General features: G+C 48.6%; 2 protein-coding genes across 5 annotated transcripts; both read right to left on the reverse strand.

Annotated features, from left to right (window-relative positions):
- Window positions 1-289: 289 nt before the first annotated feature.
- L3MBTL1 (L3MBTL histone methyl-lysine binding protein 1) lies at window positions 290-36495 on the reverse strand. Of its 4 annotated transcripts, none has more exons than XM_088843758.1 (21): window positions 36463-36495; window positions 30231-30376; window positions 29832-30058; window positions 29308-29449; window positions 28860-29010; window positions 28601-28727; window positions 27933-28017; window positions 19436-19524; window positions 18846-18950; window positions 17875-18010; window positions 17448-17539; window positions 15852-16003; window positions 15158-15234; window positions 14222-14307; window positions 13926-14036; window positions 13095-13209; window positions 11078-11177; window positions 10573-10910; window positions 6781-6938; window positions 6289-6351; window positions 290-1727 (listed from the first exon to the last, which is right to left on the reverse strand). In XM_088843758.1, exons 2-21 carry the CDS (start codon window positions 30364-30366, stop codon window positions 1629-1631), a joined length of 2589 nt encoding a protein of 862 aa, XP_088699884.1. In that variant the 5' UTR covers window positions 30367-30376; window positions 36463-36495; the 3' UTR covers window positions 290-1628. The 4 variants fall into 4 exon arrangements, with proteins under 4 accessions (XP_088699884.1, XP_088699886.1, XP_088699883.1 ...); XM_088843760.1 differs by lacking the exon at window positions 290-1727 and adding an exon at window positions 1777-4700; XM_088843757.1 differs by lacking the exon at window positions 290-1727 and adding an exon at window positions 4738-5671.
- A 7500-nt stretch (window positions 36496-43995) lies between these two features.
- SRSF6 (serine and arginine rich splicing factor 6) lies at window positions 43996-49669 on the reverse strand. Its single transcript, XM_055437561.2, has 6 exons — window positions 49409-49669; window positions 49033-49181; window positions 47615-47739; window positions 47262-47470; window positions 46905-46988; window positions 43996-46801 (listed from the first exon to the last, which is right to left on the reverse strand). The coding sequence occupies exons 1-6, from the start codon at window positions 49513-49515 to the stop codon at window positions 46438-46440; spliced, it is 1038 nt and encodes a 345-aa protein (XP_055293536.1). The 5' UTR covers window positions 49516-49669; the 3' UTR covers window positions 43996-46437.
- Between the last annotated feature and the right edge of the window lie 20958 nt (window positions 49670-70627).

The following is a 70627-nucleotide window of genomic DNA, read 5'->3' on the forward strand; positions in this document are numbered from 1 at the left end:
AGAGGGGGCTGAATGGCTGCCCTGGTCCAGCTACCCGGGCCTCCGTGAGAGAGGGTCCTCTCTTGGGCCAGGGCAGGAAATCAACAGAGCTTTGGGTTTCCCAAAGATAAAGCTTCATATTTTCACAATAATAGCCCTTGACATTTTCCCGCACCGAGCCTCACGTCTGCACCCTGACAGGTATATTTGAGAGTGCCTGACACACATTTGCATGTATGCATCACATGGTGGAGATGAGGGTCCAGGGGAGGTCCCTGGCTCCACAAGAGCCTGGCGGTGGCACCTCACCTCCATGTGTGTGGCCGGGTCCTCCAGGGCCTCTGCCCCCCTGCCCTGTAGGCTGGGAGGCAGGTTTCGCAGGGGCTCGGTGGAGGCCACACTTGGACAGAAAGGTCAAAATCCCAGAGCCGCAGCAGGTACCCGGCTGGCAATGCAAGACAGATGGAGGGTGGTAAGAGAAGCTTAAGGGACATGTAGAATTCAAAGCTAGAGGAATTCACCTTCCTCCCAACTCCCACCTTTTAAGAGTCTTTGTAAGACTTCCCAAAACCAAGATATCTAAGAGACAGGTTGAATGTGACGCCATGGGGGGGAGGGGCATGCCACGCAGAGTGCACATCAGGCAGGCATTCCCACAGCAAAAGGCCTGGCAGGCATGGGGCCCTTACCTCCTAGGAAACACGCTGGCTGAGACCCATGGTGGCAGGGAAGGATGCTCTGCTCTGCTTTGAGAGCCTCCATGTCTACTGACCACCCTGCAGGCCCATGGCCCGGAATTATTTGATGTACCTGGGGGTTGGCCTTGGCTACCTAACCGGCCAGCCTGCTTCCTCTCCACAGTTGACACAGGAGGGGTGTGTGGGAACATCTGGGGAACCTTAGCCTCTGCTGCAGAAGCCAAACAGCTTCTAACCACCCACTCTGCTGGAAACAAGACAGGGCATGGGCGACACTCAAATACCGAGTGGTCCAGAACTGGGCACGTTGAAGAAGGCATCCTGGCTCAGAATCCCCACTTCTGGGCAAAAGACAGAAAGGTATCCACAGCCCTCAATGGACGCTATGAAGACATACTTCTGGGAATGTCTGGGAAAACCAGACAGCAGAATGAGGGCAACAAAACCAGCAGACAGAAACAGGGGAGATGCTGTTTTGAATAAATGTGTTTGTGGCAGGTGGCTTCCTGGAAGGAGGAAAGGAGACGGGGGAGGAAAAGCACAGAGAGATGCTGAAGAGAGAAGGGCCTCAGGTTGAAGGACTCCTGTTCTACCAGACTCTTTTTTAACTGCTGAGAGAAAGACCCTTCGGTGATGAAACAGGTTGCTGGAGAGGTGGGGCTGTCGTGGGTGGGGCACCTTCACCCTTCGCCATCAGCAACGCTCCGGCAGCCCACTCACACCCTCACTGGTGTGCCCGGTGGTGGATGAGCTCCAGGACTCGGGGGGTTGGACTCCATCCTCCCCAGGGCTCCTCTGCTCCCCTGCACCTTGCAGAAGTGGCCCCGGAGAGAAGGACCACCCCGGTTAAGGGCCAGAGGGTGGGTGGGTCAGGGGCCACAGGTGGGATGGTAGGAACTCAAGTTGGGAAGGAAGCATCAGCTGCAGAGGGAGGGCCCAGCCCTGAGCCAGTCACTTTAAGGTGTCGTCGGCGTTTTTGAACATGAGAATGGCGTTATAGATCTTCAAGGCTGGGCCCAGCTTGACGCTCATGATCTTCACAATGTCCGCCTGTGTCAGCAAAAGGAAGGCCTCGCCGTCAATCATCTGAGGGGTCGCGGGAGGGAGGTGGAAAGCGGAGAGGGGAAGGAGGAGGGTTGGGGGTATGCGTGGGGGGGTGGGAGGGAGAAAGAAGATGGGCGTGAAGGACAGGTGCCGGAGGGGCGGCGGAAGGCGGGGAGAGGAAGGAAAAAGGAGAAAGGACAAGGAAGGGAGGGAGGAAAAAAGGAAGACAGCAATGGGGACAGAGAAGGACAGAAAGACATCCACTGGTCTCCCCGTGTCCACACACACAGTCTCTCTCTCTTCCGGCTGGCTGGTCTGGATTTCAGAGTGTATCTGCAAAACGCTCTGCGTCCTCACTGACAGGGGCTTCTACGATCCTGCTGTTGCTGTTCTCATATAAACCCACAATTTTATGTCAGTGCTGTGAACAGTAAACCAGCAGACGCGGCGGGCAATCCCACGTGATGGGGGCTAAGCTCTACCTTGTTACCTGTGCGCTCTTTTTGAGAAGGAAGGGCAGGGTGGGGAAGGAAGAGAGGAACAGAGAGAGAGGTTTAACCTGAATCTAACCAGGCCTCTGCACCTGATGTCCAGTTTATAAGAAACACAGGGGAGAGTGGAATTAGTTAAATGATACCTCGAGGAAACAATGAGACAAGTCTAGGAGTTCACCTTCACCAAGACTGTTTTCAGTGTTGTGAAAAAAGAAACAGAGGGCAACTATTCTAGAACAGAAGATATTTAAGAGACGTGATGACCCAGATCAACCGTGTGAACCTTGCTTGGGTCTTGGTTCAAAAATACCAACTGCAAAAGATATTCCAGGCACGAGCAGGGAAATCTGAATACAGCCGAATACAAGTGATATAAAGCTGCTATTGCCCATTTGTTCTGTGGGATAACAAGGTGGCAGTTATGCAGAGAAAGACTTTAGTTTTTAAGAGATGCATGCTGAAGGGCTCGGGGTGAAAGGTCATGATGTCCACTATTTACTTAAAGCTGCTGCTGCTGCTGCTGCTAAGTCACTTCAGTCGTGTCCGACTCTGTGTGACCCCATAGATGGAAGCCCACCAGGCTCCCCCGTCCCTGGGATTCTCCAGGCAAGAACACTGGAGTGGGTCTACTTCACCTAAAAATAGGTGAAGCAAATAGGAAAGTGGTTGATAACTGTTAATTCTCTGGGATGGGGTTACAGGTAGGGACAGGGAAGGGAGAAGTCTGTTAAGGAGGAGGGGAGGATTTGAAGAGAGCCAGGGAGGGAGGGAGGTGGGGCGAGGAGGGCGGATGGTGAGCACAAGGGCTTTGTCTCTTGGCAGGTGGGTTGGGCTGGGCTAGGGAGCCTCTGGGCAGGAGGGCCACAGGGCTCCTGGTCCCACCACTGGCTTGAAGAACTCCCTCCTCTGAGGCTAGGACCCCTTTATCGAAGAGGCACCATCCCTCCTATGGTTCCTCCTTCAGCATTCTGGCAAATACAACATGACTATGGTGTTCCTTATGAGCCCAGCACTCTTCTTAAACACTTCTGGTGCATTAACTGATTGGATAATCCTCACAACACTTCTCGGAAGCAGTACCAGTATTACCCCCATATTACAGATGAGGAAACTAAGGCAGAAAGTCTAAGTAATTGGCCCTCAATCACGTTATGCTGGGCCAGGCACATAACAGATATCAAAAATTATTTGGTGAACAAATACGCAACAGCTACCATAAAGGTGACAAAGAGAGGACTGGGCAGACCTTCCCCAGGACCACCGGCGCGGATCACCAGACTGGATAGGCTACCCATTAGACCACTGATCCGAAATTGGAGCAGATCCAATTTCTCACTCATGAAGCATTCCTCTAATGACTGGTCTGTCCCGGCTGGAACGAATCCTGTCTCATGTCCCACAAAGCATCAGTTCAGCCAGAGAAAGCCCATTCCTTGGAGCAGTGTCCTCCTTGGGGATGACAGATGATGTAGACCAGACCCTGGAGAAGGCAGCCCTCAGACCTTGCAAAGGTCCCCGTCTACCCTGGGTAGACTCTACTGGATGCTGGTGGGCCACTGGCACACTGTCCCCCCTTTGCCATTGCTTTTTTCTATCACAGATCATGCTGAACTGAAGTACACAGCAAATGCTCAGGGAGAGACTTCCCTTCTCCTAAAAAGGGGAGCGAGCCTGAGGACCAAACTCTGGGGTGATTCTGTGGCTGGCTAAGCCCCTGAACTCAAACAGCATTGATTTACAACCTGTCATCACCCAAAGAAAGATCTCTAATGGGTGCCACATCTTCTGCTCTGTCTTGTGAAACACGTGCAAAGAAGACTTGGTAGAAGACAGAAGGCTTAGTACAAGTTGTATAAGGATGGGAAGCCTTGTTAATATTAGACATGACAGAATCAAGCTTAAAAACAATGAGACTATGAAACTAGCAAGAGATCATTTAATAGGGATACATGTAAAGTTTTACTAAGGCTAATACAGAAAAGAAAACTCCAGCAGTACAAGTAACACACTGGAAGATTTGGTTAGACTACAGTAGACAATTGACAGAAGGGGCACTTGGGGACTTTCATGAACTCCAAGCTGGTGTGACGTGGCTATAATAAAGCTCATGAGAACTTTTGCCAACAAAAATACAGGGTTCATATCTGGAGAACGAGAAAACTACCCAAATGACAGGAGAACTGTGGGATATTCATAAAACAGAGCATTGCTCAGGATAAAAAGGAGCTAACTACTAGTTACACGTAATGTGGATGAACCTCCAAAACATTACACTGAAAAGAGACAAATGCAAAAGAGTATGTGCTGCATGATTCCATTGACATGAAGTTCAAGAACAGATAAAACTAATCTATGGAGCTAGAAATCAGAATAGCGGTTGTCTGTGAGAGCTGACAACAGGGGTCAAGAAAGAACTTTCTGGTATGATGGATGCTTCATATCTTGATTGACATATTGGGTTCAGGGTGTATACATTTCACAAAACCTGTAGAATTATAGTTTTGAGAAGTATAATTATATATGTGTGGGTACATTTCATTCCACTCATATTTTACCTCCATTAAAAAACCTAGGTGTCAGCTCATCAGGTGTAGCCACTCTCTTGGGGACCTGATAACGGGGGATGCTGATAACGGGGCAGGGGGTACATGGGAACTCTCTGCACCTTCCTCTCAACTTTGCTGTGAACCTAAAACTGCTCTAAAAACGTATAAAGTCTTTTTAAAAACAAAAGGAACGAACACCCAGAGGATCAGCAGCCCAGTGTGTTCTGTGTTGATCAGAGGGCATCTGAAACACAGGACACGGCCCTGAACACACACAATCCGATAAGATCACAAACCAAGAAGGCGAGCACCCAGACGGAGAGGAGCTTGGCAGGGCCACTGCCCAAGGGTCGATGAAGAAACTGGCCTGCTGGGCCTGGATAAAGAGATGCTTCCTGGGAAAGAGGACACTTCTTTCTCTCGGGCACCTCACCTGGAGGCGGCATCTTTGGGGAGCTGAGACTACACTCTTAGGTAAAGGGGAAACGTGTAGTCTTTGGAAGGAATTCCTAAATAAACTCAAAAGGTCTCTTCCGATTTCAAACTCTACAAATTAGGAGAGTCATGATAAAGCTCTTTATTTAAGGACAACTACACATTGAACGGAGAAGGCAATGGCAAGCCACTCCAGTACTCTTGCCTAGAAAATCGCATGGACTGGTGGGCTGCAGTCCATGGGGTCGCTAAGGGTCGGACACGACTGAGCGACTTCACTTTCACACATTGGAGAAGGAAATGGCAACCCACTCCAGTGTTCTTGCCTGGAGAATCCCAGGGACGGGGGAGCCTGGCCGGCTGCCGTCTATGGGGTCGCACAGAGTCGGACACGACTGAAGCGACTTAGCAGCAGCAGCAGCAGCACACATTGAAAGCCAGAACCACCATTGACTGAGCCCTCCCTGTATCGGGCCTGTGGCAATATACAGACACCAGTGACAGTTACACTAGACATTCTGCAACCAGGATCCACTCGTCAATTCCAGTGCTCACGTGGCCCTGCAAGGTAGTCATCATTATACCCATTTTCTCTCCATTTTACAGATGAGGAGATGCAGACTCAAAAGACCTCTAACCGGCAGAACCAGGATTCACACCCACCTGCCCAGGAAGCTAGTGGTCTTTCACCTACAACTCACTGCTTCTCATCTTTGGTAAGCTTTTGCGTGTTAATTTTAAGTGTGTGTTAGCATCCTTGCAGTAAATAGCGATAGTTGTGTCAGTCAAAATACATTTTAATTGGCTGCCATTAAGGAAGCTAAGTTTGGTCAGAGAGCAAAGGAGTGAATGGAATCGTGTTTCTGGGATTGTTTCCCTTCCTGCTGAGGGCTGGGTTCCCAAGCCGGGCCGTGGTCCTCTGTACCAGATTTTCCCCAAAGATGTGGGTCACTGTGACTGGTCCTCACCCTCACCTCAGGTGGGACAACAGAGATCCTCCCCAGCTGAGGACAGTGCTGGGGAGGGTGCCCACATTCTGCCATCTCAACGACTGTGACCCTGCTCGGTCCCCACCCTGCACTGAGCACCCACCTCATCCTTGAAAAGTCGTGCTTGGTCCTCACAACCTGTCAGGGTCTGAACGAAGCCGAAGACCTTGGAAACCAAAGGAGATGTGTTGCCAAGGGGACGGGGCTTGGGAGAGGAGGGAGGAGGTGGCCCTGCATGGCGTTGGTGCCTCCTGGGCTCTGACAGTGTAATTTTTCTTAGCAGCCCCAGAGGAACCTGACTCTCTGTGCCGCTGCGGGCCCAAGGTGAGGCCCCTTGCTCCCAAGGCCCTGGGCTGAGCACCGGTCTCTCCTGCTGGATTAGAGGCACGCACCCCTCCTCACCCCCCAGGACAGGCCTATCAAATGGTGCTCAGGCAGCCCCCCTGGGCAGCTGGGAGAGGCTGTGGACGGAGGGATGATGAGTCAGCAGTGGTACAGGGCTCCGCCTGACGGGGCCCTTTCCTGAGCCCTCCCACCAGAGCACGGTGAAGGCAAAGGAGGGGCAGGGGAAGCGGGAGGGGTCCCTGCCCCTCACCTCATCGATGGTCCACTTGGCGACTGCTGAGGCCGAGATGCCCGCCACGCCGGGCAGGAGCTTGCAGTGCTGCTCCCAGCACACAGACAGTGACCGGTTGGGGTGGGCCGACAGGGCCGACATGAAGAGCGACTGGTGCGTGACGTCGGTGGTCAGCGCTGCAAGGCAGAGGCAGAGGCTGGCGGCAACCTGTCTCCCTCCAAAGCCCGCTCATCCTCAGGCCACCTGGAGATTGGCTGGCAGAGGGCACCAGACCGTGGCCCCTTTCAGACAGCCCTGCAGAGCCAAGGGGGTGAGGCAGATCCCCCAACTCCTCACCCAGCGTTCACCCCTCTCATTACAGACCACGTAGGAAGACCCCTCCCTCCCCTGAGGCTACAGCATGCGGGCCCCTCAAGGATGCTCTTTTCTCCTGGAGCCGCGGCAGCATCCTGGAAACAAAACTCTCTGGAGACCCTGCATCCACACGGCCCCTGATACCCAAGCCGCCTCAGTGTGCTGTGTGCTCAGTCGCTTCAGTTGTGTCTGACTCTTTGTGACCCTATGGCCTGGAACCCACCAGGCTCCTCTGTCCATGGGATTCTCCGGGGGAGTATACTGGAGTGGGTTGCCGTACCCTCAGCCTGGACATCAAATACCCACCCTGTTTGCCCTCCATTGGCTAAGTCCTTTTGGGCTCTGACTGTTGCAGCCTCAGAGGGATTCTGTTTGAGGCACAGGTTTGATCCCTGGTCAGGGAACTAAGATCCCCACGTGCCGTGGCGGGGTGATGGTGGTGGGGGAACCAACCTGCCCTGTCTGAAGTGAACCCCCCAGCTGATGCCACTGCCTTAAGTTCCTCTCCTCCCACTATGTCCCCAGCCGGGTCTGTTCATTCCCTGGTGCCCCCCGCCTACTCTGGCACCTGCAGGGTGATCCCTGATCCACTCGCCCACCCACACTGCCTGTCCCTCTGCTTCATCTGCTCCTGGAACCCCTGGCTCCCAACCTCCAGCCTCCAAGCGGCTCTACCTTTTGGTGAGTGACCCTGCTCTACCTGGCTTCCTCCTTGGCTGGGCTTGGCAGCTGTGTACTTGGACTTCGTCTACTTTTGGGGACTCTGGCAAACCTGGCCTCTGCCTACCTTACCTTCCTTGGCTGGCCTTGGGCCATGTGGCCACTGTCCCAGGGGGCTTGCCCTGCCTCTGCCCAGAGTCCAAGAGAGCCGGCTCCATCCTGTTCACTTGGTGTTAATTCCAGACTCTCAAGCATGTGGCCCCCGCTGCCCTCTTCTCCAAGGCCCACCTTGCTCAGCACCGTGTCCTTCCGTCCCTCCCCTTCACTTCAGCCTTTTGCCCTGACTCCTTGAACCTCACAATCATCCTTAGAGCCTCTGGAATCCTGGTCCCAGCCTCACTGATTGTTCTTCTCTAACTGCCCACCTGCTGTCTGTCTGCTTATTGGCCCAAACCCAGGTTCCCATCCACACCCTGAAGAGCCCCAGCCTTCAGGACAACCCCAGAGCTTGTAACTGCTGCACAGCCCAGTCAGCTCTTGCAGGACCCGTTAAGGGTACAGCCTGGAGCTCCCATGACAGCTGCTGCCACCAGCACTTGGCCTCCTGTCCCCGCAGTGTCCCTCTTCAAAGTCCGCTATCTGGTGCACAACATATCCTGGCGAGGAGTCCGGGTGAGCTCCTTTTCTTTCCTCCCCAAAGCACGGGACAGAAGCATTTGCAGGCAGCCCACAGTATCTCATCTAACTGCAAAACATCTATTGTGTGTGTGTGTTAGTTGTTCAGTCTTATCTGACTTTCTGAGACGCTATGGACTATAGCCCGCCAGACCTCTAGTCCGTGGCATTTTCCAGGCAAGAATACTGGAGTGGGTTGCCATTCCTTTCTCCAGGGATTGAACCTGAGTCTCCTGCATTGCAGGCAAATTCTTTACCATTTGAGCCACCAGGGTGGTATCTTATCCAACTGCTAAACATCTATTATAGCTCCTCTTCTTTTTCTTTTGCTTAAAAACAACAGAAACGTGTTTCTCATAGTACTAGAAGCTGGAAGTCTCAGATCAAGGCACCAGCAGACTGGGTATGTAGTGAAGGCCCACTTCCTGACCCCCAGGCTGCCATCTCCTCACTGTGTCCTCACATGGCAGAAGGGGCAGGGGTCTCTTAGGAGGGCACTAATCCCATTCATGAGGGGTCCATCCTCATGACCTAATCACCTCCCAAAGGCCCCAATCCAAATACCCTGACATTGAGGATTAAGTTTCAACATATGCATTTGGGAGGTTACAAACATTCAGTCCAGAGCATTATTATTGGAAGTCAGCAACTATGTGCTGAATAGGCACTGTGGGAAGGTGAGGGCAGGGAAGAGGGGGAATGCAGTATAATAGAAAACACAAATTGCACTTGGAATCAGTTCCTTACTAACTTGTTTTTTTAATGCTGGGCACCTCACTTAACATGGGCCTCAGTTTCCCAACTTAAAAACGAACCGGTTGAGGGGACTTCTCTGGTGGTACACTGGTTAAGACTGAGCTCTCAGTGCAGGAGGCCCGAGTTCGATTCCTGGTCAGGGAACTAGATCCCACAGGCCACAACTAAGAGTTCACATGCTGCCACTAAGACCCGGTGCAGCCAAATAAATTTTAAAAACAAATAAACAGAAGATGAAAGTTGTGTAGGGAACTCACGGTGGTTTCCTCACTCTCTCCCAGAGCTGACACTCATAGGTCCTGAAGGCCCGTGAGCACTGTGAGCACAGCTGGGACCAAGCTCTCCAGGCAGGCAGCTTTCCCCAGGAAGCTGTCAAACCCACACTGCAGAGGCCTACCCACAGAGGCGGGAGAAGTCTCTGGAACAAAATCCAGAGGGACCAGTGTCCCCTCTGCGAGAGCCAGCCAGCTGATGGAACAGGGGAGCCCTGCCCAGGGGTCAAAGGCCTGGGCGCTGTCCCCTGCCCTGTCCCTGAAGTGTCTCAAGATTTGGGTGAGTCCTTCCCAGTCTAATCCGGAACACAACCTCGTCCATGGAAAGACTTCCCAAGTTCTCAGGATAATTCTGGAATGAACACAGCAGGCAAGCGCCCTCTGGCAGTCAGAACACGGCCTTACATGGAAGCTGACCAGGTATACCACATCTGTGTTGCAGACCACTTGTGAGAGTCAGCGAGATGGTAAAGATAGAGCACCTGAAATGGTGCTTGGCCTATAGCAGGTGCTTGATAGTGTAGTAAGGTGAAGTCACTCAGTCGTGTCCGACCCTTTGCTATCCCACGGACTATAGCCTACCAGGCTCTTCCATCCATGGGATTTTCCAGGCAAGAGTACTGGAGTGGGTTGCCATTCATAGTGGAGTAGCCACTGTTATTTCAGGTAACTGACACCTGAAAGGCAGGTATTATTCATGTTTTCAAATGAGAAAACTGAAGCCCAGAGATGTGACTTGCTCAGGGTCACACAGCTAGAAAGTAAAGGCCGTGACTTCCCTCCCGGGAAGCCAAGACCGAGAAAAGCAGAGCTGGCGGCATCATCCCGCCTCACGGGGGCGATCAGGAGCCCAGTGAGGCTCTGCATCTTGCCAGCAGCCTGACAGCACGGCCTGCGGTTGAAAGGCGCCAGCATGTGAGGCCACTCGAGGCCCATGCTGCGGTCTCGGCACTGCTCTGTGTCTCCCAGTATCGCAACGCCCGCCTCACAGCCTCTCGCTCTCTGTGCGCCCTTGGCGACTCCTCCCACCGACACGTAAGCTGTCACGGCGAACACAGTGGAGGACACAGGGAACAAGTGACCCAGGACTCACTCGGAAAATCTTCCTGTGCGGTCTTCCGGTACTTTGGAGGGCGCCCGATCCTGGAGAGAGAGGAGCCGGGCCCGTGGCAGGGACTCAGCGCCTGCTCTGGCCTCGGAGGACTTGAAGCCACGCACCCTTGCCCTCCGCACCGGCCGTGATGGCGAGGCTTCTTCCTTAGGGAGAAGCCCGAGAGGTTCCTCTTACGGGCCGAGGCCTCCGTGTCTGACAGCTCTGCCTTCAGCCGGCTCTGGTTCCTCTCAGCCAGGGGGCAACCCGAGAGGCAGTGGTGAGCTGTGAACTTGCCGGTGACGTGGCCAGAGCCATCACAACCAGGAGTGGGGCACTTCCTGGAGAAGGTTTGAGAAGAAGCTGCTTGGTCCCACTTGGCTCTTCCCAACCCCAGCCCCACTGGGAGAGCAGACAGGTGGACCCTGGTTGGCCACCCATGGTGGGTAAGAGACAGACCCCCTCTGAGCAGTGCCTGAGGGCCCCTGAGCAGGAGCCCTTCACTCACCGGTGGTGAAAGCTGTACTTGGAGGTCCTGGTGTGAGGCAGGCTCCGATAGCTGAGAGGGGGACAGCCTGTGGGGGAGGCAGCACTGGGCTCCCTGGGTTCTGGAGGGGCAGGCAGAAAAGGGTCAGCATGGGGTCCTGGGGGTTGAGGTGGGCCTGGGGGAAGGGACATGGAAGGTAGGGAAGGTCAGTGCTAGGAACCAGTTCCCAGGTACAGGGGCCCTGAGCCAGGCTGGGACACCACTTCCTGCTAATGGACATCAGCGCCTCCTGGGGGAACGGGGGCTTGCCTCTTATATACACTATGGAAATCTGAAGGCCATACCCTCTGCCTCTGGAAAGAGGAGCACCCTCGATCAACTTGGGGCTGGTGTGGACACAGCTGCACCCAGAAGCTGCATCAGGCAGATTCATGTTATTCTTGTTCAGTTTCAACCCCAAGACTTTGGGGACTATTTTTTAGTCTCTGCCTATGTTTGGCAGATAGATGGGGAAACAGTGGAAACAGTGGCTGACTTTATTTTTCTGGGCTCCAAAATCACTTCAGATGGTGATTGGAGCAATGAAATTAAAAGACTCTTACTCCTTGGAAGGAAAGTTATGACCAACCTAGATAGCATATTAAAATGCAGAGACATTACTTTGCCAACAAAGGTCCGTCTAGTCAAGGCTATGGTTTTTCCCGCGGTCATGTATGAATGTGAGAGTTGGACTGTGAAGAAAGCTGATCGCCAAAGAATTGATGCTTTTGAACTGTGGTGCTGGAGAAGACTCTTGAGAATCCCTTTGACTGCAAGGAGATCCAACCAGTCCATTCTAAAGGAGATCAATCCTGGGTGTTCATTGGAGGGACTGATGCTAAAGCTGAAACTCCAATACTTTGGCCACCTCATGCGATGAGTTGACTCATTGGAAAAGACTCTGATGCTGAGAAGGATTGGGGGAGGGAAGAGAAGGGGACGACAGAGAATGAGATGGCTGGATGGCATCACTGACTCGATGGACATGAGTTTGAGTGAACTCCGGGAGTTGGTGATGGACAGGGAGGCCTGGCGTGCTGTGATTCATGGGGTGGCAAGGAGTCGGACACGACTGAGCGACTGAACTGAACTGAGACAGCATATTAAAAAGCAGAGACATTACTTTGCCAACAAAGGTCCATCTAGTCAAGGCTATAGTTTCTCCAGTGGTCATGTATGGATGTGAGAGTTGGGACTATAAAGAAAGCTAAGCGCAGAAGAATTGATGCTTTTGAACTGTGGTGTTGGAGAAGACTCTTGAGAGTCCCTTGGACTGCAAGGAGATCCAACCAGTCCATCCTAAAGGAGATCAGTCCTGGGTGTTCATTGGAAGGACTGATGTTGAAGCTGAAGCTCAATACTTTGACCACCTGATGCGAAGAGCTGACTCACTGGAAAAGACCTTGATGCTGGGAAAGATTGAGGGAAGGAGAAGGGAAAGACAGCGGATGAGATGGTTGGATGGCATCACTGACTCAATGGACATGGGTTTGGGTGAACTCTGGGAGTTGGTGATGGACAGGGAGGCCTGGTGTGCTGCAGTTCTTGGGGTTGCAAAGAGTCGGACACGACTAAGCAACTGAAATGAACTAAGCTTGGAGAACAGTTGAGGATTCACACCCCATGTGAAACAGATGTGGGTGACCTCCAAGCCCTGCTGGCAGCAGGGAGCAGGATCTGATGCAGGGAGCCGCAGTGCCTTAGCAAGCACCGTGCATGCTCTGCATGGCTCTGCTGGACACTGAGAGGACTCCCCAGGGCACAACTACCTCTGAAGCATCTGCTCCCAAGTGAGTTTGGCCCTTCACACCTCCAGGTCCCCCACCCAGCAACTGGGGAGGCCAGAAGCACTGCTCAGTGTGGCAGAGACCGTCCCCAGGATGCGGAGGATGAGGGACCCCAGAGTTTACTGTGGGCATACATAGAAGGGGGGTGCCAGAAATTGGGGGCAGGGTCAGATATCCGAAGGAAAGGGTCAGAGGGCACCAGGGGTACACACGGAGAGGAGGCTGCAGGGGATGTCCCGTCTTGGAGCACCAGCCTGCCGGGTGGATGTCGGGGTGGTCAGCATCAATCCAGACGTCATAGGCATGACTCCAGCCATCAAAGTGGAGCTGGGGAGGAAAGGCCCAGGGTCAGGTGTTCCTCGTGGAGCCCAGCTCGAATGGGAGGTCCTCCAGGCTCCAGGAGGCTCTCCCCATCTCTAGGGCCTGTCAGAAGCAAGATCCTGAATTGGAAGGACCAAGGGGCCAAGCTCACAATAATCCATCTCGACCACCACACTTCCCAAGGGTTCCACCTAAGAAGTTACTGGCATGCATGCATGCCAAGTTGCTTCAGTCGTGTCCAACTCTATGGAACCCCATGAACTGTAGCCTACCAGCCAGGCTTCTCTGTCTATGGGGATTCTCCAGGCAAGAACACTGGAGTGGGTTGCCATGCCCTCCTCCAGGGGATCTTCCTGACCCAGGGATCGAAACCGTGTCTCCTGTGGCTTCTGCACTGCAGGTGAATTCTTTACTGCTGAGCCACTAGGGAAGCCCCGAAGTTACTGGCATCTCCCGTCAGTCCTTGGGTAGGACAAGGATTCGTGGGCCCATCTGATAGGCTCAGAGAAGGGACGAGACTTGTCCCGACTCACAAAGGTTAAGCTGCAGATGAGACCTGACTGAGACCCAAGATCTTCAGCCTCAAGTTTAGAGTTTCCTTCCCTGCAACATGCAGCTTCCCTGCAGTCTGGCTCATGCCATGCCCTTGACCTCAGCCCTGTCTATGGAAGTCCTGCCCCGTCGGCCTGTCCACTCCCCCAGCCTGAGGGGCCCAGAGCCACCTTTATCCGATGATCCTCCACATCCTCCACGCTGGCCACACGAATTAGGGCTGGGTTCCTGCGGTCCACGGCCTCCAGCTTCATGTTGACCAGGAAGTTGTGTGGGGGTCGCTACAGGGGGAGAGTGGTCTTCAGGCCAAGGCCCTGCTCAGCAGAGTTGAGGCCCCAAGAGGGATGCCCAGGTGCTGTGCTTAGGGAAACTGTGGCCAAACTGGGAGGCTGGGGCCCCATCCTGCCTGACCGAGGGCTCTGTGCTTTCCTGAACTCAGCTCTGGGGGCAGAGAAAGCCAACTCACCACCTTGAAGGCCCAGGTGGGCACAGCGGAGGCCCCGGTTTCTTCCAGATATTTCTCCCAACAGAAGCTGTCAGGGTCTGGGTAGTCTGGAGGAGAGGATGAGAGCAATGTCTAGGCTGGGTGTAGCTGGGAGCTCCTCCCCTCCAAGCAGGACCAGGGGCGTGGAAAGGACAGAAGCCCGTGGACAGAAATCCCCCTGTGTCACAGCCTGCTCCTTGCAGGGGGCTCCTGAAGGGGAGGGGGTGCCGGGCAGAAGCAAGCAGTTTAGTTTGTTATCTGGAAACCCTGGTTCCCAGTCTTCTCCTTGGCTCTGTTGCCTTGCTCCAGCCCCAGTCCCATCTGAATCCCTAATGTATGTTCTGACTGCTAAGTCGCTTCAGTCGTGTCCAGCTCTTTGCGATCCTATGGACCAAAGCCCATCAGGCTTCTCTGCCCATGGAATTCTCCAGGCAAGAATACTGGAGGGGGTTCCCATGCCTTCCTCCAGGGGATTTTCCTGACCCAGGGATCAAACTCGCGTCTCTGACGTCTCCTGCGCTGGCAGGCAGTGTCTTTACCACTAGCACTAGTGTTAATACCTTGACAAGGAAGGATACGCTTTCTTCACTCTGGATTCCTGTTCCTTACTGAGAGGGCTCATCTAACTTTTGTTTTTTTTTTTTGGCCGTGAGATCTTAGTTCCCTGACCAGGGACTGAAACCACGTCCTTGGCAGTGAACGTGCAGAGTCCTAACCCCTGGACCAGGAATTTCCCGTCAGCCTCAACAGAGTCAGGGTTTAACAGGAGTCTCCTAAGATCAAAGGGGTCTCAGCTCCCAGGCAAAGAAGCTAAGGCTCCAGGCTACACGTGTGCCCTCAGCCTACCCTTAGAGACCCAGCTAATGAGGTACTGGTAAGGGGCCAGGAAGAGGGGGGTGGCTCAGGCTGCAGGGTCACCTTGTGGAGGGGTGAGGGGCTTTCCTTGCTTCTGGCACCAGCCCACCGGGTGGATGTAGGGGCTGCTGGAATCACACCTGAAACCCAAGAATTCTTCACTGTCTCAGGTGAGACTTTGAGGCCTGGAGCCCGCTGTCCTGTGACATCATGGCGACAGGGCCCACCCTCATGTCACTTCTGAGGGAGAGTCTGACTGGTGACTGGTGAGGGAGTCAGAAAATTCCAACAGTAACTAAAAACTCTAATACCGCCTTAATATCAGAGAAAGTCATGGGTCACAGAGGTCTGCTTGTTTTAACCTTGGTACTTTTAGATGAAACATGTAATTGTCATCATAATTACTAAATGATGCAGATCAGGGGTCCCCAACCTCCGGGATCTAACGCCTGGTGATCTGAGGTGGGGCTGATGTAATAATAACAGAAATAAAGTGCACAATAAATGAAATGTGCTTGAATCATCCCGAAACCACCCCCCCACCCCCGGTCCTTGAAAATATTGTTTTCCACGAAACTGGTCCCTGGTGCCAAAAAGGCTGGGACCCTGTAGATCAGATCCACAGGGCAGTCAATTGTCCCCTGAGCAATATGAATATCAGGGCTGAGCCAGGGCTCCCTGGCGCATCCCATGCCCACCATCCCTCCCTTTCCCCTTTCCCCCACCCCCTGGAGCCAAGTCTGGGCCCTCCCACTACCAGTAGTCATAAGTGTCATCCCAGTTGTCAAAGTGCACCAGGAAGCGGCTGTCCACCACGTCGGTCACACTGGCCACGCAGACGAGGGACGGGTTCATGCGATCCACAGCCTCCAGCTTCATGCCCACCTGGAAGCCCAGGGGTGGGGGACTCTGGGGGCAAGAAGAGGGGCTGCCACGGCCAGGCCCAGGCTGGCTTGTGCTGGCCCAGGACCCGCTGGCAAAGGAAGAGGGATAGGTTCCCTGGGGGTTGTGTTTCTGCTGGGTGGGCACGGGGAGGAGGGGAGGGGGGGAGGAAGAGGCTGAGGAAGAGGGTCTCTCCAGGGCAGAATCATAACCCCCAGCCCTGAGCCCTCAGGCACTCCTGGCCTCCAAGAGATGCTCAGAGGAAGCCTCACTGTGGAAGCGTCACTGATAGGAGGCCTCTCACTCACCCAAAGAGCCTGCCAGGCTGAGCACAAGCCTCCCCTCTCCAGACAAGGCCGGCCCAGCTTGAGCTGAGGGCGCTGGGACCACCACGGGGTGGCAGGGAAGACGAGCTGACATGCGGGGCAGCGGGTGGGGAGAGGGGGCAGGGAGGCGCCTGCCACATGTCGGACATAAACTCCAAAAGCCACACCTCCCTCAGTCAATACAACAGCCCTAGGGAGATGGGTATTGTCGTCCCCATTTTTGCAAGTTAAGTGACTTGCCCAGGACCACAAAGCTGGTCAATGGTGGGGCTGGGACTTGAACAGTTTGACTTAAAATCTGCATCCCCTGTCACAAGAGCTGGTAGAAGCCCACCAGTCACATGTAAGTATGGTCTCTGGAGCAGGACCGGGGTGGGTGGTACCTGTCCATGCCTGAACAATATGGGGCAGTCCCTGCCCCACGGGGACCTGGGACTTTCCAGATGGTAACACATTTACCCGGCTTCCTTGGTGGCTCGGTGGTAAAAGAATCCACCTGCCAATGCAGGAGACACAGAAGACTCGGGTTCAATCCCTGGGTCGGGACGGTCCTCTGGAGAAAGAAATGGCAACCCACCCCAGTATTCTTGCCTGGGAAATCCCATGGACATAGGAGCCTGGTGGGCTACAGTCTATGTAGTCGCAAACAGTCAGACATAACTTAGCGACAACAATAACATGTTTACTGGGAGTTCCTTAGATTTCTCAGGCCTCTGGTTTGGGATTAGGAGATGCTTTAACTGTGGGATAAAGTTGCCAGTTTCCTTGAACAGAGAGAAGGACAAGAGGTGAGCGTTGGGACCACATGGGAGAGCCTCAATGTTGGTCAAAAGGATGGAAAAAGCCGCTCCCAGAATAAAGATTTGGACCTGACAACAAAAATCACAGGGAAACCCAAGCAAGAAAGAAGGACACCTCAGTGCCCAGGCTCAGAGGGGATGTGTGGAGGAGAGGATTTCAGCGGTAGGGAGGATGCGGGAACTGGAGGAAACCCAAAACAGATTTCCTCTCTGGCCCTGGAGCTGCTCAGGGAGCCCCTCCCATTTGGTGAGGACCAGAACTGAGCTGAGAGCACCCATAGGTGAGGCTCGTCTGTTGACTCAGATACCCTGGCCGGCTTCAGGGACTGTCCTGGGGGCACTCACGTGGCTCTGGCTCACAAACAGATGCTTGGGGGCAGCCTGGGCTCTTGTGCTGCGCAGGTACTGGCTCCAGCTGAACTCCTCCTCCTTGTAACCTAGGCCCCTCGGGGGGGACGAACAGAGCGCCGTGCAGACAGAGGCTGGGCTGTGGCGAGGGCACCCCACATGGAAGCAGCAGAATCAGGCAGGCCTGAGGACCCCACAACCCTCAGGAACCTGCCCAGGGACACCCCTGCCAAAGCAGGACGCAGCCTGGGTGGACTTCTCTCAAAGGGCAAGGGCAGAGCAGAAGCTCTGAGGCCGAGTCATAGCAGGATGAGATGCAGAAAGGCTGGCTGGCATGGGGACAGGGAAGGGGGAACCACAGAGAAGGGGTGATGGAGGGTCTGGGGCTCACTGCCTCACTGGGACCGACCCAGCCAGGCCTTACCTTTGGGGGGTTGCAGCTTGTGCCCCGTCTTCTCGAACCAGCCAGCCGGATGAATGTCAGGGGAATTGGCATTGATCCAGAAGTCATGGCACTCGGAATACCCATCAAAGTGCAGACGTAGGCGGTAGCCACACACCTGACCCCGTAAGAGGGAAGCACAGGGACTCCGGTGCCAGCAGACACTCTGTTTCCCTTCCCTCACCGCTCCTCGTCCAGCCTGGTAGTCTCAGGGGTCTGTTGCTAGAAAGTTACCCCCTTCACCCCTCACCCCTCCTGACTCCCAGATTTCCCTGCATCCTGAACTTTGCAATATACCATCCCATCCTACAAGGAGCATAGCTCACGTGTTAATAAGCCCTGAGCTCTGGGCAGAAGACAGGAGATTCTAAGACAACCTCTGGCCCCTTTGAACCCTGGACAGATCGCAAAGGCACTGACCAAAGCTCAGGGCCCCTAAGGACCCTTCCTTCTGCTACCTTCTCTCACTGCTCAGACCTCAGCCTGCTAATGGCAGGTCCTTGAACGTGTTGTTCCATGGCCCAGTGCCTTTCTCTCACTTTGCCTCTTGCACCTGGGACATCCTACTCACCTCTCGAGACTCAGCAATGGAGGCTCTTCCCCTCTGAAGCCGTTCCTGCCCCTTCAGTGCCCCCCTGCATACAACTGTCATCACCCCTGAGGGGTCTCACTGTTTATCTGGCTGATGCCCACACAACTGTGAGCTCCTAAGAGGATAAGGACCTTGCTGGACTCACGCCACCATTCCTGCCCTTGGGAGTGCTGCTCCTCAGTAACCTCACCATCTCAACCCTTCTCCTGCTTTTTGTTTGTATTTTAGTTTTCTGCATATTCTGCCTCAACCCCCTATTAGGTTGGGAGCTGTCTGAATCCAGGCCCTCCGTGCCCTTGGCTGACTCCTTCAGTCCATCCCGAGGGAAGTCATCAGGATGGGGATGCCAGCCTCAGCTCACCTCAGCCACGGTAAGGATGAAGTACATGCTCGGGTGCTGAGGGTCGATGCCTTCCAACTTCATGCCCGGTCTGAAGCCATTCTTGTTATAAGTGACTGTCTGGTACTGTTAACGCACAGATGGGAGAGGATCCAGCTCCCCTCTGGCATTATCCTAGCCTAGCGGGCTGGGGGCGAAGAAAATACCATAGGGGCCCACCTGCTTAGCACTAACAAAGAGGTAACTTATTTGGGGAACTTTAGTGCAGGGATCCAAAGCAGGATAGACTAGCCTCCAGGTCCCTTGAAAAGTGGACTTCAGAGTTCCGTCTTACCCAAGTCAGTGTGTAGAATTAAGTAAAAGGCAACAGAATTCAGAAGTCTGCAGGCCCAGTGATGGTAAGCCTGGGTCCCACCTCCTATTTCTTCCCACCCAGGAAGTCCCTTATAGTGAGCCCTTTTCTACTCTAGGTCCCTAATCAGTCTGTTCCCCTTCCATCCTGCAGTCCTTTGAGGGATGTCAGACACAGAAAGCAGCAGAAGGCCTGAGTTTGGAGGTGAGTCCCTGGGCTGGGAGACAAGCTCTTTCTAACACAGAAGTATCCAACTCACGTCTTGGAAGAGGCTGATGGGGGCAGCGATGGCCTTCTGCTCTTCAAGGTATGATTCCCACGACCAGCCTGGTTTCTTCTCCTCTGAGGCTGTGGGGAGGAGACAAATGGGCTGACCCTTCAGGTGGTGGTTGGTGGTTTACTCACTAAGTCCTATCCTGACTCTTACAACCCCATGGACTGCAGCCCACCAGGCTCCTCTGTCCCTGGAATTCTCCAGGCAAGAATACTGGAGTGGATTGCCATTTCCTCCTCCAGGGGATCTTCCCAACCCAGAGATCAAACCCATGTCTCCTGCACTGCAGGCAGATTCTTTATCAACAGAGTCACCAGAAAAGTCCTAGGTTGCTTCTTAAATACAACCTTCCTCAGTTCCCCCAACCCAACTTTACCTTAACCTCCAAAACAAACCTGTCTGTTATCACATGCTGCTCTCTGATCCCACTCAGCCATGAGGGTGTCAGACACATAGGGCCCAGGTTAGACTCAGTCTCAGGTGTTCAGTTCAGTTCAGTCGTGTCCGACTGTCCGCAACCCCATGAATCACAGCATGCCAGGCCTCCCTGTCCATCACCAACTCCCGGAGTTCACTCAAACTCATGTCCACAGATTCGGTGATGCCATCCAGCCATCTCATTCTCGGTCGTCCCCTTCTCCTCCCGCCCCCAACCTTTCCCAGCATCAGAGTCTTTTCCAGTGAGTCAACTCGTCGCATGAGGTGGCCAAAGTATTGCAGTTTCAGCTTTAGTATCAGTCCTCCAATGAACACCCAGGATCGATCTCCCTTAGAATGGACTGGTTGGATCTCCTTGCGGTACAAGGGACTCTCAAGAGTCTTCTCCAACACCACAGTTCAAAAGCATCAATTCTTTGAAGATCAGCTTTCTTCAGAGTCCAACTCTCACATCCATACATGACCACTGGAAAAACCATAGCCTTGACTAGACGGACCTTTGTTGGCAAAGTAATGTCTCAGGTGAGGCTGCACCAAATTCTGCCTGCCCTGCCCGGCCCCCACCCCTAGGCCATTGTCAGCAAAGGCACTCTGGATTATGGGCCCACTAACAGAGGTTACACGGAAAAGGCAATGGCAAGCCACTCCAGTACTCTTGCCTAGAAAATCCCATGGATGGAGGAGCCTGGTAGGCTGCAGTCCGTGAGGTTGCTAAGGGTCGGACACGACTGAGTGACTTCACTTTCACTTTTCACTTTCACACATTGGAGAAGGAAATGGCAACCCACTCCAGTGTTCTTGCCTGGAGAATCCCAGGGACGGGGGAGCCTGGTGGGCTGCCGTCTATGGGGTCACACAGAGTCGGACACGACTGAAGTGACTTAGCAGCAGCAGCAACAGAGGTTACAAAGTCACACAGAGAGCCAAAACTGTGTGACAAGTCCTGAGCCAGAGGACTGAATCACAGGACCACCTAAGCTCACTGAGAAAGAAGAGGAAAAAGAGAAAAAAAGAAAGGAGAACACGCAAGGAGGAAGAACAGAAGAGACCACACAGAGGGTTCCCTGGTGGTTAAGAATCCACCTGCCATTGCAGGGGACACAGGTTAGGTTCCTGATCGGGGGAGATTCCATACGTCCCAGGGCAACTGAGCCCGTGGGCCTCAACTACTGAAGCCTATGCTCTTTAGAGCTAGAAAGCTGCAATTACTAAAGTCTTAGTGCCCAGAGCCTGTGCTCTGAAACAAGAAACCACTGCAGTGAGACGCCCAGGCACCGCAAAAATGAGTAGCCTTGCCTGCAGCAACCAAAGAAAGCCAACAGACCCAGCACAGCCAAAAAACCACCTCACTGAGCTATAACTTCATACCCACTAGGATGGTTATAATATAAAAGACAGAGGGACTTCTCCGGTGGTCCAGTGGCTAAGACTCTGAGCTCCCAATGCAGGGCACCTGGGTTCAATCCCTGGACAGGGAACTAGATCCCATATGCTGCAATTAAAAGTCAGGACAGCTAAATAAACCCTTTTTAAAAATAAAAAAGACAAATTATAACAAGCCTTGGTGAGAATGTGGATAAACTGGAACTTTCATATGCTACTGGTGGGAATATATGGTGGTTTGGCCACTTTGGAAAACATTCTAGCAGTTCCTTAAGAGGCTAAACATACAGTTACCATCAGTTCAGTCGCTCAGTCATGTCCGACTCTTTGCGACCCCATGAAGCGCAGTACGCCAGGCCTCCCTGTCCATCACCAACTCCCGGAATTCACTCAGACTCATGTCCATTGAGTCGGTGATGCCATCCAACCATCTGGTCCTCTTTTTTCCCCTTCTCCTCCTGCCCCCAATCCCTCTCAGCATCAAGGTCTTTTTCAATGAGTCAACTCTTCACATGAGGTGGCCAAAGTATTGGAGTTTCAGCTTTAGCATCAGTCCCTCCAATGAACACCCAGGACTGATCTCCTTTAGAATGGACTGGTTGGATCTCCTTGCAGTCCAAGGGGCTCTCAAGAGTCTTCTCCAACACCACAGTTCAAAAGCATCAATTCTTTGGTGATCAGCTTTCTTCACAGTCCAACTCTCACATCCATACATGACCACTGGATAAACCATAGCCTTGACTAGATGGACCTTGTTGGCAAAGTAATGTCTCTGCTTTTTATTTTATTTTTTTTTACAGTTCATAACTTTTATAAATAAAATAAATTAAATGTACAGTGAATAAGTTCTCTGAAATATTTCAATATTTCTGCAGGTTTAGTAACATCGTAAAATATATTTCAACTAAAATTCACAAATCTAAAAATCTGTTAGGCATTTTTAGGCGTTTTAAGTTGGAAATGAAGACCAATGTTACATCGTAATATGCCAATTACAAATAGTACTTCAAATAGCAAATACTACAGTTTGTCCCAAACTTTAAAAACTATTCATGAACTCAACACTGAACTATTGATGGCTATGAGAATTGTTTCCTAGCCTTTTTGAAAATTTCAACCCATTTACGTTTAAGGTAATTATTGATAAGTACGATCCCGTAGCCATTTTCTTTATTGCTTTGGGTTCAAGTTTATACACTCTTTCTGTGTTTCCTGTCTATAGAAGATCCTTTAGCATTTGTTGGAGAGCTGGTTTGGTGATGCTGAATTCCCTCAGCTTTTGCTTGTCTGTAAAGCTTTTGATTTCTCCTTCATATTTGAATTAGATCCTTGCTGGGTATAGTAATCTGGGCTGTAGGGTATTTTCCTTCATCACTTTAAGTATGTCTTGCCACTCCCTTCTGGCCTGAAGAGTTTCTGTTGAAAGATCAGCTGTTATCCTTATGGGAATCCCCTTATGTGTTATTTGCTGCTTTTCCCTTGCTGCTTTTAATATTTGTTCTTTGTGTTTGATCTTTGTTAATTTGATTAATATGTGTCTTGGAGTATTTCGCCTTGGGTTTATCCTGTTGGGGACTCTCTGGGTTTCTTGGACTTGGGTGATTATTTCTTTCCCTATTTTAGGGAAGTTTTCAACTATTATCTCCTCAAGTATTCTCTCATGGTCTTTCTTTTTGTCTTCTTCTTCTGGGACTCCTATGATTCGAATGTTGGAGCGTTTAACATTGTCCCAGAGGTCTCTAATATTGTCCTCATTTCTTTTAATTCGTTTTTCTTTTTTCCTCTCTGTTTCATTTATTTCTACAATTTTATCTTCTAGTTCGCTAATCCTGTCTTCTGCCTCTGTTATTCTATTGTTTGTTCCCTCCAGAGTGTTTCTGATCTCATCTATTGCATTATTCATTGTATATTGATTCTTTTTTATTTCTTCTAAGTCCTTATTAAATCTTTCTTCCATCTTCTCAATCCTTTTCTCCAGGTTATTTATCTGTAACTCCATTTTGCTTTCAAGATTTTGAATCATTTTCACCATCAAAATTTGAAATTCTTTATCAGGTAGATTCCCTATATCTTCTTCTTTTGTTTGTGTTGGTGGGCAATTATCTTGTTCCTTTACTTGCTGGGTATTTCTCTGCCTCTTCATCTTGCTTATATTGCTTTGCTTGGGGTGGCCTTTCCCTCTTCTTGCAGTTTGTGGAGTTCTCTTTATTATGTAGTTTCTTCGCTGTGTGTGGGGTTGGACGGGTGACTTGTCCGGGTTCCCTGGTTAGGGAAGCATGTGTCGGTGTTCTGGTGGGTGGAGCTTGATTTCTTCTCTTTCCTTTAGAAGACAATGGCTGCTTTTCTGGGAGCCTGATGTCCTCTGCCAGTATTCAGAAGTTGTTTTGTGGACTTTACTCCGCATTCAAATGTTCTTTTGATGAATTTGTGGGGAAGAAAGTGGTCTCGCCGTCTTATCCCTCCGCCATCTTGTTCCTTCCTCCCCAGAACACTGGATTCTTATATTCCACTTGATCGTGGAGTACCTCTTCCCAGCTGCTCCAGCAAGGCGCAGCCGCTGTACCTTACCTCGGACGAGGGGTATCTCCTCAAGGCCGCCCCTCCTGCTCTGAATGTGGATCAGCTCCTCTCGGCCCTCCGGTGCCCAAGCAGCCACCGCCTCCTGGACGTGGTACAGCTCCTCACGGCCACCGCCCTAACCCTGGGTGCGGGGCAGCTCCTCTCAGCCACGATTCTGCACGTGGTCGGTTGCGCCGGGAGCCGGGCGTCTCTCGCGTCTGCGCCGCCGGGAGCCGGGCGTCTCTCGCGTCTGCGCCGCCGGGAGCCGGGCGTCTCTCGCGTCTGCGCCGCCGGGAGCCGGGCGTCTCTCGCGTCTGCGCCGCCGGGAGCCGGGCGTCTCTCGCGTCTGCGCCGCCGGGAGCCGGGCGTCTCTCGCGTCTGCGCCGCCGGGAGCCGGGCGTCTCTCGCGTCTGCGCCGCCGGGAGCCGGGCGTCTCTCGCGTCTGCGCCGCCGGGAGCCGGGCGTCTCTCGCGTCTGCGCCGCCGGGAGCCGGGCGTCTCTCGCGTCTGCGCCGCCGGGAGCCGGGCGTCTCTCGCGTCTGCGCCGCCGGGAGCCGGGCGTCTCTCGCGTCTGCGCCGCCGGGAGCCGGGCGTCTCTCGCGTCTGCGCCGCCGGGAGCCGGGCGTCTCTCGCGTCTCTGTCTCTGCTTTTTAATATGCTATCTAGGTTGGTCATAACTTTCCTTCCAAGGAGTAAGCGTCTTTTAATTTCATGGCTGCAATCACCATCTGCAGTGATTTTGGAGCCCAAAAGAATAATGTCTGACACTGTTTCCACTGTTTCCCCATCTATTTCCCATGAAGTGATGGGACCAGATGCCATGAACTTAGTTTTCTGAATGTTGAGCTTTAAGCTAACTTTTTCACTCTCCTCTTTCACTTTCATCAAGAGGCTTTTTAGTTCCTCTTCACTTTCTGCTATAAGGGTAGTGTCATCTGCATATCTGAGGTTATTGATATTTCTCCCGGGAGTCTTGATTCCAGCTTATGCTTCTTCCAGCCCAGCTTTTCTCATGATGTATTCTGCATATAAGTTAAATAAGCAGTGTGACAATATACAGCCTTGATGTACTCCTTTTCCTATTTGGAACCAGTCTGTTGTTCCATGTCCAATTCTAACTGTTGCTTCCTGACCTGCATATAGGTTTCTCAATGGGCAGGTCAGGTGGTCTGGTATTCCCATCTCTTTCAGGATTTTCCAGTTTATTGTGATCCACACAGTCAAAGGCTTTGGCATAGTCAATGAAGTAGAAATAGATGTTTTTCTGGAACTCTCTTGCTTTTTCCATGATCCAGCGGATGTTGGCAATTTGATCTCTGGTTCCTTTGCCTTTTCTAAAACCAGCTTGAACATCTGGAAGTTCACGGTTCACGTATTGCTGAAGCCTGGCTTGGAGAATTTTGAGCATGACTTTACTAGCGTGTGAGATGAATGCAACTGTACAGTAGTTTGAGCATTCTTTGGCATTGCCTTTCTTTGGGATTGGAATGAAAACTGACCTTTTCCAGTCCTGTGGCCACTGCTGAGTTTTCCAAATTTGCTGGCATATTGAGTGCAGCACTTTCACAGCATCATCTTTCAGGATTTGAAATAGCTCAACTGGAATTCCATCACCTCCACTAGCTTTGTTCATAGTGATGCTTTCTAAGGCCCACTTGACTTCACATTCCAAGATGTCTGGCTCCAGGTGAGTGGTCACACCATCGTGATTATCTGGGTTGTGAAGATCTTTTTTGTACAGTTCTTCTGTGCATTCTTGCCACTTCTTCTTAATATCTTCTGCTTCTGTTAGGTCCATACCATTTCTGTCCTTTATCGAGCCCATCTTTGCATGAAATGTTTCCTTGGTATCTCTAATTTTCCTGAAAAGATCTCTAGTCTTTCCTATTCTGTTGTTTTCCTCTATTTCTTTGCACTGATCACTGAGGAAGGCTTTCTTATCTCTCCTTGCTATTGGCAACCAGCAATTCCACTCCTATGTACATACCCAAGAGAAATGAATACTTATGGCCAGATGAAATTTGTGCACAGATGCTCATATCAGCATATTCATAACAGCTCCAAAGTGGAAAGAACACACATACTCATCAGTTGACAAAGGGTGATATTTCCTACAATGGAATATTATTCAGCAATAAAAATGGATGAAATACTGATACACAGTACCACATGGATAAACTATGAACACACTGTGCTAAGTGCAAGAAGCCAGTCACAAAAGACCACATGCTATATGATCTCGAACAGGCAAATCCATATATACAGAAAGTAGATTGGTGGTTGACTAAGGCTGGAGGGGAATTTGTGGTTTGGGGGGAATGTCAGTTAATGGGTATAGGGTTTCTTTCTGGAGTGATGAAATTGTTCTAAAATTGATTGTGGTAATGTTTATACAAGTCCATGAATAGACCAAAAACCACTGAATTGTATACCTCAAATGAGTTGATTGCATGTTTTGTGAATTATAACTCAATATAGCTATTAGAAAGCTATTTCTTACAAAAACATATATAAAGCATTAACTGTAGATAAAAATGGATACGTTAGACACAGATTCTCTGCACATACAGGACACGCAAGCAGCCCTGCCGTGCCAACTCCTACTCCCAGATTCTTCTGCTGAAAGATCCCCAAAATGAGTGGAAAAAGATTTTAGCCATAAGAGCAAACTTCTGTCTAATGACAAGGTTTCTTCCCTTGAAAAAAGGCAGAAAGGAGAAAATATCCAGAAACTAATGCCACACATTAATGTTCACAGTCGAGATGGTGAAATGTACCAATCAAAAGATAACTTCAACCTGGTCAACAGGACCCAGCAGAAAACATGCTGGTTTAAGAATGTAGTTTCTTAAGAAAGACAGAGCAGTGGAGCCAATATCTCTACATATCTATAGTTAGATAATATAATATAGTTAGATATATTAACTCCCACCTCAATTTAAGACTTAAGAGGACATAAACCAGAACTTTCCTGGTGGTCCAGTGGCTAAGACTTCATGCTCCCAAAGCAGGGGGCCCGGGTTTGATCCCTGGGGAGGGAACTAGATTCCACATGCCTTAACTAAGAATTCGCATGACTTGACTAAAGAGCCCACATGCCACAATGAAGATCAAAGATCCTTTGTGCCACAATGAAGACCTGGTACAGTCAATTAATTAATTAATTAAAAGAGGACAAAAACTAATGAGAGCTAAGACTTTGTGACAGCCTTGGGTGAGAAAGAGAGCCATGAAAATATGGTTTGGCTAAGACAGGCAGAATATAGAATAGGTACTATAAAGTTTGATGCCCTAGACACAGATTGGGTTCCTCTGACTGGCAATGGGTTCATCAAGGGAGAAAGATGTCCTAAAACTGACCTCACTCTCTGGCTCTCTAAGGAACAGGAAAGACAGTGACTCATGCAACTAACCCATGGTCTAAGAGGAAGCACCAACATACAACTCATTTATTCATCCACTGAACAAACATTCATTGAGAGTGTACTCCACACCAGCCTTTCGGTTAAGGACCAGGGATATAATGACTAGTAAAAGAGATTCAGTTTTGAGGAAGGCAAAGAGACATTGCTACACAGTCTCTGGGTGAGTTTGATAAACTCTACTAGGCTCCAATTGGCTGCTGTCACAGAAAGTGGAGATTGTAATGCAGAAGGTCTGAGGGCCACAGATGGCTATTAATGATCTTTGTCCCATTTTTCTTAGAACCAAAGGATTAGAATGGAGGCCCAAATAGCAAGGTCAGACCAATGACCAGTATGGACTTGCCCACACCACCACAGGGAAGCAATACTATGTGGTGCCATTAAAGTCTGCTCAAGTCTTTGGATATCATGAGGCCTACTCACAACTGGATGCTGCTGCTAAGTCGCTGGATAATAGAGGATAAACAAACACATGATATAAGCCTCAAGAAGATACATATACCATGGCACAAACCAAACACACACACTCTCTGTCACACACACACACACATACATGCTAACTCACGGTCATCTATATACGTACAATACACCATCACAATGGTAACCTGCACTCCCAGCTTCATACCTCCAAAGGTGTATATACACAGCTCATGAATATATACACACATGCCATCATACCAGGCTGGCTGCTGTTCCATTCCTCACTTTCTGGGGTGTTAGTGGTGGGTTGTCCCTCTGGATCCTTTCCTTCTTCTTGCTTCTCCTGTAGAAGGCAACAGATCCCAGCTTCCTGACTTTGTGAGTTGGCATGAAGCCCCTATCTCTGTTCCTGACCCATGCCTAGTTCTCTAATCATATGGTGTTCTGCTCCCAACAGGTGGATATTCGTCTAGGCTACCAGCAGGAAGACAGCTCTGGCAGACAACCCTTTATCACATGGGCACAGCCTCATACCCCCTAGTTTACATAGCCTGATTACAATTCTCCTCATTCCCAGGTGGGGAAACTGAGGACACAAATACCTGCCCTGTGCTCCACGGCCTCTAGCCCAGAGATGGGGCCCCAGTGAGGAATCTTTCCATTTGCTTGCACACCTACTTGGGTGCTGGTTCATGTCAAGGTGACAGCCCTGCCAATAGACTGAGGTGGGGGCTCTAGAAAAACACAAAAGTGATTTATTTCCCTGCAACCAAGTACAGGATCTGACTCCAGACAGGACCCCCAAATATGAGTGAGTTATGCATCTTCTGTGGCCCAGCCCCACCATCTGGATTAATGGAGGGGCTGGTGAGAATTGAGGTATAGCCTCCAGCCTCCCCCTGCCCTCCCAGCTGTCCACTTCCTACCATGGCCTCTGGCTCCGACTCCTCGGATGGGCTCTGATATTCCCTGTGCTTCCTCTTCTTCACGGGTTTGAGGAGCTCAGAAGCGCTGGTGCAGTTGTTCTGGCCTGAGTTCTCCACTATGACTGACCTGAGGGATGGGCAGCCTGAGGGAAGGAACCACCCACCCTGCACCATCCACCTCCCCTCAAAGCTCAGAACAGGAGTGGGGCCTTGGTGCCGGAGAAGGCAGAGAAGTGGGGCTTAATTCCCTCCGGGTTACCGCTCCTGGAAGCGCTGAGGGCAGCCATCATTGGAGGAACTAGGATCTGGACCAGCGCCTTGCTGAGGCCCACAAGCCTGGCACGGGCAGGTACCATCATCCTCTGGTGGGTCTTGAGGCGGACCTTCCGGAGGGTCCTGGGGGAGGTCCGCTGGGGGAGACCAAAGGTACCTCAGGCCGCCCACCCAACACGTCCACACTCAGGCTCCGCCCACCTCAGAGCCCACACTGGGCCTCCACCTCGGTCCCGTTCCCCACTTCCCCCACTGGACAGCCCTGCCTCCCTCGCCAGAGCCTTCTCCGCCCCCAAACCAACCCGCCGGCCCGGGCACACCCGCCGGGACCCGGGCCACGCCCCCTCGGGCCACGCCTCTGTCTTCGGCTCCCCGGCGAGTTCGGGGCTCTCCCGGCCTCTGCAGGGGCCCCGCTCCGGGCCTGGGGCTCCTACCCGGCTGCTGGGGGTCCGCGCCGCCACCCCTCGCCGGGGCCTCGCCATCTTCGTACTCGGCCACGCCTTCCCGCCGCAGCTCTGGGCTCGAGGCTTGCTCCGCTCCCACCATGTTCGGCGGCGCGTACTCGCTTATCCGGAACTGCAGCGCGGAAGGGTCAGAGGGGCACGACTCCTGAACTGGCCCTTGACCCACCCCCAGTCAGCATGGTCCCCTCTCCCGCCGCCTCACTGCAAGCCACGCCTCCAAGGCTCATTCACCGTAAAGACAGGCCCTAGAAACCCCCAACTGTCTCGTCGTGGGAGCGCAGCACTTCAAGCCCCGCCCCCAGGCCCCTCCCCTCAAGCCCCGCCCCCAGGCCCCTCCCCTCAAGCCCCGCCCCAGACCTCTCCCCTCAAGCCCCGCCCCCAGAATCCTCCGTCTCGGCCAGCTTTCCTATCTTCCGCCTCTGGCCCCGCCTCCGGGCCCATAGGCCCCGCCCACAGCGGCGGCTCGGACCCCGCCAATCCCCACAGCTACTGACCCGCAGGCCACTCCCCGAAGGCGGGGCCGCGGCCTCGGTCCACTCCAGGAGCCGCACTGTGCTGGCGCTCGGGTTGGCCGCCGGCCCCGTGCTCAACTGCGGCAGAACCGTGGCTGTGACAGGTACGCTGCCGGCCGCTCGCTCCGGCGTGCCCACGTGGATCGGCTCCCGCGGAAAGCAGGACACATCCAGAGCACTGCTGGGCAGACCCAGGGCGGCCGAGCTGGCTGTGAACAGATACATGGACAGACACGACACAGGTGAGCCTGACGACCCTGCCCCAACACTGCCATGCAAGTGTGGAGGCAGGTGAAAAGTATCGTCTCCTCCCCAGGACCCACATCTGCTTGGGCATGGATGTGGATGCTCCTTTTCCTCCAGACCCCTGGCTTGGCCCACCTGGAATGATAAAGGCAGCAGCGGGCAGGTGAGAGCCGGAGCCTGGGCTGTCTCTGGCCACCAGGTGCACGCTGACCTCCCCTGTAGAGGGTCCCTTCAGTGTCCTCAGCATCTCCATTTCAGCATGACCCTCCATCCTGGTAGGCCTACAAAGGGAACAGAGCCCCCAAGGGGATCAGGGAGGTAAGGGGCCTCCATGAGGAGGAGCTGCCCACCCTCAGAGAAAATCCTCATTCATGAGGGAAGTAAGGTGTTTTAGGAGCCCAGCATAAAGTTTGGCTCCTGGCTCTATCCAGATCACCCAGGTGAGAGCTCTGGCCAGACCCTGCACCTCCCCCTGGCACCCGCCCCCCCAATCCCTGTAAGATGGGCACATGTGAAGATGCTTTGTAAACTGCTGTGCACTCTCTAGGGAGTCTCGGGGAGTGTCTCGGGCCAAGGTTCTATCTGGTCAGCTATCTCATGGCACAGCCCAGGCCAAGTCCAAACTCCCCTCTTTCTCAACCTCCACCTCCATCCCCAGTAGAATCACTTCCTTCTCCCTCTGGGGATTCAGAACCTTCAAGTACCAGATTCTCCTTCACTCACACAGGTCATTTTCCTGGGAAATGATCTTTCCTTATGGTGTTCTTTTATGCCTCCTGCCCACCACTCCCTCCAACCCTAAACAAAGAGTGGGCACTCAAACATCTGTTGAGGGACTTCTCTGGTGGCCCGGTGGTTAGGACTCCAAGTTTCCACTGCAGGGGGCACAGGTTTGATCCCTGGTTGGGGGCACTAATATCCCACATGCAAAACAAACACACACACACACATACAAAAACAAAACAAAAAACATAAAAACCCCATCATCTGAAGAGCAAAGAGATAATATATGAGAATGCAGGCAGTGCAAGATTTTGCTTTAATAAAGCAAAGGTAGTAGAGACATTTAATAAAGGGTCGAACATATAAATATATGGGAAAAAAGACCTAGTGACATAATAAATATGCTTAATACCTATCATTTACTTAACTCCTTGAATGCGCCGGCATGCAGCAGGTGCTATGTTGGATTTCACTAATTTGAACTTGTTAATAAAAAACAGTTTAGGGAATTCCCTGTGCTTCCACTGCTGGGGACCCGTGTTCGATCCCTGGTTGTGGAACTAAGATTCTGCAAGCCGTGAGGCATAGCCAAAAAAAAAAAAGCAGTGTATGAGTAAGTGATATTTGGTTGCTTTAAGGTGTCAGCAGGGTTTGACAATGGCTTCTGGCATATAGGTTAAAGGAAAGAACACAGATACAGGCTTAAGTTAGACTTAAGTCAGTTTGAATCTCAGATCTCCCTCCCCCCCCCCCCACTTAAATGCCTGTGATTCTGAGTAAGTAGCTTTCTTTCCTTGAGCCTCAGTTTCCTCATGTGTAAAATTAAGGGGATAATGGTATTTATTTCAAAGGGCTCTGATGAAGATTAAATGGAAAAAAGATGTAAAGTCTTGATACTAGCAGGCCTTCAACAAAAACCAACTCACTCCCTCTGAACAGAAATTTTGAGGAGCTTGGCAGCTCCAGTAAAAATGGGAAAATCAGCTTGTAGTGGTTGCTGCCTTTCCCACCCTCCACTCCTCCCTCCTCCCGTTCTTATGCACTGATTATATCTTCCAGCTTTTCCTCCCTAAAATACACAGGACACCCCATATAGTATATATAGAGTGAATATTCAAGTAGGCAAAGGCTTAGAGATATAACCTGATTAATTAAGGCAACTTTCAAACCAAAGTTTGGGGACTTTCCTGGCGGTCTAGCGGTTAGAACTCAGTGCTTTTGCTGTCATGGGCCTAGGGTCAATCTCTGGTCGGGGAACTAAGATCCACAAGCTGCTCAGCGTGGAAAAACAAACAAACAAACAAAAACCCAGGGTTTGTTCCCCCTTCTCAAGTGGCTCAAGTGGTAAAGTATCTGCTTGCCAATGCAGCAGAAACAGGCAGAAGATGTGGGTTCAATTCCCCTGGAGGAGGAAATGGCAACCCACTCCCGTATTTTTGCCTGGGAAATCCCATGGACAGAGGAGCCTGGTGGGCTGTGGGGTCCCAAAGAATTGGACACCATTGAGTGCGTGTGCATGCATGCACACACAAACACACACACGATTTGTTCTCCCTACTGCTGCTGCTGCTGCTGCTAAGTCACTTCAGTCGTGTCCGACTCTGTGTGACCCCATAGACGGAAGCCCACCAGGCTCCCCTGTCCCTGGGATTCTCCAGGCAAGAACACTGGAGTGGGTTGCCATTTCCTTCTCCCTACTACTCCCCCTTTAAAACAAATTATAAAATAGCATTCTTTAAATTCAAATTATTTTGCTCTGCACAGCTGACATAGTTGTACCATTTTAAGTCTTTTTAAATAATCTTTTTATTCAAAACTTTGGCAGTCATTAGGAGTGAATGTGGTTACTCCTGAAAAGAATTCCATTCTGTCTCAAGGTCTATTAAGGAGAGAACTTCCCTTCTGTCCAGGTATCTGTCCTTTTTCCAGCAGACACTGGTGGACCAACTGGGAGTCAGAATCCTCCTTTTACGTCCTGGGAATAGTCTCAAACAAGAGAAAGTACTCTTACAAAGCCAACATTCTAGAAGTAAGGGATAAAGTGGAGACTGAAGATGTAAATTTAAAAACCATTCTGTACAGATGGCAGGGAAAAATCATAGAACTGAGTATAAAGAAAAAAGTGGGAGCCTTGGAGCTCATCAAAATAGGGTGGGAAGAGGAAGAAGATCTAGCCAGAGACAGAAAGAGCCTGCAAAGAGATGAAAGAATATCCAGAAGCATCTGAGCTTCTGGAGGAAAGTTTCTAGAAAGTGGGACTGCTCAATGGTGTTAATACCACTAGCAGATCAAGTCAGATGAGGGCTGAGAGCCGACTATTTTAGCAATAAGGAGATCATGAGAAATCTTGACAAGTACCATTTCAGAGGAGCTGTGGACATAAAAACCTGATCAGAATGGGTTCCAGAGAGAAGTCATCAATTAGTTCAATTTTTATTGAGCATCTAGTATGTATCAGGTACTTTTCTATGTAATTTGTAGTGAACAGAAGACATGAAGGCCTCTGTTAGAGACTCTGCACGCTAATGGGGAAACAGTAAGAACTGGTCCTTGTCGGGGGATGGGAGAAAAGGAAGTATAGATTAACAACTCTTTCAAGGAGTTGTGATACAAAGAACATTGATGTGGGGGATAATATTTGGAAAGTGATGAGTTCTCAAGGAAGGGATGTTGGTTTTGCTTTTTATTTATTTAAAAATTTTATTTATTTATTCCTGGGCTTGGTCTTTGTTGCTGGGGACTCTTCTCTAGTTATGGCTAGTGTGAGCTACTCTAGGGGCAGTGTCTGGGCTTCTCGTTGCAGTGTTGGGGGTCTGCACTGCCCCTTCCCTTCTTTTACTGCAGAGCACAGACTCTAGTTTTGGGAGCTTCAGTAGTTGTGGCTTTGGGGCTCCAGAGCACAGGCTTAGTAGTTGTGGTACACAGGTTTAGTTGCCCTGCAGCATGTGGGATCTTTCCAGACCAGGGATCAAACCCTTGTCTTCTGTATTGGCAGGCAGATTCTTTACCACTGAGCCATCAGGGAAGCCTTGTTTTGCTTTTTAATATTTATTTATTTAGTTGCAGCATGTGGGATCCAGTTCCCTGACCAGGGATGGAACCCAGGTCCCCTGCATTGGGACCACCAGGGAAGTCTCCATTTTGCTTTTTTAAGACTATTTTTAAAAATTTTAATTAATTAATTTATTTGACTATGCCAGGTCTAAGTTGTGGCATGCGGGATCTTTAGCCTTAGTTGCAGCATGCGGGATCTAGTTCCCTGACCAGGAATCGAACCCAGGTCCCCTGCATTGGGAGCTCAGAGTCGTACCCACTGGACTACCAGGGAAGTCCCCCATTTTGCTTTTTTAAATAGAAGGTGCTATACAGCCTATTTGTAACTGATGGAAATAAGCCTATAGAAGGAAAAACTGACAGAGCAGGGGGAAAAGAATAATTCTAGAAGACAAGTCCTTGACAACGCAGGAGGGAAGAGGCTCCAGGGCACCTGTGATGTTTGAGACCCATTGCATGTGGCTGTGGGTTCCTGGCTAGCAGCACCAACTGTGTTTTTCCCCAGCTAGACCGTTAGCTTTTTCTGAGACCTGGGAACTACTTTCTCTGTGATTTGAATGCACTTCTCCTACCACTCCCAACCCCCAAATTTGCAGCTCACACAGCATTTGCATAATCTTTGTCCCACTAGGTCCACAAAGCAGCACCACCAATCTGACGTGGCTCCCAGGCCTGAGCCAGACACCAGGAATCCATCCACTCCCCAGCTGCAGTCTGGTCACACCTTCAGAGCACCACTTCTGTGGCCTCTGCACGTGCTGATTCTTCTGCTTGGTCCATTTCCACATCCCTTATGTCTGGAAAATTCTTGATCATCCTTCAAGATCCAGCTTGAGTGATACCTCTTTTCTGAAAGGCCCAGAATCCACATTCCCCCAAAGTTAACACACAGCTCTCTCTGCTGTGCTCTTCTCCACCACAGTCTATCTATGCATTAACTTGTCTTTCTTCCAGGAGACAGAACAAAGCATTAAAGAGCCTGATCCAGAGACTGCACTCACAAATAGTGAATGAATGAATGAGAGATGGGGGGACTTCCCTGGTGGCCCAGTGGCTAAGACTCCATGCTCCCAACGCAGGAGGCCCAGGTTCGAGCCCTGGTCAGGGAACTAGCTCCCACACAGCTGCAACTAAAGAGTTCACATGCCCCAGCTAAAGACCCTGGTGCCATAACTAAAACCTGATGCAACCGAAAAAATAAATATTTCTAAAAAGAAAGAAAAAGAGGTGAGAGTAAAGAGTGGTCAATAACATAAGAAACACAGATTTCCAAAACCCATAAATGGCTTAGACATTCTTGCCCTAGGGGCTAGAGTACTGTTTCCTCCTTCTGAGTCTCTCAGAGGCTGGAAGAGGAGGGGATACAGTGAAGGTTGTCACTGGCAGCCCTCAGCTGTCATCTCCTCTCTGAATTGCCCTCAGCCAGGGGAGCTGCCTCGCCCAAGTGCCCTCTCCTGGACCCGAGGTATAAAGGCCTTGCCCCCTTGCCTCCGTCTAGGGCATCTCAGCAGAGCCATCTCCCCTCCAGAACTTCCTTTGGGACAGGCAGAGGCCTCTGTTAAGACTACATCAGCAGTTCAAGGTTCTCCGCCCAACCGCCCTGCTGTCTTCCCTCTCCTACAGGTGATAACACCAAGGGCACCCTAATAGATCTACACTCAAACCTTCTCAGAGTCTCGTTTCCAGGGAACCCGGCCTAAAACAATCGTTGGATCCCCAACCCAAATTGGTGTCTGGCACATAGCAGATGCTCAATAAATATTTATTGAGTGAATGTGTCCGTGTTTATTTTCTCTTGGTCTGTCTGCCAAGACGTCCCCTACCCCTTGCCCATCAAGGCCTCGTCGTATACAACAGACGCTCAATAAATGCTCTCACTCTAGGTGTGAAAGGTGGGGCGCTATTGCCCCAGACAGATAACCCCCGACACACACTCAGAGCCCCAGCAAAATTGAGCGCCTCAAACTTGGGGCCTCGGCCCCGCCCCCACCTGCTGCAGCTGCGGCTGGAACGCGGGAGGGATGGATGCGGGCTCCGGGGTTGGGACCGCCGCCCGCCTTCCGAGTCCTCCAGGGACTGGTGTAGACGGCGGCGGGCGGGGCGGTCACTGATCCGCCAGCCCCGCAGAACGGTTACTTTTTAAAAAGCCAAAATGGCGGAATTCTTTTTTATTCTTTCTCTTTATGGCAAAATAATAATAATTCAATTTTCCGTTATAAAAATTGGAAATTAACGGTAGGAAAGAGAAAGTTTGCCAAATGACCCATTTCCTAAAACCAAACCCCCGCCCTCCACGCCCTCTCTTTTATTAATGAACAACTCTTAATTGATTGCATTTGTCTAAAAACCAAGCCGCCTCCCTCCCCACCCTCTGGATCGCCTCCAACAACAGCACGGCGGACGCGATCGCCTCGCCCTCGAGCCCCGCGACCGCCCAGATCCCCTTGCACGCCGGCTCCCCGAGCCTCCTCCCGGGCCCGTGCACCCCGCCACGCGCTCGGGAGGAGCAACGCCCGGGGGCCCCAGGCCCCTGCACTGCCGTGCGGGGTGGGGCCGGGCGCCACGGCGCCTCGTACCCCGGGGTCCCTACCTGCAAGGCCCGCGTGCGGCCGCCCAGCGCCGGGCTGCGGTCCGAGCCCCGCGCGGCGCGCGCCTGCGCGCACAGCGGGGCGGGCCCGCCTTCCCGCAGGACGCTGGGCGCAAACCGCGCGCAGAGCAGGTTTGGGGAGCGCGGCCGGGGGCCCTCTTGCCAGGCCACGGTTGCGTGGGCCTAGTGCCCTTTAGCCCCGGGGCTAGACTGCTGCGCGGGCGAGGCGGGTCGAGATTCTCCCGGTTCCCAACTCCTTACCTCACAGCTAGCAGCACGCAATGGGGACCACGGAGCCGGGAGAGCCTGGTGGGCCCCTGAACTGAGTGGTCAGTGACAAAAAGCGAGGTTGCGCTCCCCGCGCGCACCCGGGCTGGGTCGCTTCGCTGTCCAACGCCTTCCCTCGGCGCCTGCTCCTCACCTGAGATAGGCGAGCCAGAGAACATCGGAAAACCATCTCGGAGGGTGAAGGGAGGGCCGTGCCACCAGAAGAAAGGAGCCCCCTGCGAGGTGCGGTTCGGTTCCTGGCCCTCGCCTAAAGAAAGCATCAGCAGCGCCAGAGTTTGGATGACCTGACCCCATTGCTATTGGCTGGTGGTGTGACCTGGGGAGCGTCACTTAATCCTCCTGGTCCTCCATTTTTCTGTTTGTAAAGGCTATCACCTACTTCACCGCAAAGGGTTTTTGTTTGTTGTTTTTTGAAAGGGTTTCTGTGATGGTCTTGTGTTGCGCAAATCGTTGCTTCTCTGTGCTTGTTTCCTTAGTTCATCTAACTAATCAATTCTCCGTTATTGGTTCTTGTAGCACAAAACACCTCTTAAACATATGGCAGCTATGACTTCGTATACATTTGTGTAATTGAGAGGTTAAGAGACTGCAAGCTCTAAAAGGGAAGGAAACAGGATAATCTAGGTGTATCCCTAGCACCTAGTACAGAGCTGGATACTCAGTGGGTGCTCAATAAATGTCTGTTGACTGATGGATTGCATGCAGAGGAAAACAAGGATCCTGGTACAGTCTGGAGTTGTGTCCACTCCCTCACAGTGACTAAATCTCTTACTTTACAGAACAGGATATTGAGGTCCATCTGGCCTAAGGTCACAGCAAAAGGTCAGGCCACCAGGTTCAACCTCCAGTGCAGAGAGAAGGGTTCCTAATTAATTGTAGGCAAATTCCACAAATTGTTGTGATCCTCAGGTTTAAATTTATACAGACTTTATTCCAGTTGCTACACCAACGCATTACATGTGTTCTTCCTCACTGCAGTGTCAAATTTTAATTAAAACTCGTATTATTGGGAACAGGATTGCATCAGTTGAGGATGCTGGTTGCCATAACAATGGAAGTTTCTTTATACACACTAACATACACCCCCATCCACTCTTTTTTTCTCTTTCATCTTTACCCAGACTGTGCTTGTTCTAGATTCCAAAAGGTTTATTTTAGGTATTCAGAAGTTTAAAAGAAAGTGATGGGACCACACACACACATAGCTTCTCAATAAGGAATGTATCTTTTAGACTAATGGAATCTGAGCCAGTGGGATGTAGGAACAAAGAATGCAGGTCTGAGTTGACAATATATTTTCTGCTCCTTAACAGTATTTTGGTGGTCTTGATACTTTTGGTGGGCTTACTTCCTTGAACACATTCAGGGATGGAGAGTTCCTCCAAGTAGATGTGTTTGGGGAAGGTTCTACCTCTACTGTAACCATAGCTTGCTCTGCTGGTCCAGTCTGCCCTCAAGAGAAAATGATGAAGTCCTATTCTTCCCTCAAGTGACAACCCCATCTTCTACAAGTTTTAACAGCCTTCAGTATTTTCAAATTAACTCACTACTTGAGTGGACTGTTGTTCAGTTGCTAAGTCATCTGACTCGTTGCGACCCCATGGACTGCAGCACGCCAGGCTTCCCTGTCCTTCACTATCTTCTGGAGTTTGCTCAAACTCTGTTGAGTTGGTGATGCCATCCAACCATCTCATCCTCTGTGGCCCTCTTCGCCCTCAATCTTTCCCAGTATTAGTGTCTTTTTCAATGCTGGCTCTTCTCATCAGATGGCCAAGTATTGGAGCTTCAGCATCAGTCCTTCCAGTGAATATTTAAAAGTCCAGGGTTAAAAGTCTGTAGTCAAGAGTGGACGGACCTCTTTTTGAAATATTGGTGAACAGAAGCAGAGAGAACACTATTGCTAGTGAGCAGCCCACACCTTTCTGTTGCTACAGATTTTAATTCATCGTTGGGACAGTGCATGTATTTTAGGAAAATGCACCCTTTTTATAAATCGGAAAACACTTCTGGTTCCAGCAGTATGGCACATTTTGCTAATAGGGAGCACTTTCTAGCAATAAACACACTGAAATCCTGGATAAAATATTACAAGCAGGACACAAGCAAGCCAAGAAGGAAAAAGAGTAAATTTATGGCTGAATTTGCGAGAAGTCAGCAGAAGTCAGAAACAAAGATGGAAACAGAGGAACCAAGGGATGGCCTGACATCTTTCATCCTGGAGGTGGTTATTGGATAGGGATTTGGGTTTCATCACACACACATTGACGGGAGATGGGATCTTGGGTCTGTGCATAACTGGGAGTTTAAACTGAATCCTTTGTATAAAGACTGGACAGCCCTGACCACCAAGACTATACAGTCGGGGGTCCTACGGTGGAAAAGGCAGGGGAGGTCCAAGTTTCCAAATATAATTATTTGGGTCCTTCTTTCCTTCAGGCCCTGCTTTCCCCTGGACATAACATGTATGGGTGTATGCTTTCCAAAGAATCAAAACTGACAAAATTTATATTTTAGCTTTGTAACTGAAGCTTGTATTTGCAAGCACTAGGAAAATTTGTCTCTGTGTGGGCCAGAGCCTCAGCTATTTCAGTTACTCCAACCCTGCTAAATATCTGACTTTTGCTCTCAACACATTTCGTAGAATTCATGTCTCATGCTGCTGCTGAAAACCCAATGGGGAAAAAGAACCTCTGAATTAAGCTTACTAGTTTTTAACTGCTGCAGAACAAACACCACAAAGTGGCTTAAAATACAAATTTATTATCTTTTAGTTCTGGAAGTCAGAAATCCAAAATGGTGATGCTGAACCTCTTTTTATCTTTTGCTTATCCCTAAAACTCTTTTATCTTTCCTTCAAATTTACTTTCTAGTTGTGATTTTTGCTTGTGCTAGGTCGTCATTGCTGCCTGTGGGACTTCTCTAGTACCGAGTGGGGGCTACACTTCATTGTGGTGCGCAGGTTTTACTGCAGTGGCTGCTCTTGTTGCAGTGTGCTGGCTTAGCTGCCTTACAGCACGTGGAACCTTCCTGAACCAGAGATCGAACCCGTGTCCCTTGTGTTGGCCGGCGGATTCTTACCACTGGACAACCTCTCCTTCAAATTTAAATGATCCCTCGCTGGGTATTCCTGGTTGTAGGGTTTTTCATCAATTGGCAGTGAAAGCACAGAGTCCTAACCACTGTTGGTTGAGCTGGGTCTCTAATTGTGACTTGTGGGTCCCACAGCCTGTGGGATCCTAGTTCCCCGACCAAGGATAAAACCCACGTCCCCTGCATTGGAAGGTGGATTTTCAATCACTGGACCCTCAGGAAAGTCCCTGTAATGTTTTACAATATAAGCAGCTACTATTTCACAAGTGGTTGCGCCAAATGCTCTGAAAATAGCATTTACTGCCTACAGTATTAGAAGACACTGTTTTATAGCAGAGGACACAGCTTGCTTTCTATTGTATATTCCTCTCATGTATGTAAGTTACCTCCAGCTCCTTCTGGCCCTTGGCCAGAAGAACCACTGTCCTACTTTCACAGCTATTAAGTACAAACTGATGTAGTTCCAAGCTCTCTCTTCAGCACCTTTCTCAGACTCCAAGATGATCCCATTTCCTCTTAAAAACCAAACACCCCTTCTTTTCTCCTGACCTTTAAGTCTACCCCACACAGAAAGCACCACCTTAGTGAAATGCCAATGAACAGAACTTGAAAATCAACAAATGTTAACAGTGGGTGACAGTTTGAAAGGAATTGGATATTTAATAGGCTCCAGTTCAGTTCAGTCGCTCAGTCATGTCCGACTCTCTGCGACTGCATGAATCACAGCACGCCAGGCCTCCCTGTCCATCACCAACTCCCGGAGTTCACTCAGACTCAGGTCCACAGAGTTGGTGATGCCATCCAGCCATCTCATTCTCTGTTGTCCCCTTCTCCTCCCGCCCCCAACCTTTCCCAGCATCAGTCTTTTCCAGTGAGTCAACTCGTCGCATGAGGTGGCCAAAGTATTGCAGTTTCAGCTTCAGCATCAGTCCTTCCAATGAACACCCAGGATTGATCTCCTTTAGAATGGACTGGCTGGATCTCCTTGCAGTATAAGGGACTCTCAAGAGTCTTCTCCAACACCACAGTTCAAAAGCATCGATTCTTCGGCGATCAGCTTTCTTCACAGTCCAACTCTCACATCCATACATGACCACGGGAAAAACCATAGCCTTGACTAGACGGACCTTGGTTGGCAAAGTAATGTCTCTGTTTTTTAATATACTATCTAGGCTGTGCCAAATAAAAAAAAAATTTTAATATACTATCTATACTATGCCAAAGCCTTTGACTGTGTGGATCACAATAAACTGTGGAACATTCTGAAAGAGATGGGAATCCCAGACCACCTGACCTGCCTTTTGAGAAACCTGTATGCAGGTCAGGAAGCAACAGTCAGAACTGGACATGGAACAACAGACTGGTTCCAAATAGGAAAAGGTGTACGTCAAGGTTGTATATTGTCACCTTGCTTATTTAACTTCTATGCAGAGTACATCATGAGGAACGCTGGGCCGAAAGAAGCACAAGCTGGAATCAAGATTGCTGGGAGAAATATCAATAACCTCAGATATGCAGAGGACACTACCCTTATGGCAGAAAGTGAAGAGGAACTCAAAAGCCTCTTGATGAAAGTGAAAGAGGAGAGTGAAAAGGTTGGCTTGAAGCTCAACATTCAGAAAACAAAGATCATGGCATCTTTGGGAAATAGATGGAAAAGCAGTGGAAACAGTGTCAGACTTTATTTTTTTGGGCTCCAAAATCACTGCAGATGCTGATTGCAGCCAGGAAATTAAAAGACGCTTACTCCTTGGAAGGCTCCAGTTACCTCCCACAAATTACTGATTATAAAGGGAAAAAGTGACTTTATATAAGTGACTCAGGTTATTATTACAAGGTGCCACTAGATATGATATACTGAAGACAATCTCATTCTTGTGATATTTCTGCCAAAAATGCAATCATGAGGAGACATCAGACAAACCCAAATTGAGAAAACTTCTACAAAATCATTATCCTTTACTCTTCAAAAATGACAAGGTCAAGAAAGGTTGAGGACCTGTTCCAGTTCAAAGTCATGACAACAAAAAGGAGCAAATGATCCTAGGCCAGTGGAAATATATATAAAGGACGTTATTGGACAACTGACAAAACACAGTGGAAAAGACAAGATTATATCAAAGCTAATTTCCTGGTTTTGATAAGTAGACGCTATAGTTAATATGAGAACATCCCTGGAAATACACAAAGTTATAAGGATAAAACAGATGTCTCTAACTTACCTTTCAGATGGCTCAGGAACAGTAAAATGAAGTATTACTGGTAACTGGCAAAGGTTATATAATTTTTTGTACTATAGTGCAAATTTTCCCTAAGTTTGAAACTTTGTCAAAACACCTGTAAAAGAAGTCTGCTCATTCAGGCCTCTTCTGTGCTTTTTCACTAAGAGGAACTGAATATCTGAAATAGGCTTTTTTTTTTTTTAAAAACACTTTAGGGCTGTTAGAAACTGAAGCAGGATTTTTATTACCTGTTTGTATTCACTTTCTGATTTCGGAACCATTTCTTTCTTTTCACTAATTACTACACTGGGGCCCATCTGTGAAGTGGCTGTAAAACAGCCAAATCTAAGCACGCTACTTAGGATCTAGAAGACCAACTACAAAACACAACTGCACCTACTCATCCTTTCAATTAGTAGAAGCATACATGGTTTTAGGGACACAAAGTTCAAGATGTGGCTGCTGCTTCAAAAGGCTCAAAATTTAGGGAATCCCTAGGAATTTCAGTGGTTAGGACTCATACTTTTAGTGCCAAGGGTTTGGGTTTTATCCCTGGCTGGGGAACTGAGATCCTCAAGCTGCACAGCTTTACCAAAAAAGAAAAACTGTAAACTGGGAATTACTAAATGCTAAAATACATAAGAGCTGAAATATATTTAAGAGTTCTAAAATAAATATTTTTCATTTTATGAAGGACTATTGGTTATATAAACCAAAGTTACTTCCTTAAAAAAGTTGGCACTGAAAATAATTCTTATATATCCATTCCATGGTAGTGTACCATTTAGAGTGGCAGATCTCTGTACTACTCTAAAGTGAGCTGCAGAACACACTCATGGTATGAACTGCTTATTGAAACACACAGGCATTATCAATGGATTAGCCTGGGTAAATACAGGTTTAGAAGCAGCTACGCATAGAGTCGGACACGACTGAGCGACGGAACGGAACGGAACCTTAGTGCATGCATGCTTAGTTGCTTCAGTTGTGTCTCTTTGTGACCCTACAGTCTGCAGCCCTCCAGGATCCTCTGTTCTAGGGATTCTCCTGGCAGAAATACTGGAGTGGATAGCCATGCCCTACTCCATGGGATCTTCTTGACCCAGGGATCAAACCCTTGTCTCTCATGTCTCCTGCACTGACAGGCAGGCTCTTTACCACCTGGGAGGCTACCTTATGGACGCTAAAAGAGAGATACTTTACAAAACATTCCATTTTCACAAGACTAAAACTGCATATAACCACAAAATCTGAAGTCAGAAAACATTTTCTGAAAGCATGATAGATGAAAGTGAAATTAGGTTGAGGACTTGGGAAAAGATTGTTTCCTAGTTTATCTGGGTAATTATTACAGAAAATTTGCAAACTGCTACAAGATCAAAGGAGGTAAATTTTGTGTGAAATCTAAGACTTAGTTGAATACAAAACACTTAGCATGTTTAGTCTTTCATAACAGCAGTTATTTATTATGGTGCTAATCTAAGTACTTCTCATGTGTTACACTTTCATCTTCACAACCGTGAGGGGTTATCCCTACCACTGTGGATGATACTGAAGCATGAAGGTTAACTGCTTGCCCCAGATATGATGATGATCAGTCTCTTAGTTGTGTCCAACTCTTTGCAATCTCATGGACTAAGTAATCCATGGACTTCTCCACTCCAATACTGGAGTGGGTAGCCTTTCCCTTCTTCAGGGGATCTTCCAAACCCAGGTCTCCTGCATTGCAGGCTGCTTCTCTTTACCAGCTGAGCCACCAGGGAAGCCCATGATAAACCATCTATTAATACTATGTTGGTCCTAACCTCACGTTTCTGAGAAGTCCTTTTCTCATATTCAAGTCAGGAAAGAAACAAACTTGATAACGGCAACTCCAATTCAAAAAAACCAAATATCTGATACTAAGTGGGAATACACAATAAACTCAAATCAAGCCTTTCCCTCAGTGAACATTTTATTGAGGCAATAAAGCACAAAATAGGTTAACAAAGTGGGAGAAAGAAGATACCAAAAGAAAAGATGGTAACAACACAGGAGTGGAACGTTAAGTCACAGGGCAGGAAAGACTCGAACTGGCCATAAAGGCACTATGGCATGTTAACACACTATCAGGTAACAGAAAGGGGGACCCAGGTTATCATACTTCTATTCTGCTCTCCACCAGTTTAACACACCCATCGAGCCACAGGGAAAGATGTGGCAAGTTGCAGAGACTCAGATTCTACTTAAGTTAGCAAGGGACTAAACATTTTATTGGTCAACTCTAAGTGGGCCAGTGTTTATATATAAACAGTGGTTTAGCATGTCCAATGATGGGGGTCCTCAAGTGTGGAATAGGAACTAGAGTTTTAATAAACTGGTCTGTTATTAAATTTTTATGGGTGTAGGCATTTACCTATACAATTACCCACCTGCGGGGGTGGCAGCTAACGAGGGTAGACAAACCTGCCTATTACCATGTGATGTCATAACATAAGAAAGCCCAGCTGAAGGATGCTGCATACTTTTAATAAGTCAAATTGTATACTGTAGTACTTCCCCCCCCTTCACTTTAAAAGGCTGTGGTTTTAAAAGCTTTTGTTCTTTCCCTGAAAACAAGAGAACTTTGGTCAAAGCCAATTCTTAAAAGTAACTTGTCCTTAAACACATTTTGAAAGGCAGTGCAGACTTGCCTCTTTATGCAACAGTCACTTTTGTTCTTTCAAACAGGCAAAACAAGGAAGTATAATTACAGATACCAGTTTTTTCTCTCAAAATCCAAGGTCTATATGGGAAAACAAAAACAAACCGTATTTCTTATGAATACCTTAGAAAACAATCAAAAGCATTGAAGAAAATAAGGTCGTCAAAGAAGCATCAACCTTTTGGGGCACAATGTTCCTAAGATTAGACTCTTTAAGATTTCATAACAGGAAGCCCAGAAATTTCTCAAAATGATGGTATCCATCACATCCTACCCTAACACCACCCAGCTTTTGACATCTTATACACTGACAGCTCCCAGAAAGATGTTAAAGCTGAGCCGAACAACCTACAGCCCGATTTCAGACTAAGATTAATGAATGGTTTTTAAAATGAAATTACCTTAATGTACCTAAACAGAGATATAAGGTAATTCATTTCTCAAACTGCAATTTCAACTAACTAGGCTTACGGACATAAGAACTAATTGTAACCCAGTAACTCCAACTAATTTGCCGATTATAATTTGGTTTTCACAGTATTTATTACACTTTATGATGAAGTACTAGGGTTTAACCCATTTAAGTTTTTTCCAAGCCAACCACATAGTTTGTAAGGATCATCTACCCAATTATCACAGAACCCCACTAACTACAAAAGGATGACTGTTAGGTAAAATTTTGTTTTAAGTGGTAACTGATTTACCAAATGATCTGTTAAGTGCCTGTTAATATTAAGGATTTCCCAGTAGAAAACACAGTATTTGCTCCTCCATCTTGAATAACATACTAAATTTCTGATCAAAGGTTACTTCTATTTTTACATAACAAACAGTAAAGATCACGGAAACTTACTCTTACAAAACACTAATTACAACGATTACTTTCAGAAAGGGGGATTATCAGGCTAGATGAGATTCCAAGTATTAGAACTACTTTTTTGAGTTCAACCAATTTAAGTTTAAAGAACATTTTTAAAAGCTATTCACTTAGGCAAAACTGTTTAACAGGTCCACTACAAAATCTTTTATTTTTAACTTAAACCTGTTTAAGGGGCCAAAATGACTTTGGCAAATTTGATTAACAGCACAAAATAACGTATCCAAACTTACTGCATCTGAGACTTGCCTTGTTTTACACTTAAGTAGAATTTACATCGTTTCCACAGATAGATTTTCAGTATCTCAAGGAATTTAAGAGTGACCTATTCAAGTAAGGCAATCATCTTGGTAGCAAACTTTTATTGAAATCTTACATAACTCAAGCTTTATAAAAAGCCAACATAATTGAAAATTGGGTTTTCCTTCTAAAGCCTTAAGTAGTCAAAGCCTGAAACAGTTAATTTAAAATTAAGCAAACAAATATAACAATAACAAAACCCCTCCAGCAGATCCTGCTGAAATACTTAAAAAAAAAAAAAAATCTAAATGAGCTTAATCTTTACAAAAGTTATTTTAGCTCAAAAGCTATAAAATCAAAGTTATCTTAATTCTACAAAGGGAGAGGATCTTTGACTTCATGCCATTTCTTTAGAACCTCATCTTTTTCATCAAATTTGGCTACAAATCCAATTTCTGTGTGCCCGTTTTGGGAGGTTTCTTCTTGCAGAAGAGGCCAAGTAGAAACATGAAAGAGTAACTGACTAAGCAAGTAGGAAAGTGTTCCATAATAGTGTGCAAAGAATGGAGAGTTCTGGGTTAATCTCTGGAACTTGATCTGGATCGTGACCTTGACTTTGAACGAGATCTAGAATGGGATCTTGAAGCCCTTTTTGGTGGAGGGGATACAGAACGGGCCTTTGAGGGTGGAGCAGGTAGGGGTGAATTGGAATGGGATTGGCTCCTTGATCTAGATTTGGACTTTATATCACCTTTTCCATTTTCTTTGGGGGAACGAGACCGAGAACGAGACCTGCTTCGAGATTTCTCATACTCATCCTTCGATCTGCTCCGAGAGCGCGAACGGGAGCCCCGATCAGACTTGGGTTTAGATTTGCTTTTTGATCTAGATTTCCTGCCTTTGGAACGAGACCGTGACCGACCTTTGCTCCGAGACCTGGATCTAGACAAGAAAAGCCAGATTTTTTTTCAGTACCTTGCCAGAACACACAAGCACTCTATAGACAAAGTAAATTATTCAGAAAAACACTCAAGAACACACTTACCGGGAGCGACTTTTTGAGATACTTCGAGATCTACTGCGGCTGCTTCTACGACTTCTACTTCGTGACCTTCTTCTAGATCGTGACCTGTAACAAGAAATGTGATACTAAATTTTCATCTCAAGACATCTCAACGTAAATTAACAATTTAAACAGACAAGCCAACGATAAAACTCCTTAACTGCTCACTACAAATTAAATCTAGTATCAAAATATTTTAAAAAGAACCCAACAATGCCAATAACAAAAGAAACTAAAAGCTGACCTAATTTCAATTCAGCAGTAATTGAAATACCGTTGTTTGAATTTTCTTTTGTTTGTGGCACATATACTCTGCCCCCATACCCTTCAATAAATTACCTAGATCTGCTTCCAGAATAAGACCGCCTATGGCTTGTTCGTGGCTTATCTTCAATGAGTCTAATATTTCTCCCATTGATTTCTGTACCATCCAGTTTATCCAAAGCACGCTTCATGTCAGAGTAGGAGCGAAACTCAATGACACCTTCATTTGTGCGTTCTTTGTGAGCATCTGCATATGTTACTTCACCTGCTTGTCTCATGAAATCCTAAAAGAGCAATATGACTGGTCATTCCCAGAAATCAAAAGAAAAAAGATTTGCTGTATTTGATTCTCAGATATAAAAGAATACAAAAACTTATCTTTTAAACGTTAAGTCAAGTCTTTTTTAATCCCAAATTATAGCACTTACCTTTAAATCTTGCCAACTGCAACGACTAGAAAGATTTTCTACAATAAGTCTGAATTCTGTGCGTACAGGTGGTCCATATTTGTCTCTGCCAGAGGTTCTCCGACTGCTGTATCCACCTCCACCACCTTTATCATGTGAAGAGAACAATTAGATGCTTTGCAATGATAGGCATACATAATGTTTTTGAAAGTTAGTACAAACATAACAACTTTTATTTACTGGAGTAGGACTTTGCTATTATACTGCTAAACCTTCGATACAGTTATGATTTGCCATAAATTAAATTAAGGGCAAGTCAAAACAGACTAAAACCAACTAAACTTTTCCTACATTCTGTTAGAGAGTGACTGCTCCTTTATTCAATTTACCTCGCTAAGTTTTATTTTACAGAACATTGTAAAATATAAAACTTAACTGATTACATGCATTTCTACATTTTACAAAAATGTTTACTAGTTACACTAAGTACTTACATCACAGTGTGAGGTTTTTGGTGGTGGTTTGGCCACAAAACACGCAAGGTAACAGTCACCTAGTTCAGATTAACCAGTTTTGTCTAACCCTTGGAATCCTCACCATCACCCTGCGTCTAATGGCAAAAGGCTGCTGTCGTCATGGCTTCCGGTAAGGTCAGCCAAAGGGTCATAGGGCAAGGGTCACACAATGTATGGAAAAGCCAAGGCCAATCAGGAAAGGCAGTCATCTTAGCCTCAGTGGACACAGCCTCAGCCCCATTGGTCACTTTCAAATTGAAACATCAAGGACTTGTTAAAAAGTTTGAATTCAACATGCAACAATTTCAACATCAAACATTTAACATAACCACCCCCCCCCACTCCTCCCAATAACATGCCCCAACTAGTGCATACACAGCATAAAGCTCATTTAGATCTCCTTTGTGGTGTAAAACCACATTACCTAGAAATATATTTTCTTTGGCCCCCGTCAATTTTCGTAAAGCTAAAACCTACGCTTAAAACCCCACCTCATTCCCCGCCCCGCCCCCACCTCCACCCCAACCAGTCCCAAAATTCTACGCTAAGTCATTCACATTTCTAGCTAATGCACTGACAGGCAAGTTGAGGGGATACAACAAATACAGCCACCCCTCACTTCCTCCGTAGGTAGAGCCCACGACAGTGCTGACAGGGGCCCAACAAGTCACTCCCTCCCGACTTGGCAATCCCCGCACCCAAACCCTGCCTAGGCAAAACCCACCACCCAGTCCCCGCGCTCCGGCGTCCCGTGTCTTCCCCGGGCAGGTGTGAAGGCAGCGAGCCCCGGGAGCACCCGAGTCAAACGGCCGCGGCCACCTCGCCTGCCCGGCTGGGAGGCTCCACCCCGCCCCCCCTAAGCCTGCGCCCACCCCCCAACCCCCGGGGTGCAAAGGACGCGGAGCGCGCGGGGGTGGAACTCACTGCGGCTTCCGTAGCTGTAGCCGTCGCGATCCCGGCGCGGGCCGCGGGCGTGCTCCACGATCACGCGCTCGCCGCACAGCTCCTTGCCGTTCAGCTCGTAAACGGCGTCGTCGGCGTCGCGGGAGTCCTCGAACTCCACGAAGCCGTACCTAGGGGGCGGCGCGAGGGCCGGAGACCGACGGGCGTCGTTAGGCCGAGGGCGCGCACGCGCGCGCGCCCCCGGGGCCCCGCGCGCTCCCGCGGCTCCGCGCCGCCGCCATCTTGGCGGCCCTGCCACGCGGCGCCGCGGCCTTGACCGTCTTCTCCCTCAGACGGGCCCTGCCGCCGCAGGCCCGGGGCGCTGCTGGCGGACGCGGGCTCCCGGGGCCCGACTCACCCATTTTTAAGGTCTATTTCGAGAAGGCGGCCATAGCCACTGAAAAAGCGCTGGATGTCCTTCTCCCGGACGTTGTAGCTCAGGCGTCCTATGTAGACGCGCGGCATGTCCGCAGCGGGCAAGAGGCCCGAGGGCTGGCGGTCGAACGGCGGACCGCACGGCAGTAGCCGCGGTGCGGGTGCGGTGACGGCGAGAGCCCGGACACGCACCTCACACCACAGCGGCGGCCGAGTCCAGCCACACAATGGTGCGCGCGCGCCTGGGCTACGCTATAAGGGCGGGCGGTAGGGGGCGGTGCCCCGCGTGTGACGTCAGCGCGCTGCACGTACTCTCCCGCTCTGGATCGCGCAGCGCGGCGCTCGAGGGGTGACTTGCTGTTCCTCAGCCCGCCAAGTTTCGGGGAAGTGAGGCTTTACCCGCTCACCGAATTTTTTCCCACACATCTTTGTCAACGTCATATTTTGTCTCCAGCCAAGGACTTGTTTTCTAATTTGTGCTTTAAAAAAACAAAAACTTTCTCCATGCTCGCTCTTCTGGACGGGCTCTCGGGAGGCCGTCCCGGAGAATCCCCTTTTTTCATTGGTTCTGGAGGTTGTCATACTAGGCCTCCGCGGTCTCTGATTGGCCCCTCAAAACGAGGCTCGACTTTTCTTCGCGGATCGTTGGGCTCACGCTCCGCTGGTGTGGATGGCGCCTAGTCAGTGGGTTAAGTGCCCTTTTCCACAGCATCCGAAGTTTCTGCTCCGAGGTCGTGTGGACCCGGACCGGGGTTCACAGCCCTGCTTCCTTCTGTCCTTCGTGGCCCCACAGCCGCCATTGCGGTCTCACTTCACTGCCTCCCAGTATGTCCAACTGTCCTTCCAGGAGTCTCTTGGAGCACTGACGCCTGGAGTCACCTATAGATTGAAGTATACACGGCAATCCCACGATCGCTGTGCGTCCTAAGTTGCTTCAGTCGTGTCCGGCTCTGTGCGACCCTATGGACTGTAGCCTGCCAGGCTCCTCGGTCCATGGGATTCTCCAGGCAGGAATACTGGAGTGGTTTGCCATGCCCTCCTCCAGGGGATCTTCCCGACCCAGGGATGGAACCCGTGTGTTCTCCGGTTCCTACATTGGCAGGCGGGTTCTCTACCGCTAGCACCACCTGGGAAGCCCGCTTGCTGTAGTACTGATAAAGGGTGCAGGGCCAAGACCTCTGGCCCAACAAAGTTGAGCAAGACCTGACAGCCCTCCCACAGAGGTCCGCTCATTTCCTTCCCTCGGTGGAGCGTCCGTTGTCCTAGCGGATCCCTCCCCGCCCCCACCCTTTGGTTTGAAGGGTATCTTATCTATGCGGCAGAAACGCACATTTTGGAGTTTACCACTAGAAATACTATTTAAACCCCAGAGGAGTAAGTTTAAGTGGAGATCAGAAGACCCTGGAGTTCTCTGAAACTTAAGTGCAGGAAAAGATGCTGGTAAGAAGTGACTAGAAAAGTGAGAAGAAGGGTCGGGGGGCAAGGTGTAACACAAGCTGAGGGAAAAGGGCATCATGGGGTTAATACTGGCTGTTAAGGTATCTCCGTGTATTCCAGCGGGGCAGCCTTGATCTACAGTTTCTGGTTTAAAGGCAATGATTTTTCCCTCCCTCTTCCCCCACGGGGGCATTTGGCAAAGTCTGAGAGTTCTGTCGGTTGTCACGACTGGGGGAGGGGAGTGTTAATAACTGGCATCTGGTAGTAGAGGCGACACTGTGCTTAAATTTAGATAAATAAAATATATAGGTCGATCGTAAAAATTTTGTGTGTGTTTGTGGAATATAGTAATTGGGGAAAGAATGGGATAATTTTTTTCACTCATTGACTTGTCAGTATTTTGAAGTTTGTTGAAATTCATTGTTGGCTGGGAATCCCCTGGAGGTCGAGTGGTTAGGACTCCACACTTTCACTGCCTTAGGGCCCAGGTTCAATCCCTGGTCCGGGAACTAATATCCCATAAGCCGTCCAAAAGTTCATTATTGGCAAGAGGCGACACCCCATTCTGAACTAAGATGCGTATGGGAAGTAGAGTGTCACCTCCTCTCTCCTTGCAGTTCATTTGTGCAGAGAAAGATGCAACTGACATGTCCTCCTCTCCCTCACCTCTTTTTCTCCAGAGCCCAGGGGCTACTCTTTGGCCATACCGGGACCTGCAGGATCTTAGTTCCCTAACCAGGTGATGATCTTGGTGAGGCAGCAGTGAGCGATGGCATGAAATGAGACCTTAATTCCCTGCCCAGGAACTGAACTTGGGTAGCTGGGATGAAAACCAGAAATCTAGCCACCAGACCAGTGAGGGCTGGGGGCTAGAAGCTATTTCCCTCCTGGATCTTTGCCCCAGTGAAAAATGCATTTATCACCCAGAGGCAGAAACTGTAAATGCAGGTACAAAGTTTATTATTAGAGAAGCACAATGAGTGGGAGAGGACCTAGAAAAACGGTTTGTTTAGTTAAGACAGAAGCAAGGCCGAGATGCACACCTGGAGAGACAGGGTGTGGGTGTCCTCCGTAGTGAGGAGGAGTGCAGTGAAGAGGCAGTTAAGACACTTATGTAGGGCAGTTCTTCCGGGCCTTTGTCTTCCTTCAGGCCAATTACCTGTTTCTTTTTCCACACCTGACCTACCCTGGGACCCTCCCTTGGGTGCGCACACACCTGTCGGCCAACATGAATCTCGGAAGTAAAGGCTTCTGGGAGGTTGGTCTGACATTATCTCCTGACTTTTGACCCACAAGGAGCCTTTCTGTGCTGTGTAGTGTCTCCCTTGTCCCAAAAGAAGGGGAGATGGGAAACCAGTTAATCATTTTTTTAAAAAATTTATTTTTCAATTTTTGGCTGTGCTGGATCTTTGTTGCTGAGCAGGCTTTTCTATAGCTGTGGCGAACGGAGGTTACTCTATTTGCGGTACACAGGCTTTTCATTGCAGTGGCTTCTCTTGACACAGGGGCTCAGTTGCTCCCCAGCATGTGGGATCTTCCCAGATCAGGGATCAAACCTCTGTCTCCCGCATTGACAGGTGGATTTACCAGCCACCAGGGAAGCCCGATCGTTAATTCTTTACTCAAACAGGGTTTTGCCCTTCTTTGTCCTTGCCATGGCTATTACAGTAAGGTGTTGACAAGAGGCAAACACTGAGTATTTACCCTGTTTCTGTTCCTTCCATTTCGGAGGGCAAACAGGAGACGGATTGTAAATGCCTTAACTGGAGCCCACCTAGCTCTTGTCTGATCGTTTTTTCACTGACTCGGTGAGTTGGGTGGGCGGTGGTGAGCCCAAAGGGGTTCTCACTTCTGGAGTCAAGGGACAATGCCAGGTGGGGAGTTTGACTGGGGCGGTACACCTGTCAAACAGAAACACAGGTATCCTAAGGCGAGCTTAGGGAGGACAGAAACCACCTGTAGAGCAGAAGGGCTAAAGCTCGCTTGATCTTGATTTTCAGTATGAACACAGACTGTGAAAAGGGGGCCTCACAATCCTTCTGATCTTTGGGGTTTTAAGCAGGAAGTGTCAGAAAAGTTACCACAGGGATAACTGGCTTGTGGCAGCCAAGTGTTCACAGCGACGGTGTGTTTTGATCCTTCAATGTCAGCTCTTCCTATCATTGTGAAGCCGAATTTACCAAGCGTTGAATTGTTCACCCACTAATAGGGAATGTGAGCTCTTGTCTCAGGAAAGGCTGTTTTAGTATCCTGCCTGAAGCCCATGTCTTCCTGCCCTATGAAATGTAAATAGGAGGCCAGCTGTAAAGGTCTATAATATGGAGCCCATCTATCTCCTACATAACAGGGATCGATTGCCCCTTGCAATGGAAGGACAGAGTCCTAACCACTGGACCACCAGGGATTTCCTCCCCAGTGGTTACTCTTAATGAAAAGTGTAAATTGCCTAAGAGAAAATGGTCTCAAATATCATTATTGAAGGGAGTGTTGGGCCAGCAGCATTCTGTGGAGTCTTGCTGATAATCTAACTTACTTCTGTTGATGTTTTGAAAGAACAACTCAAAGAAGAAATGATGGATGTACAGCATTTGGCAGTGTCTGAAGTGTCTATAATCATGGTGGCAGATAAAGATCACTGCTCATTTAAAAGTGGTGGAGTGCCTGTCAGCAAGAGAGGGGATCTGTCGGCAAGAGAGGGAGGAAGGAGCCGCAATCTGATCCAGAAGAGAGTTAATAACTTCAAATCATGATTGTTGCTGTTCAGTCACCAAGTCGTGTCCCACTCTTCGCGACCCTGTGGACTGCAGCACACCAGGCTTCCCTGTCCATCACCAACTCCAGGAATTTGCCCAAGTTCATGTCCATTGAATTGGTGATGCCATCCAATCATCTCATCCTCTGTCACCCTCTTCTTCTGCCTTCAGTCTTTCCTAGGATCAGGGTCTTTTCCAATGAGTCAGCTGTTCACATCAGGTGGCCAAAGTATTGGAGCTTCAACTTCAGCATCAGTCCTTCCAAAGTGTATTCAGGGTTGATTTCCTTTAGGATTGACTGCTTTGATCTCCTTGCTGTCCAAGGGACTCTCAAGAGTCTTCTCCAACACCACAGTTTGAAAGCATCAATTATTTGGTGCTCTGCCTTCTTTACGGTCCAACCCTTTCATCTGTATATGACTACTGGAAAGACCATGGTGCTTTAGTCGCTAAGTCGTGTCTGACACTTGCCACCCCATGAACTGTAGCCTGCCAGGCTCCTCTGTCCATTGAATTCTCCTGACAAGCATACTGGAGTGAGTTGCCATTTCCTTCTCCTGACCCAGGGATTGAGCCTGGATCTCCTGCATTGCAGGCAGACTCTTTACTGACTGAGCTACAAGGGAAGTTGGATAGAAAGACCATCAGTTCAGTTCAGTCGCTCAGTCATGTCCGACTCTTTGCGACCCCATGAATCACAGCACGCCAGGCCTCCCTGTCCATCACCAACTCCCGGAGTTCACTCAAACTCATGTCCATTGAGTTGGTGATGCCATCCAGCCATCTCATTCTCTGTCGTCCCCTTCTCCTCCCGCCCCCTTGGACTGTGAAGAAAGCTGATTGCCGAAGAGTTGATGCTTTTGAACTGTGGTGCTGGAGAAGACTCTTGAGAGTCCCTTGGACTGCAAGGAGATCCAGCCAGTCCATTCTAGAGGAGATCAGTCCTGGGTGTTCATTGGAAGGACTGATGCTGAAACTGAAACTCCAGTACTTTGGAAAGACCATAGACTTGGCTATATGGACCTTAGTCAGCAAAGTGATATCTTTGCTTTTTTGCACACTGTCTAGGTTTGTCATAGCTTTCCTGCCAACAACCAATGGTCTTCTGATTTCATGACTGCAGTTACCACCCACAGTGATCATGGAAATTGTAAAGTACCCTCTGGAGTAGGGCATAGTTGTCGTGGTTTTAAATCCAATGGGAATTCTTAACATACTTAGCTGGAAACCAAAAGTATTTCCCAAGCATCCATGTGATTCAAAGTGATATAAGCTGGTTTCTGACAGGTTTTGCTGTCTTTTGTTTGAAAATTTTATATACCAGAAGCTGTACTTTTGAATGTATTTTGACAGTCCAAGAAGGTGAAGTGGAGTGAGTGTCTGTGGCAAACTATGGCCCCAGGCCCAAGCAGGCCTGCTTTGAGTTTTGTCAATAAAATTCTTTTGAAGCACAGCAACACCCACTTCCCTATTATCTGCTCTTAAGTCACAACAGCAGTATCGACTAGCAGAGACTGCCCAGAAAGCCTACTTGCTGGTTCTTCACGGAGAGTCTGCCTACCTCTGACCCAAGTTAGATATTTGTAGAGGTGCCTCAATCCTATATATGAACATACATGTCTATGAGGGTTGGGTTTGTAGTTGTCTTTGGTTATTCTCGTAGGTGGGTCCTCCGCGATCTCTTCCCTCCTAATGCTCTCCTAACATTCCTTACTCCCCCTCCCGCTTGCTTCTTCCTGTGCCTTGAATGTGCCAAGTACCCGCCCACCACCTGGGCCTTTGCACGGGCCATCTCCCAGTGTTTGGAGCTATCTTTTCTGATGGTCCCCTCACTTTCTGTGTCTGCTCGTAATCACTGTGTCACTTCTCTCACCACTCATTTTATTTTACTTTTCCCAGTTTTATTGAGACAGTATTGACATAAAAACATGTCAGTTTAAAATGCACAGTGTGATGATTTGATACATGTATGTATTGCAAAACAATTACCACAATAAGGTTAGTTAACACCCCTCACCTCCATTCCCCTCACATAATAACCATTTTTGGAATGTGTGTGTGGTGATGATTTTTAAGATCTACTCTCTTGACAGCTTTCAAGTTGTTAATACGGGCTTGAAGCTCAACATTCAGAAAACAAAGATCATGGCATCTGGTCCCATCACTTCATGGGAAATAGATGGGGAAACAGTGGAAACAGTGTCAGACTTTATTTTTTGGGGCTCCAAAATCACTGAAGATGCTGATTGCAGCCATGAAATGAAAAGATGCTTACTCCTTGGAAGGAAAGTTATGACCAACCTAGATAGCATGTTAAAAAGCAGAGACATTACTTTGCCAACAAAGGTCCGTCTAGTCAAGGCTATGGTTTTTCCCATGGTCATATATGGATGTGAGAGTTGGACTGTGAAGAAAGCTGATCACCAAAGAATTGATGCTTTTGAACTGTGGTGTTGGAGAAGACTCTTGAGAGTCCCTTGGACTGCAAGGAGATCCAACCAGTCCATTCCAAAGAAGATCAATCCTGGGTGTTCATTGGAAGGACTGATGCTAAAGCTGAAACTCCAATACTTTGGCCACCTCATGTGAAGAGTTGACTCATTGGAAAAGACCCTGATGCTGGGAGGGATTGGGGGCAGGAGGAGAAGGGGACAAAAGAGGACCAGATGGTTGGATGGCATCACCGACTCGATGGGCATGAGTTTGGGTAAACTACCGGAGTTGGTGATGGACAGGGAAGCCTGGTGTGCTGTGATTCATGGGGTCGCAAAGAGTCAGACACAACTGAGTGACTGAACTGAACTGATTAATATAGTCACCATGTTGTATATGAGATTCCCCAGAGCTTATTCATCTTACAGCTGGGAGTTTGTACCTTTTGACCTACATCTTCCAATTTCTCCCACTCCCCAGCCCCAGGCAACCACTCTTCTGTTCTGTTTTTATGAGTTCAACTTTTTTGGATTCTGTGTGTAAGCAAGAACACTTGTCTTTCTCTATCTCACATTTCACTTAGTATAGTGCCCTCAAGGTCCCCTGACGTCGTAGCAAAGGCAGGGTCTTCTTCTTTTTTATGGCTGAATAATATTTCACTGTGTGTGTGTATGTATATCATATCCCCCACATGTTTTTCATCCATTCCTTTGTTGACATACATTCAAGTTGTTTCCATGTGTCAGCTACTGTGAATAATGCTGCAGTGAACATGTGAGTATAGATAGCCTTTGAGATAGCTTTCTCTTTTCTTTTGGATACACTGTATACCTTGAAGTGGAATTGCTGGCTTATACAATAGCGATATTTTTAATGTTTTGAAGAACCACTACATTGTCTTCCATAGCGGCTGCACCAGTTTACACTCCTGCCAACAGTGCACAAAGGTTCCCTTCTCCCCACATCTTCACTTTTTGATCATAGCCATCTTAACAGGTGTGGTGTGCTGCAGTCCATGGGGTCTCAAAGTGAAACACGACTTAGTGACCGAACAACAGTTTTAACAGATGCGAGGTGGTGATCACCCACTTTAAAACAGCATCCCGGGACTTCCCTGCTTGTCCAGTGGTTAAGAATCGCCCCTTCAGTGCAGGGGACATGGATTGGAGCCCTGGTGAGGGGAACTGATATGATATCCTTCCTGCTGGGAAGCAACTGATTCCACATGGCACTGAGCAACTAAGCCCGACGGCCACAACTAGAGAGTCCATGAAAGAAAAAGAAAGTGAAGTCGCTCAGTCATGTCTGACTCTTTGCGACCCCATGGACTATAGCCTACTAGGTTCCTCCATCCATGGGATTTTCCAGGCAAGAACAATGGAGTGGGTTGCCATTTCCTTCTCTAGGAGATCTTCCCAACCCAGGGGTTGAACCCTGGTCTCCCGGATTGTAGGCAGACGCTTTACTGTCTGAGGCACCAGGGAAGTCCAGAGAGTTCATGAACTGATAAACAAAAGATCCTGCATGACACAGTGAAGATCCTGGTGCCACAACTAAGATCCAACATAGCCAAATAGATGGATAAATACATATATATATATATATATATATATATATATATATAAAACAGCATCCCTTCCTGCACACTGTATTTTCTTACCTTCTTTTATTTTTCTTTATTAAACTCAGTGGTAAATAATCCCCCTGCAATGCAGAAGACTCGAGTTTGATCCCTGGTTTTGGAAGATCCCCTGGAGACAGAAATGGCAACCCCCTCTAGTATTCTTTCCTGGGAAATCCCATGGACAGAGGAGCCTAGTGGGCTACAGTCTGTGGAGTCGCAAAGAACTGGACTCAATAACAGTATTAAACTCTCACCATGTGACATGTGTTTATTTACTCTCTCCCCACCCCCGCTGGAGCATATGTGTCATCAGAGTGGGGATGTTGTCTGTCTCTTCACTGCTGTATCCCAGCATAAAGGAAAGTGCCAGGCTCACAGTAAGTGCTTAGTCTGGTAATTGTTCAGAGCCTGTGAAGTGAGGCTCTCCATTCAGCAGACACCTATGCTGTGAAGGGCTCATCAGGACATCCTGGTGGGATGGAATCTTCCTCCTCCTGGCTCGTGCTCACCCACTCATGCTGCCCAGACACTCACTCTCACCTGAGGGTAACAGGTGTGTTGTCTTTCTTGTTCAGTCACTAAATCGTGTCCGAACTCTTTGCAACCCCACGGACTACAGCACACCAGGCTCCTCTGTCCTCTGCTATCTCTCAGAGTTTGCTGAAATTCATGCCCATTGGGTCAATGATGCTATCTAACCATCTCATCCTCTGCCACCCACTTCTCCTTTTGCCTTCAATCTTTCCCAGCATCAGGGGCTTTGAGTTGGCAATGAAGGGGCAATAAGTCGGCTCTTTGCCTCAGGTGGCCAAATTATTGGAGCTTCAGCAACAGTCCTTACAGTGATTATTTAGGGTTGATTTCCTTTAGGATTGACTGATTTGACCTCCTTGCTTTCCAAGGGACGCACAAGAGTCTTCTGCAGCACCACAATTTGAAAGCATCAATTCTTCGGTGCTCAGCCTTATGGTCCAACTCTCACATGACTACTAGAAAAACTATAGCAAAGTAATGTCTCTGATTTTTAATATGTTGTCTAGGTTTTTTATAGCTATAAGTATCCTACACTTCCTCCACCCAGACTTATCTAAACAGAGAAAGAAGGCTGGAGTGGCCATGGAGCTACCGAAATTCTCATATATTGTCAGGAATGCAAATTAATACTGTTGCTTTGGAAAAACTGGTTGATAGTGTCTACTAAAGGTGAAAGCTGCTAGTGTTTACCCCGTGACCTAACAACTATATACTCAACAGAACCATGTACATATGCTCTCCTCAGGGAATGTGCTAGAAATTCATAGCAGCATAACATGTAGTAGCCCCCAAATAAGAAATCACTCAGATGCCATCAACCGGAGAATGAACAAATCAAATGTGGTTTATTCACGCTACAGAGCATACTACTATATTCATACTACACAGCAACAAGAAAGGAATCACAACCATACACAGCAAAATCAGTGGCTCTCACAATAATGTAACCCTCTAAGATTCCACTGGAATCCATACTATATGATTCAGTGTATGTGAGACTGAAAAGCAAAACTAGGTTATGGTGTTAGCAATCAGGTATGGGGTCTGTGGGAGTGACTAGACAGGCTTCTGGGGCTCTGGCCATACTTTTTTCTTGATTTAGGTGCTAGTTATAAGGGTGTGTTCTCTTGGTGGGAATTCATTGCTCTGTATGCTTATGATTTGTGTACCTTGCTGTATGTGTGTGGTACTTTAGTGGAAAATTTAAAAAAAGAAAGATTACCTCTCTCAAAAAAGATTATAACTTCCTTGACCTAGAGCCCCCAGGTCCTGCTGGGGACCAAAGATCTACTGAGGATTTGATTCATAGATTTTGCCCATAAATGTCAATTTGAATCAGTTTGTTTGCTTCCAATTAGGTTTCTGTGTTACTGAATTGCTTCTTGGCTGGGATGATATGACTCTGTCGCCACCTGGTGGCTATTTGCTATTACAGTATTAGATAAATCCCACTCGCTGCTTCATCCGTGCCTTGTGAAGCTCAGTGATACATCTTTAAAGATCTCTGAATCCAAACCTTCTAATTGTCAAGCCCTTACTTACCCAGAGGCTTTCTGGCCCTGACTTGAACACCTCTCCTGATGGGGAGTTCACGGCCTAACCAGGCAGCTAAGTCCATTCTAGGGCATCTCACACTGTGATTGAATTCTTTACAGATAGTGAAAAAAAATTGCTCTCTTGAATGGTCTACCTTCTGGTCTTGAGTGTGCCCCTGCGGCTGTTCAGTAACCACATCTGTTTCCTACACGTAGGTCTTTTAGATATTTTGGGGCAGCACGGCGACCCTCTTCCTGTTCACATCCTCTCTTTTGGCTAAATGTCTACAGTTTTCCCCAAAACTTTCCTGGGGCTACTTTCAAGTCCGTTTGTCACCCTGGCTGCTGAATTGTGTGTTGAGACTCATTTGTGACCCTCTTCAGGCACTGCCCTCAGATTCAAGCTCACCCCCTGGATTTATTCTGGACCTTCCCGTTGCTGCTGCGGCCACGGTGTTCCCCAGGCCAGTTAAGAGCTGTGACCCCTATTGGCACAGATGGTGGCTGCTGTCTGATTCCTCACTCAGCCCTGCCTCTCCTTCTGCATGGAACCAAACTGGCATCGAGAAGCTCCTGGAACATCCCACTGTGGCAATCAGTGCTTGAGAATGGAATCAGGCAAGGTGACAGGATGGAAATCCAGGGCTTCTGGGCAGGTGGATGCAGAATCAGTGCTCCAGTCCCTGGGGCAGTTGGGAGACAGAAGTGCTGATGAGGAAGATCTGAGTTGGCCATGTGTCAGGTGAAGAGTACAAGGCTGGGGAGGAAATCTGAGAAGAATCACTACAGAACCCACAGCAGACTTCAGCCAGTGCCATGGGCTCCAAGCCTGTCAGAGTCCCACGAGAGGCGAAGGTGGGTCCCCTCGCAGATGTTCCCCGAGGTTGCTGCGTGAAGGTTTCTGTTCTTCCACCTGGCACTGAGCTCAGTTTGTAGACATTTTCCCATCATTAGTTCCACTGTTGCTGTTATTTGGACAAATTTAAACTGAAGCTTATTCCTGAATGCCTTGTCAGTGCTCATGCTTGTCACTACGGCTCTTACTCTGGCAGCAAAAGCTGCGTCATATGATGGCCTTCTAATGTTGTAGGGCAGAAAAGCTGAGTGGAACCTGTTGGAAAGCATCCAGAGGTGTGCCCAGGGCATGAAACCCACCTCCTAGCAGAGGGAGGGGAAGTAAGTCTTTTAAAAGGCGTTTTGCATGGTCCTGGCATTGTGCAGGGCTCAGGCGACATAAGCAGGGTCAAGACAGATCCAGTCAGGCCCTCTAAAAACTAGTCCCAAAGCAGTGATCTTTGGACACTGGTGAGCATGATTTCAATTCAAAGCTATGCAGGCTCTATCCTTAGAGATGGGGTCAGTGGGGGAGGGGCACGGCCTGGGAATCTGCAGTTTTAATATCTTCCTGCATGATTATAAATCACATAGTCAAGTGACCATGTTTGGGAAATACCAGCCTGGGGTCTTACTACTCAAAGTGTGGTCTGTGGACCTCCCTCCCATCAGCATTCCCCAAGAGCTTGTTAGACACGCAGAATCTCAGACTCCACCCCAGACCTACTGAATCATAATAGGCATTTTAACAAGATTCCTCAGCAGATTTGTGTGCATGTTCAAGGTTGAGAAGCATTGCCAGGGCAAGGTGCAAGGGAGTCCTCCTTTTGACTCTACTTATTGTTTTGATGAAGAGTGTATTCATGTGTTACTTGGTAATTAAATAAATGAAAATCTTTGTAAAAGCCAGGAAAACCTCGTACTTAAATGTAAACAGCAACTCTATCCATAATAGCCCCAAAATACAAACAGCCCAGATGAATGGGTAAACAGATTCACAAAATAGAATACTACTCAGCAATAAAAAGAAACAATATGGATTAATGTGTCATACTTTTTGGAAGAAGCCAGACTCAAACATCTATGTGCTGTGTGAGTTCACTTATATTGTGGAAAAGGCAGAACTAAAGGGACAGGAAGCAGATTAGTGGTTGTAGGGAGCTGGTGTTTGAAGTTGACGATTGACTGCAGAGGGGTAGGAAGGAACTATTTGGAGTGAGTTCTGTGTCATGATTGTGGTGGTATGAACACAAACATATACATTTACCAAAACTCATTGAAGTGGATACTTAAAATGGGTGTATTTGATTGTATATAAATTGTCTGTCAATAATAGGGCTTCCCTGGTGGCTCTGATTGTAAAGACCCTTCCTGCAATGCCGGAGACCTGGGTTTAATCCCTGGGTTGGGAAGATTTCCTAGGAAAGAGAATGGCAACCCACTCTGGTATTCTTGCTTGGAAAATCCCATGAAGAGAAGAGCCTGGTGTGCTATAGCCCATGGGGTCACAGAGTCGGACATGACTGAACAACTAACACACACACACACACACACACACACACAAACACACATATATCAATAAAAATGATTTAAAAGACACGCAACAAGACCAAGACCATCCAGTGCTTTCAACCATCTGTATTGTTTCCAGAGAGCCTAGGTTATGCCTCCCCTCATTGCCTTGCACCTCACCCCACACACCTGAACTTCCTACTTATCCTGCCAAAAATAAGCTCTGGCCCTCCAGGCCTGATGGGGGTGCTGTCTCTTGCAGTGTCTCCCTTTAATAGGCCATTAGGAAAAATTCACCTTCTGCTACAGGCAGAGTGTAGTGAAGAGAGTGTGAAATTAATTAAGCAAGGAACACTGTCAGGCTGAAGTGGCTCTAACTCTTTGGTGCCTTATGTAAGCAAACCAAAACCTAAGCAGGTTAAGAAATGGAAATGTAAGGATAACCCATCACAACCAACTAGGCTGTAAGCTGCAGCCTTTCTTTTCCTCCCCTCCTGCTCTGTATAAGTCTTTCCAATGACCCTGTGGGAGATTGTTGGTTTGTTGCTGCCTAATTTGGATCCATTTTTCTCATATAAACTCTTTAATGTGCCGCCATTTATCTTTCAACAAGTATTAAAAGCATATCTTGGGAGCCAGGTTACTTGGTGTATGGTCAGGCCATTCAAGATGGCTATTGTCTTGCTCTCTGTATTCTCCTGCTGGACCAGTGCTTCATCTATACCCTGCTCACATGACTGACCTTGCGACGTACTTGTCCCAGGCCCAGCTAGCAACTGAGTTCTTATGAAAGGGGCAGTGAGTGACGTGTGTGCCAATCTGCTAGTTTCCCTGGTAACCAAGGAGCCAACCTGATGTGGATCTGTCCCCTATCACACCCCAAGTACAGACTGCACGCTGTGGGGTGTCACTCCAGGACCTTGCTTCAGACACGTAAGATTCTTCATCCGTAAAACCATTGATGTCTCTGTTGCTGACTCCGAGTTCTTTCTCCAGTTTTGAAGTTGGGCAAGCACAAGCCTTACATGCCTGTGGAGTGTAGCCCACCACTTGGCTTCCGTTTCCAGCTCTATCACCTGCTGGGGTATGAATTTAGACACATTTCTTAACCTCTTTGTGCCTCAGTTTCCTTGTCTGTAAAATGGAGAAAAGAATAGCACCTGTCACAAAGAGTAAAAAATTTAAAAAGTTATTATATGGTAAAGCGTTTAGAACAGTGCCTAGCACATAATAGGCACTAAATACATGTTGGTTATTTTCATTTAGTAAATGCAGATTTCATTCATCCCACTTTTTTCCCTATGGACTTGCTGCAAGCTGAGAACTCTTGGTTCTTCATGGTTTATGACAGGCTGATTCTAGAAGCAGTCTCCCATCCCATTCCAGTTGTCTTCACTGATGGAGAGTTCCAAGGGAATGGCCGCTTGGGAGGTGGGATTAGTAGCTGGAGCAAAGTGAGCTCAGCTGGGTCTGGGAGTTTTGACCTGTGCTCAAGAAGACAAGCTCCAACCCCGTCTCCCTGGAAACCTTTCTTGACACTCTCTAGACTTTCCTGATGATACCTGTCAGGTTGGAGTTCTGATCACTTAACCTCTCTGAGTTCTTCAGTTTCCACGTCTGGAAAGTGGGATGATTCCAACTCCCAGGGCTGTGGTGAGATCAGATGAGATGGCTTGTGACATTCTTGGTGCTTATTTGAGTTTGGAGTCCTCTGGAAGGAGGCCCTGAGACAACACACAAGTGCAGGTAGTTTATGCGGGAGGTGATCCCAGGAAACAGTGGTAGGAGAGCGAAGATATGGGGCAAGGAAGGGAAGAAAGCCACAAGGGATGTGTCACTGGGCTGATGACATAGTGAGCCACTGGCCCTAATGCCCCTGGGGACTCGGAGCCAGTGCAGAACACACCTCAAACTAACGAAGAGAATGTTTTTTTTCACAGCTGAGGGGTAGGAAGCTGGGGAATCTGTACATCAGCTGGCTAGCTGTGTTGAGGGAGGGCTATTTCCAGCTGCCCTAGTAGCCGAGTGTCTCTTTCAGCCAGAAATCAAGCTCTGGGGCAGAGAGGCACAGGTGTTCCCAGCACTCTGACCTTGGCTGTGCAGGTGAGTGTTGAGAAGATGAAGCAGCTGGCTCAGCATCTGCCATGGGCAGGTTGACCAACTTTCCTCCCCTTGCAACTCTGTTTTCAGGACATATTCCCCTGCTAAGAATGGATTGATGTCAGTTTCTTGTGAACTGATCTAGGGCAGTTTTGTCACGTAGAACACTCAAGTCCCCCACCCGCTCAAACCCTTGCCTTCACCAGCCCCACCCTGACATGCCAACCCCAGTGACTGGCCCTCTGCCCTTCCCATAAAGTCAATAATAAAACCAATAGAAGTGATTAATTGGGACCTCACATTTTGTATTAGCACATAAATGTATATTTATCACATGAAAGACCTTTTGATACCAGTTGGAGAAGAGCATGATACAGGGTTGGCGACCAGATGGACTTCAGCTCTAAGAGCAGCCTGGCAGATGTCTGGAGATCGGGAGGGTAGAGACCAACACTGACCCCATGGCCCACTCCTGGTGGGGATTGTGGGCTGTTTCAAGAGTGGATGTCAGTGTTTCAAAACTTTGGCCATCAGTGTTTTGGATGTGACTTGGAAGAGTGCCTGGGAGGAAAGGGTGGAGGGCTTGGGAATTACCCAACTTTTCAACTTTATGCCAGTGTTGCCAAGTCCTTTCATGACTCTGAGCCTTATTCCTCATCTGTAAAATGGACATGTTTATAGGATAAGGTCATAGAGTTGAGCTGAGAAGTAACTAAGTTGGTGCATCTATCTGCAGTACATGGCCCGGTAGACCAGATGTCAGCAAATGTTTTCTGTAAAGGGTGAGGCAATGCATACTTTGGCTTTGTGGGCTAAATCTCTGTTGCGTTTACTCCAATCTACCCTTGTAAGGCTCAAGCCCCCATAGAGTATATGTAAACGTCTTAAAAACAAATTCTGTACTTCCCTGGTGGTCCAGTGGTTAAGAACCTGCCTGCCATTGCAGGGTTCCATCCCTGGCCTGGGAAGATTCCATAAGCCTGTGTGCCACAACTACTGAAGACTGTGAGCCCTGGAGCCCATGTTCTGCAACGAGAGAAGCCACCTCAGTGAGGAGCCCATGCACCACACCTAGAGAGTAGCCCTCGCTCCCCACTTGAGACAGCCTGCATGCAGCAATGGAGACCCAGCAGAGCCAAGAAAAGAAAAGAAGCTCTGCCCCTAGAATTGAAAATGGGCAGAATGGGGAGGTTTTTATTTCTCTCTCTTAGAGGGAAGCAATGTTTCCTACTCATCTTTGTCCTCCTTTGGGCTCAGCATAGGGCCTGGCGCATAGTAGGTGCTCAGGAAGTATTTACTGAAGGAAGAAAAAAAGCATATGACCCTGGGAAGACAACGGCCTTTGGAATCCAGCAGACCAGGGTCAAAATCCTGTGACCTATGTTGAAGAAAAAAAATTATTCACCATACTTGTTAAAAAAACAAAAACGGGAAAGCAGACTCAATTCACAGGGAACATTGAAATAAGTATAGGGACTACTGGGCTTCCCAGGTGCCACTAGTGATAAAGAATCTGCTTGCCAATGCAGGAGATGAAAGAGATGCCAGTTAGATCCCTGGGTCAGGAAGATCCCCTGGAGGAGGAGATGGCAACCCATTCCTGTATTCCTGCCTGGAGAATCCCATGGACACAGGAGTCTGGCAGGCTACCGTCCATAAGGTCACAAAGAGTCAGACATGACTGAAGTGACTTAGCATGCACACAAGCACGTAAGGACTACTGCAAAGGGGTTTTGTTGTAGGGAGTGAGATTCAGCTCAACTCAGAATACAGTAAGGAAAACAAGTAATTTATAGTCAAAGAGCCTGATGTGTCAGGTTGACAAGTGGAAAATTATGGAGCGGTAACATCAGGAATAAGGGAGAAATTCTGGTTAAACCAACCTAACAGGATTCTTGTTGAAGGCAGGCCAGGGTGATTAGTCATCACCTGGGAGATGGTAGAAGATGAGGGAACCTGATAGAATATTGAATGTGATCAGATATCTAGGGTGGGGAGCTCTAGCTAAACCAACTTGGCAGAATTCTTGCAAAAATTGTATATGTTAGCAGAGATGAACACCAAAGCTTCAAAATCAGGCCCTAGCTGGGAAGAGAGTTCAGAGAAACTTGATCCAAGTTTAGTCAAAGAGAGTCTCTTCGTTCTCTAAGCTAACACGTTTGCCTTCTCTGAGCCTCTTCATCTGTAAAGTGGGCATGATAATCATACCTAGAGCATATGGTTGTTGCAAGTGTGAATGGAGATCATGGGGAAAAGCGTGAATGTGGAAAACTTTTTTCCTAAAAAGGAAGCATAAACTCTCCACCTTCCATGGTTTTTGACTCAACCCCTTAGTCTAGTGGTGGAGGGCCATTTCCTGCCTTCAATCTGCACCAACTTTCTCTGGTCCCTCTTGGGCTCTGGGAATGGGTGGGAGATGGTACCAGGGCAGAGGAGTGGTTGTCTGTAAAGAGAGTGAGGGGGAGAGTCACGATTCCTGTTCTGAATTCAGGGCCAGGCTGGCAGTAACAGCAGACAATCAGCTTTTGCCCCAAGGGCTCAGTGTTGGTTGTGAAGAATTAATGGCTGAGAAAGGTATCTGCCAATTATTTTTCCACTCAGGGTACAGAGATTACAGAAACACAGCAGAGAGCAATTCAGATCCAGGCCTCTCAGTGCTGGCTGGCAAATACCCCCCTACTGACTTCCCTCCCAGGAGAGTGCACAGAGGTCAGGGGTCTCTCAGGGCATGCTCAGAATTCCAAGTATGTGCAGAACATTCCATGTTCCTGTAGAGATGAGGGTAAGGGAAAGAAGGACACATGTGGATCTTGGTTTGGTTGTCCTAGAAGTAGGCTCCGAGACAAGGATGTGAGTCCATGGAGTTTAGTTGGGAGGCAATCCTTGGAAACACCAGTAGGAGGGAAGGGAAGTGAGATGGGGAAGGGACAGAGCTTAAAGGTGTATTATCAAGCCAGTTACATTGTTCATGTTGGAGTTTAATCTCACCTGGGGACTCTGGAACATATACACTTTAAAGTTACCCCATCGGAGGTTGAGAGAGTGGGGCTATTTGTACTCTTGTGGATCATTGGTTGAGGGCTGCTGCAGGGGGAGTTAATTACCCAGTGCTTCTAGCCTATTGCACTTGGTGGCTAAGATAATCCTCAGGCAGAAAATGCAGGTGTTGGCAGTTGGCAGGCCCTGAAGTGGTAAGGCCTGGTGAATTTGCACCAGGCACCCATAGAGACTTGCTCTGGTCCAGGCATGTAACATCTGCCCTTTCATTTAATCTCTGTATTTATCCAAGACTGCGTCTCAGTTTACCTCCTCTTCTCAGTCCTACTTCTTAGAATTGGGACTAGGGTGAAGTGAGTGAGGCCTTCGTAGCAGGTACAACATTTAAGGGGGCATTAAAAAACATCACCACCAAAAAATAGTTTAATGCAATATTTTAAAAAATGGAGTGAATGCAAAAAAAAAATCCACAATGAACAAAATACCAGAATTTTAAATATAGACAGATCAGTAACAGTGCCAAGCCACATTGAAGCCAGAGGCAAAGAAAAAAATCAGTAATAGTGATCTTGTTAATCATGGATTTTGGGGGGCATTCATTTTGATTAAAAAATATTGCACTGGAACATTATTTGTCTTGATTACCGAGTTTTTGGCACACCCTTGTATCTGGTGCCTGAGGCGATACTTCACCCGTCTCCCCCTCGTTCTGGTCCTGCCACAGCCTATTTGTCGTCCCCATCTTGGTAGGTTGCACTCAGTCTGCTCAGGAACTCAAGCCAGAAATCTGGGGTCCTCTGTGGCTCCTCTCCTTCCCTTTACTCATCTTTCACGCCCACCTCCAAGCATCTCTCGAGACTGTCCTCTTTTTCCCATCTTCTTTGCCACAGTGAGGCTCCCTCTGTGGGCTCCCTTTAGCAGACAGGAACGGCTTCTTGGATTTCCCTGCAAGCTCTGCTCTGCACTATAACACACGCCAGTGTGTGCAGCAGACACCATAGCGCCTGTTTCTCTGCTCCCCTCACTTCCTTCCCTTCTCTTTCCCAAGTCCTCCCACATCTGTGTAAGTTCTTCCAGTATGAAACATCTTGTTCCCATAGCACTTGCAGAAGCTCCAATTCTGTAATGAAATCCTGATGGCTACTTTATCTTTCTTCACCATCTTAGCTGCTCCAGGTGGGCGTGGAGGTACCCTAAGGCAGAGTCTCCTTTTATTTTATTTTTAAAGACTTTTTGATGTGGACCATTTTTAGAGTCTTTATTGGATTTGTTATAATATTGCTTCAGTTTATGTTTTGATTTTTTGGCTGTGAGGCATGTGGGATTTTAGCTCTCTGACCAGGGATCAACCTGCACCCCCTGCATTGGAAGGCAGAGTCTTAACCTCTGGACTGCCAGGGAAGTCCCACAGTCTCCTTTCAGAGCCTCAGCAAAGCAAAACTCCCTCTGATACGCTCTTATCCCCTTGCCTACGGGAACTGCTGTTTTCTTACCTTCTCATTTTGGGCTGAGAGAGGTAGCAGCACCAGATCCTTGAGTCCAGTCAATGACTTTCTCCTGCTCACACTCTTGCCAAGTCTCCCTCCTTCTTTGGGTCCACCTCCAGATATGAAAGAGACTCACCTGCCTCCAGTGGGGTGGTAACTTTCCTGACTTCTTTTCCTGAATCCCATCTCCCAATCATTTATGATAAACTCCAGGTTTAGACTTTTCCCTTGATATGTAAAAGGAAGATTCTGGAATTAAGAAACTATTTTTTTTTTCCCCCTCCATAGCCAGGTTTTAAGACTACTGTCTCTAGAAAGACTCAAACTATGAGCTCTTTATTTCAGGTATTGTCTGCACTCCTCTTAAGATAATAAATGCTCTTGATTCAATGGGGAAGGGGGTGATGGGGTGAAAGCTTCACATAGCAGCTGGCACAGAATGAGTGTTCCCTGGATATCTGTTTCCTTTCCTCATCTAACTCCCTGCCTCCCCAGCTTCCTGCTGTCACCTGCCCTCTGAGCTGAACCTCCCTGTTCCAGAATTCTGGACTTCCATATACAGAGATTAGTACTGGATTTTTAACCTGCTCAGCAAAGCTAATCCAGCCCATCCCACTGCTGTTCAACACTTCAGTGATTAGGCATAAGTGGGCTGCAGCTCCCCAAATGACTAAGTATTAATGCAGTTTTCTAAGGAAAGAGATGTGTGGGTTTCCCAGATATGAATGACCTTGGAACTGAAGATTTCTGCAATGCTGCTGCTGCTGCTGCTGCTGCTGCTGCTGCTGAGTCACTTCAGTCGTGTCCGACTGTGTGTGACCCCATAGACGGAAGCCCACCAGGCTCCCCCGTCCCTGGGATTCTCCAGGCAAGAACACTGCAGTGGGTTGCCATTTCCTTCTCCAGTGTGTGAAAGGGAAAAGTGAAAGGGAAGTCGTTCAGTCGTATCCGACCCCTAGCGACCCCACGGACTGCAGCCTACCAGGCTCCTCCATCATGGGATTTTCTAGGCAAGAGTACTGGAGTGGCTTGCCATTGCCTTCTCCGGATTTCTGCAATACCATTTGCTTATTTGATCATTGTCGTTACTGTACACACACATAAACACACTCACGTGTTTTGGGCCCTGGGTGTGGCATCTGGGGATCTTGGTTCAGCAGAAGTGTTGGGTTAAGGGAGGTGGGTTGGGGAGCAGAAGAGGGTCCAGGTGTCCATCGATGTGCTTACGGTCACTTCCCACCCCTAGGTCTATTCACTTATCTAGTCCTCCCCGGCCTGGAGTTTGTTTTGTGTCACGCTTGTTCTGCGAGTTGTGCTCACAAAGATGCCTGGGATATAGTCTTATAACACCCAGTGTGGGATTGGTCGCCGTTGACCTCTTAGGTCCCGCATTTCTCGTCTCCTCTGTCCTCCAGTCACAAACCGACCTCCTTTTGATGACTGGAATGTATCCGACTCTTACCCTCCTTGGACCCCGTCACCTGCCCTGCTAGTCTCTCCCGGTTTCCTCTTTCTACCGTCTTTTCCCATGACTGGCATTTCAACCTTCAGGTCTTAGCTCACATGTGAACTCTTTTTTTTTTTAATGGCAACTGACCACATAAGCCTTTCATTTATTCAGGCTGCATTGAGTCTTTGTTGCAGCATACGGGCTTTCTGGTTTGCAGCACGAAGGTTTAGTTGCTTCTCTCCATGTGAGACCTTAGTTTCCTGATCAGGGCTCAAACCCAAGTCCTCTGCATTGGACGGCAGACCACCAATCTTAACTAGTGACTAGTTAAGACCACCAGTCTTAACTATTAGACCACCAGGGAAGTCCCACATGTCACCTCTTTAGGGAAGTCCTCCTTGACCACTCTATCAAAAGGAAGTCCCCCTAAATTCATTTTTCACAGCCCCTCACTTGCTTCCCTCATAGCATCTATTTTAATTATTTTAACCCATTGTTTATTTGCT

The sequence above is a fragment of the Moschus berezovskii genome, chromosome 15 (genome assembly GCF_049115385.1).
Source record: "Moschus berezovskii isolate FMDL1 chromosome 15, NW_MosBer_1.0, whole genome shotgun sequence".
NCBI lineage: Eukaryota > Metazoa > Chordata > Mammalia > Artiodactyla > Moschidae > Moschus > Moschus berezovskii.

Coding starts and splice junctions, on each gene's coding strand:
- L3MBTL1 (XM_088843757.1), bottom strand. CDS start 30,366: ATGGAGGGTCATGCTGAAATGGAGATGCTGAGGACACTGAAGGGACCC. Junction 28,018..28,600: donor AGTCGGAGCCAGAGGCCATG/GTAGGAAGTGGA, acceptor TGCCTTCTACAG/GAGAAGCAAGAAGAAGGAAA. Junction 5,672..6,288: donor CACGACTTTTCAAGGATGAG/GTGGGTGCTCAG, acceptor ATATTGCCACAG/GCCCGATACAGGGAGGGCTC.
- SRSF6 (XM_055437561.2), bottom strand. CDS start 49,515: ATGCCGCGCGTCTACATAGGACGCCTGAGCTACAACGTCCGGGAGAAG. Junction 49,182..49,408: donor GAAATAGACCTTAAAAATGG/GTGAGTCGGGCC, acceptor GCCGCCCCCTAG/GTACGGCTTCGTGGAGTTCG. Junction 47,740..49,032: donor CTACAGCTACGGAAGCCGCA/GTGAGTTCCACC, acceptor CACATGATAAAG/GTGGTGGAGGTGGATACAGC.